General features: G+C 33.5%; 4 protein-coding genes across 9 annotated transcripts; 3 read left to right on the top strand and 1 right to left on the bottom strand.

Annotated features, from left to right (window-relative positions):
* Window positions 1-1,729: 1,729 nt before the first annotated feature.
* LOC108319701 (subtilisin-like protease SBT1.5) lies at window positions 1,730-2,188 on the bottom strand. Its single transcript, XM_017550923.1, has one exon. The coding sequence runs from the start codon at window positions 2,186-2,188 to the stop codon at window positions 1,730-1,732; it is 459 nt and encodes a 152-aa protein (XP_017406412.1).
* A 21,637-nt stretch (window positions 2,189-23,825) lies between these two features.
* Window positions 23,826-29,615, top strand: LOC108319720 (protein NRT1/ PTR FAMILY 8.3). The gene is made up of 5 exons (XM_017550949.2): window positions 23,826-24,095; window positions 25,010-25,115; window positions 25,194-25,411; window positions 26,099-26,655; window positions 28,447-29,615. The coding sequence occupies exons 1-5, from the start codon at window positions 24,045-24,047 to the stop codon at window positions 29,267-29,269; spliced, it is 1,755 nt and encodes a 584-aa protein (XP_017406438.1). The 5' UTR covers window positions 23,826-24,044; the 3' UTR covers window positions 29,270-29,615.
* Window positions 29,616-36,934: 7,319 nt separating this feature from the next.
* Window positions 36,935-45,795, top strand: LOC108319731 (protein NRT1/ PTR FAMILY 8.3). Of its 3 annotated transcripts, none has more exons than XM_052879005.1 (6): window positions 36,935-37,316; window positions 37,533-37,638; window positions 37,720-37,937; window positions 38,183-38,739; window positions 42,062-42,175; window positions 44,878-45,795. In XM_052879005.1, exons 1-6 carry the CDS (start codon window positions 37,266-37,268, stop codon window positions 45,698-45,700), a joined length of 1,869 nt encoding a protein of 622 aa, XP_052734965.1. In that variant the 5' UTR covers window positions 36,935-37,265; the 3' UTR covers window positions 45,701-45,795. The 3 variants fall into 3 exon arrangements, with proteins under 3 accessions (XP_052734965.1, XP_052734970.1, XP_017406456.1); XM_052879010.1 differs by having other exon boundaries at window positions 36,937-37,316; window positions 42,062-42,148; XM_017550967.2 differs by lacking the exon at window positions 42,062-42,175 and having other exon boundaries at window positions 36,946-37,316.
* A 20,520-nt stretch (window positions 45,796-66,315) lies between these two features.
* LOC108319678 (histone-lysine N-methyltransferase ASHR2) lies at window positions 66,316-69,676 on the top strand. Of its 4 annotated transcripts, XM_052871522.1 has the most exons (5): window positions 66,316-66,391; window positions 66,486-66,554; window positions 67,488-68,553; window positions 68,680-68,992; window positions 69,265-69,676. In XM_052871522.1, the coding sequence occupies exons 3-4, from the start codon at window positions 67,728-67,730 to the stop codon at window positions 68,970-68,972; spliced, it is 1,119 nt and encodes a 372-aa protein (XP_052727482.1). In that variant the 5' UTR covers window positions 66,316-66,391; window positions 66,486-66,554; window positions 67,488-67,727; the 3' UTR covers window positions 68,973-68,992; window positions 69,265-69,676. The 4 variants fall into 4 exon arrangements, with proteins under 4 accessions (XP_052727482.1, XP_017406385.1, XP_017406383.1 ...); XM_017550896.2 differs by having other exon boundaries at window positions 67,488-68,992; window positions 69,499-69,676; XM_017550894.2 differs by having other exon boundaries at window positions 67,488-68,992.
* The last annotated feature ends 2,413 nt before the right edge of the window (window positions 69,677-72,089 follow it).

Raw genomic sequence — 72,089 nt, 5'->3', positions numbered from 1 at the left:
TTTTATAATTAGTAAGTAAGGACTAATAAATGATTATGGTATTTCATAATTTATATTAAATAGATAGTTTTATAAGTTATCTGGTCAGGACTCCACTAAATCATACTTTTGTTAAAGGTTTAATGTTTCAGCAAGTCCCCTTTTTCGTCCAGAATTTCAAATAGGTTCCTTATTTATTCGGTGTCTCAATTAAGTCTTTATTTTTGAAAAATTGAATCAAATAGAGGCTTGCCGTCAAATTTGACAAACGTCGTTTAAGAATCCCTTACATGGCATGCTGACAGTAATATTTTAAATGACGTGGCATGGTATATATGATAATTAGATTATTGTGACGTGTAATTTCTAATTTTTGAATTAAAGAATTACAGGAATTGTTGCTTCCACCTCCAGAACCTAATTCCTTTTCCCTTCCTTGTTGTCACCGTAACCCTAGCTGTTGCCACTGTCTCATCAACCATCCACACCACAACCATCAACCTTCTCAACACCAACGCAACTCGTGCAAAAATCGTTGCCGCGAAACCAAATCACCATCATCATCTTCGCCCAACCCGTGCAAAAATCATCACGTGATCAACCCTCTTTGCTCCACTACAGTCTGCAGCCTTTCTAGCGATAACCTGAATATTATGGGTAGTGTTGTTGGAATTGCAGAGGAAATCGACATAATCGTAGGTGGAAATGTCATAGACTAGACCGGGGTTGATGGCCTTCCCCGGGTGAACGTGGCCAAACCCATAATCAAAGACCGAAGAAGCATTCCCAGTGAACTCGTCCAATAAGGTCCCTCCACCTCCTCCATTGTCGTGAGTGTAGGCAGTGGTGACACTAATGCAAAAACAGTGTATAACGTCATGCGTTCAACGTCTAACCAATCAATAGCCAACATTAAAAATGACTAGTTACAATTTTGTAAATAAATGATTATAAAACGTCGTTTAGAATTATAATTCGACATAAAAGGATATAAAACGTTGAATGTCACAGCGTTAGACGTCAAAAGGTTAGTGAATTCAATAAAAATTTGAGTGGGAGATTGAAAATTTATTCACTTTATCTTAGCGCGCGAGACCATCTTCTCTGCTCAAACTTTTCTCGAACGAAGTTTGACGACCATCACATGTAATCTTTCTTTCATTTGATACAAATGCATGTTAATTAACTACTTTAGGTATCATTTTCGTTCGTTTTCATTGATTATTTTCATGTTCTTGTCTTTCATAGGCGCATTATGCTCTCTCTCACTGATGACAACACTTTATTCCGATGAACCCACCTTTTGAAGGATAATTTTCGTTTTCGTTTTGAAGAACTTATTTGTTGAACTTGTTTATTTTTTTTTGTTGAACTTTTTTATTGTTGTTGTTGTTTGGTTGAACTTGTTTGTTGTTGTTGTTTGATTGAACTTGTTTATTGTTTGTTATTGTTATTTTTTGTTGATCCTATATTATCGTTCATAGTTCTGTTTTTCAGGTCTCGTAGAGTTGTAAAAAATGATTACAATTAATTAAAAAAAAATAAAATAAAAATTGGTTAACATCGTATATTGACAAAATTCGACATTAAATTAACGTTGAATTTTTAAATTTGACACCAATTTGACACCAATTTAACGTCTCCGAATATGACGTCGTTCTCGAATTTGACGTGAAAGACCAAAAATATTCGATGTTGTATGTTGTTTTTATACTAGTGTGATGAGAGTAGATCTTATGGCAGCGAGACTCTAGTCAGGGTGAGCCGCTTTCCAAAGAGCAACCAAACCAGAGACATGAGGGCATGCCATAGAGGTGCCGAAGAGTATCTTGAAGTCAGTGGTACGGTGGTCGGAAGGAAGGGAAGAAGGAGGAATGGAAGAAGGCCATGCTGCAAGAATGTTAAATCCATGCGCAATCACATCGGGCTTCAAAATCTCAGGGGAAACCGAATTAGGCCCTCTAGCCGAGAAAGATGCCACCTTTGGTGCTGGCTTAACCCCAACCCTCGTGCCCTTGAATAAAATGGTTGTTGTGGGTGGCGACCATAATTGTGAGGCCAACGAGATGTATCTTCGAATTTGGTCGCCCCTAGCAGCACCGACGGAGGTGGTCGGGAGGACGTGACAGTCACCAACGGTTCCGATGATCACATCGCTGATTGGGGCTAGGTTATTTAGAGAAGTAATAGATTGAGTTCTTGGTTTCATATATTATGATCAAATGTTTGTTGTTGCTTCAACATCAGAGTTCAATTTGTTCTTATTATTTTTTTTTAGCTTAGTTTGTTTCTGGCTTTTAAAGATTGTCAATCGGTGTTGTAGAAATAAGTAACAATGGCGGTGACAGTGTTGATTTAAAGAGTGATTATGATTTTCTTACAAATTTACCTTGGATAAAGAAAAACAAAGTCCTTGACTTTGGGCATACCTCTAGAGGATAAGGATCCTAGAGATAAGGATGATAGGAGAAGGGATGATGATTACGATGAGGATATGATGGAACAAACAAGTAAGGATCCTAGAGATGAAAGTGCTGAAGATGATGATGTTGTAAAGAAAGATCCCAATTTTTTTTGAATTTTTTAATTTTAAAAAACCCAAATCCACATTATTCAACCACGTTAATTAAAAACATAGTCCACCGTGTCACGTCAAGTATACATTAACATCGTTAGGTCCAATTTAATGGTAAGAGTCTAATTAATGTAATTTTTACAAAATAAGAACCCAATTGACACGCCAAAAAAATAAGGGAACCAATTTAATATTTTAACCCAAAATTGTGACCTATGGAATAATTAAGCCAAAATTGTGACCTATCGAATAATTAAGCCTATGTTAAAAAAGTCTTTATCTTATATCATAATTAAATAATTAAGTTTTATATTTATAAGTTTTTTTAACTTGACGATAAATATTATTTAAGTTATGATTATAAAATTTTGATCTTATATTATCAAAAATATTTATTAAATTTTTCAATTTGGTAAATAATGTTTAATTAAAGATTAACTTTTTTTATAATTCATATTAAATAGATAATTTTAAATGTTAAATTCAAACTCACCTTAAAGATAAAAAATTTATATTTTATTTTTGGGTTAAATATGTTTTTAGTCCCTAAACTATTGGCCATTTCTGATTTTCGTTCCTCTTTCAAAGTAAGGTACAATTTGGTCCTCATCCTTTTTGAAACGTTCGTTTTAGTCCTCGAAAACTAAACACTGTTTAAAAATTTGGTCCTCATTTAGCAACAAATGAGGACTAAAACCAAAGTTTCGAGGACTAAAACGAACGTTTCGAAAAGAATGAGGACCAAATTGTACCTTACTTTGAAAGAGGAACGAAAACTAGAAACGACCAATAGTTTAGGAACTAAAAACATATTTAACCCTTTATTTTTAATCAAAATTAAATAATTTAATTAGGTTACATGTTATGAAATTTGGATTTGTATAACTTGAAAAGTTATAATTCAAGTGAAACATAATTCTTTAGTAGAGTAATAGGTTAATAATAAATTTAAATTGTTATATATAAATATATATATATATATATATATATATATATATATATATATATATATATATATTAATCATTATGTAGTAGTGGTAAAATTATATTTTGAAGTTTCAAGAATTTATTAACAAAAAGGATATTTCTTACGTTCTTTTTATCTTTGTAACATGAGTTAGGCACATGATATTAGATATTGTGATAGGTTTGGAATCACATTTGAAGTTTTAGAACTATAGTTCTCTTTGAATTGGATGCCGTTCCTTTGGAGATAGAGGGTGTAGTACATGAGAAAGTCATAACATAGGAGTTAAATAATGGTTTTCGGTAGATTTTCAACATATGAATAAATGGTTCTTTACTAATTTTGAATATTAGTTATCTTATGTTAGTTATATAATTAATATAGATCTAATAATTTAAAAAGCGTGAATTTTTAATATCAATTAAATTTCTAACAAAAATAATTTCCCATGTCAATTGAAAGAATCGTCAATAAAAGACTTCAAAATGTTGTAATATCTATTTCTTTCTCGATTTCTACTATGATTAAAGCTTAGCTACAACTAATTTCCTGGTTAATTATAGTCTTAATTGACATAAAAAGTTTATCTTTTTAATATTTGATTTGTTTTAGTTATTTTTAATATATATTTTCATGCACGTAAACATAATTCGTAAATAAAGATTGTTAAATTTCTATTAATGTTATCATTTTAGCGTAGTTTACTAAAAAGTTAATAATGTATTCAAGTATATAAACAAATGTTTAAGTATACAAATATCATAATCTTAATATTCATACAAAGATAAACAAATATACAATTTATTATAAATAAAACTACACAAATTTAAATGTAAAACATTCTTCAAAAGTTTTATGTTTATCACTCTTAATGTTTAATACTTTATTTTGAGTGGAGATAGATCATTCAAAATCTACATATCACTATGTAAAAAAAAAGTTTTTTATACTTGTTAAAAAAAAATTTATACCAATTTTTGAATAGGTAAAAAACAAGAGTATAGAAAGTGATTGACATTTTTATACTGGTTTTAGAATAGATATAAAAAAACTTCACTTTCTATGCCGATTCTGTTCAGAAAATGGATCGTAATATGCCTTTTTATACCTTATATTCTGAGAACATGTATAAACTGAGACTTTCTATACCTGTTCTAGCTTTTTCCATATTTAATCTATATGTGCTAATATTAATATTCAAACCTGCATAAAATTCATTCCTGAATCAATATTGTTTCTATTATTAACATATCAAAATAGTTTCTAAATGTAATATTTACCTAACAAAGTTCCTAAAACATATTTTCATAACATAATTACAGATAAAGTAGTTTCTCAACTCAAAATGTAATATTGAAACATCTAATTATCTACAAACGGTTAAAAGAAATGCAACCCACTCCTCCCGAACAACCTTTATGACATATTGCTCCATTGGAGATGTGTCATTAAATATCTATACAATGAATAGTTTGAATCAAGTTATAATATTAATGGGTTAAGATCTTAGTTATAAAATGTTCACGTCACCAAATTCAATGAGTCAACAACATTTGTGAATATAATTTTTTGCATGTGTCTCATGACATAATATCCACACTCAAAGCTCTCCAGGGAAGACTACAAATTAAATAAACCCACCACTACAAATTAAATAAACCCACCAGACAATATGTGGGGTGGAGATTTTTCTTTGTGATCTCTTACGCAGCTCTCCTTTTAGCCCAAAGGACATTGTGACCGAAAACCATGAATGCACAAGAAAACAGAACGTCAAAATCCAAACCTGGATAAAAGCTAGAAGATGTCATACTTCCTCATACTCTGAGTAGGCATGTTAACACTTTCACATGCATAAAGTTACAGTCACAAAATGTCATCAAAACCAAAAATTCACTCAAATGTGAAATGCCACCATTAAGTTTAAGAAATATATGCATGAAAGGTTAAAAATCCCTACAATTACCAGGAAGTAATGCAAGAATTCTAAACTATAAACAAATATTTTCATCTAGGTCACCACTTCCACTTCTATTGGTAGTGTGGCACTCCAGTTCATACACTGACAATTGACTACTGCTTGGAAGCATAAGAATAGGCTATAACCCCATCAATCATCAATAATATTCAAACATTCTATGGACGAAATTTAGGCCACGCAACAAAATTGATACAGAAGGCTCCATTGCTAATTTATTATTTACTATATAAGTTTAAGCCCCTCATCACTTATTTACATGCCGGTCAAGTCAAAAATAGTATGTGACTGAATGACTAATGGAATAAGCAGCTAGTAACATCAACAACACACAGTTACAGTATATCAAAATCAAATTCTAAGGTAGCATAGCTATTATACGCTAGGCAATCATACTGTACATTTTTGCTCTAGTGGATATTTTAAAGATAGGGTTAGGCAAAAATAACTTATTTGTAGTGTACTATAGTTAATTATAATATATTATACTTAAAAAAAACTGATCCACTTTTACTAAAAGTTAGTATATTATTTTAGAGTTTAGTTTTTAAAAAATGAACTTATGACAATTTCGGTTCAGTTAACTGTGAGAACTGTATCTACTTTTTTCTCTTCTTTGGTTCCTGTTCAACTGCTTCATCCTGCCAAAAAAACGTTATTTAATAATGAAATATTAATAAAAGAAACTGTTCACATAAAAAATTAATAATGAAACTTTTAAGATAAAATTTTTTATCACAAATTTTTATATTTTTTTATCAATAAATATATATTACTTTTTAAATAATATTATTTTAAGTAATAAAAGTAAAATATTTTTTTTAAATTTAATTTTATTAAATGATTAAGTAATAGAAATCATAAAAGAAAAAAAGACTATATAAAAAAAATACTTTAAATATATTATATTCTTTAACATATTATTAAATATGTAAAAATATGTTAAAAAGACTTTTAATGATATTAAAATGTGTGTAAGCGCACACACTAAAATAACTATTTATTTTAAAAATCAACTTACTTTAAAATAAATATCAATATTATTATTTTTAAAATATATTTTTAACGTTAAATTTTATTAAATGACTATATAATGAAATATCATAAAAAAATAGTAATATAGCAAAAATAATTAATATTATAGAAATATCAAATGGCAAAAAAATTAACAAACGTTTATTAAGAGTAACTTTTCTAGTATCATCTTTTATTATATTATAATAATTAATAAATATTAGTTTAATTTTTACATAATAAAATATAAATAATAAATAATTGATTAATAAACAATTTTATGAGGCAACAAAATAAATATAAATAAAAAATTATTTTAAAATAAAATAAGTAGATAAAAAGATAAAATAAATTATATACACATATAAAACAAAAAAATATAAATAAAAAATTAAAAAAATAAATATAAAAGTAAAATAATATTCATGACAAAATAAATATAAATAAAAAAATAAATAATAAAATAAAATAAAATAAATAAATAATAAAATAATTTCCATACACATATAATAATAAAAGAAATATAAATAAAATAGAAAATAATAATATCAAATAATTAAAAGGTTAATTTGTAAGACACTTATAAATTAAATAAAATAAATATTAAAATAAATTTCAATTAAAAAGAACATGTATTGTTATACTATTCAGTTTAAAAACTAGTACAATTCAGTTTAAAATTAGTATAGTTAGTAGTTCAATTTAGTTTATATTGTAGTTTAATACAATTTAGTATAGTTCAATTCAGTCCAGTTTGATAAAATAAAAAACAGTTCAGTTCAGTTTGTCCGAACTATTTTACAGTTAAGTTTAAACAAATTAGTTTTTAGTTCAGCACAAATTTTAGTAGTAGAATGCAGTTCAATTCTATTTGTCCACCACTATTTAAAAATATATTTATTAGATTTTTCTTGAGCGAGCTCAAAAGCAAAATTTACCCATAATTTTTTCCACACATGCACTATGGTGGGAAATAGATGGTTCCTTTCCTTTATTAAGAATAGAGATCTTTTGAGAGAGAGAAAAAATATGTCCCCAAAGTTAGTCTTTCCCACACCAGTCTAGATTTTCTGCTGAGATTCTTGTACTGTTTTCCTAGTAAAAACTTTAATATACATAATATATATTAAAAAAAAAGAATATTTTAAACATCAAAATTAGTGTCCATAAGTGTATTGTAAAGACTCAATAGAGAGATAACAGCAAAAACTCAACAGAGAATCTAAAATGTTTTCCACACATGCAATTGAGCAATTCAAACTTAAGTCATAAGTTACGCTTGTTAGGTACCAATAGAATCGCACAAGTTCCTGTTAAGTCTATCTTCAGCCAAAGTCAACTACCATATTCTGCTATTCAAACAGAAATAAATTAAAACTAAAACAGCGTAATGCAACAGCCTATAGATTTCTAAAACACACGCTGTTAGATTTGACAATATTTTTATCACTGGCTACAAATCACTTAGGCTCCGTTTGAATCCACCAATGGCAAATGGAATGCACAGAGTGTGAAAATGGGAGTTTGGATGGTGTGATGTGCATGGAAAGTGAGAAAATCAAGAAGGATATATTCAATAAACTTTCTGCACGAAAGTTGAAGAAAGATGACATAATAGATTATGTAGTAAATATTATTTTATTGATATTTACATTCATTTTAAACCCATAATTGATTATAAATTCTGAGAATCGATAATGCTATTTTTATTCATTTTTTTATTATAATGATTACAATAATTAGTAACATAAAATCATCTTGCTTTCTACTTATTTTCACTCTTTCTAATAATTGAGAAAAAATCATTTTCCCCTCTTTTAACTCTCCTTCTTTCTCCTTCTTTCTTTTTTCACTCCCTTACTTTCCAAAACACCATTTCAATTTCTAACTACAGCACATGCTATCACAGGTCTACCGATGCTAAATTCAAACAAGGACGCCACCTATTCCTTCAATCTCTCTCACGCATGCATAATAGAGCCTTTGGGGACTCCAAATCAACGAATTAGTGTGACAGGGGAATAAAAGTGTATGTAAGGAGAAATAAAGGCAGGAAGGAAAATTAAGAGGAATGTCTTTTAGAAGTTTGTTAGAGGAAAAGGGGAGTATAAATAATAACATAATAAGTGGTGAGAGGTTCATCAGATATTTTACTTTTGGGAATAGAGTAGACTTTTTCCAGTGGAAGTGGAAGAAGGGAGGCTTCCTTGGGACATTTACTTGTAATTCTGTTTTACACACTTTACAAAATTAATGAAATACGTATACATTCATTTCTTTGCTACTGTTTGAGTGTTGTGAGAGAGGAGAGTCATCTGTTACGGTTCTCTGCATAAAAAAACCTAACATAGTGAGAACATGAAAACCAAAAGAAATAAACAACCAATAAAAAAATTCACAAACATCACCAGGTTATAAATGCTTCTTTGCATAATAGCAAAATAGACACACAATCAACTAAAGACTGAACAAAAAGCCTTTGGAAAACGCATTTCCCAATTATGATAATAGTTCAACGAGAAAGAAAAATACACAAAACTAAACAAAGGAAGTACGAGTGATAGAGAGATAGAAGACTGACAGGGTCATAGTCGAGTTCGACGGAAGGGCCAATGGAACCCTCGCTCGATAGAAGTTGGCGGAGCCTCGAATGCAAACTCGATCATCTTCCCTCAGTTTCGCTACTTTGAACTGCAGATTTAATTACGATAGAAAAAAAATGCAAAATCTCAAAACGAAAACAATTAGCAAATAACACTTCAAACGATAACAATGACAGAGAATGGAGGAGAATGAAGAAGAGAGAACTGGAAGGAGGGGAAACGAAAAAAAAATTACACAACAGAGGAGAAAAGAAACAAGGAGAAATAGAAAATAAATATGCAAAGTAATCTATACCTATTATAATATTATAGATCAATAATTTATACATGTTCTATGTTCTAGGTAAAGAAGTATAGAAAAATGGATTTTTTATATCTCTTCTCATTGTAACCAATATAAAACTATTTTTATTTTATTATAATATTGTCATCACATTATTTTTTATACATGTTTTTATTGTAACAGGTATATAAAAATTTCTCATATTTACAAAACTGTCATCACGCCACTTACTCTAACTCATGGATTTTAATCGATATAAAAAATCGTTATAAAAAATATATTTTCCACTAATGTATTTGAAATTGTATTTGATCAATGTAAATTAAAACTAATATTTAGTTATTTAAGTTGTTTGGGTCAATTCTATATTACTTTCCTCCATAAATTAATAATATTTATGAATATAATTGTATGTGAATATGTTTCATTACATAACATCAACACTTATGGTTAGACAAATAATGAAAATTATTTTATATAATACAATTCACTAGTAGTTAAACAAATAACATATATTCTTATGAACATGTGGAAGTTATATTAACCTCAAATGAGTTTACCTAGCTTTATTAAAAACAATGTAAATTGTTTCGGTTGAATTGGTCTGAGGGTCGGTCGTCCTTTCTTGCTCTGCTCTCTTTTGATCTTCAATCCTCTCCGAGAACGCGATCCACTCCAATGGTTTGTTGATCTTCAGAAGACACTTTGACGCTCAAGTCAGGTATATTTCATAAAGAGGTCTATATTTTATTAGGATAGAAAAGGATCTCTGTACCTGGATACCAATTGTATATTTATAAGACTTGTGGCAGCCAAGTCCATTGATTAAACACAAGTCCATTGATTAAACATTAGTGCAGTATATTTTTGGGCAATATAATCTGCCAATCACTCATAAATACCGTATATTAGTCCTTAATATGGCCATTAAACGTATTAATTGGCTATTAATGATTTTTACTTTTCTTGATTAGTTTGTCTGACAATCCGTCACTTCCCAGGTACAGTACATAAGCTAAATGATATCAATCATTAAATTTATTATAATATAAAATATAAGAATTTAAACATAAAATAACACAACAAATTTGTAAGAAATAATTAGTAATAGTTGTCATTGATCCTATAACTTATAATAATATTCGAAACAATTAAGTTTTGTATCAATTTAAAAATTATATATTTAGTGATGTAAATAAGGTCTTGGATACTTTTTTTCTTATATTTTGTAAATGTTCATATCAAATATGTTTGTTCCTTTGTAGCTTCGTTTCATATGTTCTAAATGACAACAACATCATGGATTTCATGTATAGAAATATGTTCTTTCTCTTAAGGCAAAGACAATGTTAATACCTTAAATACTATAAAACAATAATGTTAACATAACCTATTAATATATATAATTTTTTACTAAGTAAGCACTTTTAAGTGTCAACACCTTAAGTTTTGAAGCAGTGTTCGATATCTCCATAATATACTCTCTCATATTTCCTTCGCCTTGATACCTCATGGAAACAAAGTTTTGTAGAAGAGAATTTGTTTCCGCTTTATCGCTTTTCACAAAGCACTTTTCAATCTCAGCAAGGAAATATATAGTACTTGTAATTTCTTTATATATAGTACCTCTATAGACCTTTGGAATGAATTTCGCGCTTAATGATCATCAAACTCATACGATTTGAGCAATCCTACTTCTCGCATTCTCTTATCTCGTTAAAGGTACTTGAGTTCTTAAGAGAAGGAGGTTTCTCAATCCATAACGCGAGGCCGAGATCCATGCAACCAAGAACTATCTCTATGTTCTCTTTCCAATCCTTAAACTTTATACCGTTGAGGATCGAAACTAAATTTAAGTTGGCAAATATTGAAGTCATCGTAGCTGTATTTTGTACAAGAGAAACAAATGAATTAAGCCCATAAATAAAATTAATAATTATATAAATATATTCAAATCATGGTCTATCTCATCTTTAGATACACAATGCCCATCAATATCAAGTCTTTGGGCAGTAATATTAACTACTAGAGATATCTTGGTGTAATGATCAACATTGATAATAAAAATTATGTCCAATAATAAACCTATCTTCGGATTGATTTTATTACTCTCACATAAAACCTTATAATTATCACATGTTACCATCACAGGTGCGTATACAATCCGGCCAAATATTAATCTTCCTTTGTACCGATCAATACTCACATAATATACATAAATACGAACATTCATAATTTCTCTATGAACTACCTAGATAAAAAAAGACTCACTTTGGTGATTTCTTAATTATCAATAACCCGTTTAAAAATTATACACAAGACCAAAATTGAATTTTACTTATTCCAAATTAATTATTAATTATACTTTATTTCAGAATTTTATTTAAAATAAAAGAAAATGATGTGCTTAGATCTAAAACAATTTCCAGTCACTGAAAATTGGATATCCCAAAATGGATCTACCCCAGATTGGGCCTAGGACACTGCCTGTAAGCCTCACAATAAGCTACCATTGGCGGTAGACTCCACAAACAGAAGCGCGAGTGTTGAACCTCGTTGACAGCCGCGAACAAGCCTTTGCCTTTGCTTGGGAGGAGAACAAAGAAAGGAGACCAGAACCACCATGACCAACAAAGCACCACAGATCCCACCATGAATGCACCATCGTCATTCATCTCTGTTGTTCACGAGCCACCCGTGAGAGCCATACCCTAAACCACCGCCACCGCAACACATTTTCTGCAGATCTGGTCACTATCGCGAGTCCTCACTGAACGAACCACCATATCTCGCAAAGAGAGACGCGTCTGAGTCGTTGTCGCTCATGAGCTCTGTTGTCGCGATTAATGCAGGCTATAAACAATTAAATGGAAACCCCCAAATTTCATAATCATATTTTCTAATAAAATTGGAAAGTTTAAAATTAAGGTTTATGTCAATTAATCACTAACATGCTCTGATAGCAATGGTTAGATTTATGATTCACAAATTAATAATTAATGAACAATAAATCTTTCCTACGAGCAGTTCTCAATTCATTGGCCATTGGAAACAATATGAATCAACCTTTAATTGGTTCTAATCTTCTTTTTGTAGATCACCTTAGGTTCACTCTGATTTCTCTTCTAATGGAAATAAAGAGAAAAGAATAGGAATGATGAACGTATGCTCACAAATGGGAACCATAATTCTTTATGTAACCTCTAACAGTTATTTTCTTAATTTCAATAATTATAATTTGTTTTCTTTAACAAATTAAAATTATTGATCTGTACATAATAAGTATTTTATAACACATATGTTTTCGACCACATTTACTTAATTATATTAATTTATAATTAAGTAATAAAATACAATGATTTTAACATATTTAATTATTTGTTATATATATATATATTTCTTACTGACGGAAAAAAATGGAAACCTTTGTGTAAGGGGTGCAGGAAGAAGTAACGGAGAGTTAGTATGAAGATTCTTTTGAAACAAACACGGAGCCTGTTTTTTCTTTCACGCTTAATCAGGTGGTGCATGTACAAATTGTGAACTACAATAATCAATTGTGCAACTAAAATGGACTTTTTCGTTTGGAAACTTCATAATTGCTTTATGTACCTCTTGATTATAGTGGACTGTCAAAAATTATTTTCATAATCTTTACACCTTCCAAAAATAAAGGCTGCTACATGATTCTAACCTGTACCCTCATACACTTTAGTCCAATTTTATTCTCTTGTTCAGAATTTTCATTGAGTCATAAAATGCATAATCTAAACATCTTATATATAATCCGAAATACAAATTTTATATTTTAAATTGTATACTTTTAAATACAAAAATAAAATATATGTCTGGGATTAGATAATCTAATATATATTTTTAAATAGAAAGAAAAAATTTAACTGTTGCAGAAAGAGGTGTTGGTGGAGAAAGAAGAAAGTGAAGAATGGGAGAGAAAGATGTAAGCTAGTAGAGGAAGAAGAAGACAAATAAATCATTTTACAGCTATATGGGAATACAAGTTAAAATGTATATAGAGATGCAGAAAGCAACAACTTTCAAAAAATTTGTTATCTAGAATATATTAGAAATATTCAGATTTTATATTTTAAAATATTCTTAAAAAATATATTTCAAAATGGATAATTCAAAAATTACTTTTTAATTATTTCAAATTAATCATTCTGGAATCTTTTAATAAATTTATTATCACGAAATAAGTTTTTTTTGGAAGAATTTAAAGCATATATGCAGAAGTTAAAGCATTTGGTAATTCTAGTGTTACTTTTTCAGAAAACTTTCTTTCTTGAATTTCTTTATTTCTTTCTCCTTTCAAGATTTCAAAATCTTAATGGCTAAGCTAGACATCACCCGGAAGGTTTCACACCGAGTTGTTTTTTTTATACGTATTTTTACTTTTTAAGAATTTCTCCAACAAAAAGGCTTTTAAATATTTTTCTCAATTTTTAGAATTTTAGTTTATTATATTCAATTTTATTTCAAATTAAATATTCATATTTTAAAAATTTATCAATAATAAAATAATATAGTATCACATTACTGATTAGTTTTTAAAATCTAACTTATACTTCAGATGTTAAAATATTTCACTATTTTATATTTCACATAATTACAATTATTTATTATAAGTAAACACACATGCGCTTTTTGCAATTTTTTGTCTATATTAAAAATTAGTAAGAAAACATCTCTGCATTTTTATTATATTAAAATAATATAATTTTAAAAAAATAAAAGAAAAATTTGTAAGTATACGAGTTGTTGGAGGGATAAGGAGTTATGGAGTTACTTTTAAGAAAGAAAGACTGTACCGTTATCTATTTTGTCAAATAAAAAAATTATTTAATTTTATAAAAAGTACAACTATCTAATTAAAAAATAATATTGAAAATTATTATAAAAATTGTATTTCTTTATACAATGATGTAAATAAATGTGCATTATACGATGTAAATATTTATTAAATAAATATATATTGTAAAAAAAAATTCTAAAACTTTTTATTCTCACAATTTCTTCTAAAATATTAAGAATTCTTTTTAATAAGTCTTGCTTAAAAAATTTTCCTCGTACACTTTTCTACACTTTCATTACTCAAATATATCTATTTGTTATTTATGGTAAAAGTTCAGTTTCTTGAGATCTAAATTTTGAGCTTATTTACCTACATTCAAACTAAATTTGGTTTCTTAACGATGTGAATCTCACTAAGTAGTGAAAGTTTATATTGATCACCTTATGTGTTTTTCTTTCTAGATTTATTTGTTTTGTTCTTTGTAGGCTTAGTCTTCTTTTAAAGGTTGTTATCTTTAGTGTTGGAGAATTGAATGTGTCTTTTTCAATAAGATTGTTTTATATGGTCAGAGAAAACTCTCTATAGAGTACCCGAGGTTTTAAAATAATGACATTATAATATTTTAATATTAAAATATTCAATTCTAAAACAAATTTTTAATAATTTAAGTTTATTATTATAAAATTATTATCTAAAAAACTTATTTTCAGTTTTCTCTCGATATATTGACCTTTGTCTTTATTTTTCTTTTTAAGATCAAAGACTGTAAAATTGATCATGGTGAAGAACACTACGTAATTATCTGATAAAAAAGTCAAACATAGTAAGTTTTCTTTTAATCCTTTTTAAGGTATTTCTTTCTATTGAAATGCATACGTGAGACTTAGGGCTTTCATATAGTTCAAGAGAGATTTTGATCAATATTTGTTGTTCAATGATTTAGATGATGTGCTTTTGTTTATAATTGGATTCTTGATATCAATTTAGGTCTTCCTTTGTACTCGTGAGAACAATGGTTGTTTAACCAAGGTAGGAAAAATTAATTTTAATTTATGGTCATGTGAATTTTGTTTTGGTTGGTTGATGTTGTAGTAACTTGAGTTTGGTTGCTAAATCATGTTTGGTTTAATTGGTTTGATGAATGTTTTATGTGTAAATTTGAAAGCTTAGTTAGTTATAAAAATTGTTGGACGAGTCCTATTCTCGTTGTGCGACAGTCAAAATTGAATTTGGTAGAGTTAGAAAAAACCTGCTCATTAACGAGTAGACTCTTGCTAAGTGACGACCTAACTTGAGTTTGGCAGAGTCAAGAGATGAGGTGTCGTTTGGCAAGTCTATTGTTGCTAGACAAATAAACGAGATTATTATTCATTGAGTGAAGGTTCATTGGCTAAGAATGTGTTGGTTAGAAGCTATCATTTACTCTACTAGGCTACAAACTCACATAGAGTGTTGTAGTCTAAGTGGTGAAGAGTTCAAAGAGGTTCCATGGCAGGAACTAAAGTTGGACCTCTATTCTAATGAAGCCATAGGTTAACTTACCTGATCATGAGTGGTTGAGACTATATAGATTGGTATGATCGATTTTTTACTTTGTTTCACTATTATATTGACTTATATCTAAGTCAATAATGCATAAATTCAGATATTAAGTTTTATAATAAGTGTATGTTGTGTGAAACTTTATTGAATTAGAATATATATATATATATATATATATATATATATATATATATATATATATATATATATATATATATATATATAATGCATAATTTTGGATTGATTAATAGTGTAGTATGTTGTAGTTTGAAATTTATAATATGTGTATGTTTAATTAGAATTAGTTTACCATTTTCTCTTTGTTGTTATGTTGTTGTCTCTCTCTCTTTGTAATGATCACTATAATAGTGTAAGCAGAGTAACCTACAAGTGGTGATGATGCTATGTAATAGAAGTCAAAATGGTGGATGAGGTCTATTTAGTAGTTTGATGTATATAACTCTTTCATATGGTGTAGTAAAGTTCATATATGTATATGTGTGTTGATAACTACACATTATGATTTGATTATGTATGTCCTTAGCACCTTTGTAGTCAGGTTTGTCTAATTCCCTCAATGTTAAGAACTCTATGAAGATATAAAATCTATGTAGAATAGGTATGTCCTTTAGTGATTTGTACGTTTGGATATGCTATGTTTACATAGTATGGAATAAGTGATTAGAAAAGGTTATAAATAGAATACTATAAAATGTTGTAATTGAATTGTCTTTCCTTGATGTAAGCAAAAGTTATGGCTTCTAGGCCATCTACCTTCACCATCACCATCTATAGACATGTCTAGTTTGACAAGAGAAATAAAGACCATGGTTGCAACTTTACAATAGCATAGTACATCTATGGCTTAGCAGCACCGTGTTGCCCTACAACAGATGGAAGCTGTGAGGTTGGCAACTAAGGCCCTCTCAACAACAACTTCTAGTTGCACTACAATAATTGGAAACTACTAGGGCAATAACTAGGGCTTCTCAACCAGTAAGTTCTCAACCATTTGAGTGGAGTTTGGAAGACTTTATGAAGCACAAGCCAAGGTAGTTTGATAAAAAGATAAGTCTAGATGAAGCTAATGAAGGATCTAGAAAGGGTCTTTGATGTTAAGCAATGCTTGAGGGAGAGTCAATTAGCCTACACAATGTATATGATATTTGGAGAGACAAAACACTGGTAGGCCAACATAAAGTTGATCATGGAAGAAAAAGGAGAAGCCATTACTTGGGAGACTTTCAAGAAAAATTTCTTTGAGGATTATTTTCTAGAAAGCGTCAGATATTCCAAGGAGGTGGAGCTATTAGAACTAGTGCAAATGGATAGGAATGTGGATAAGTATGCAGAGAGGTTTAAACACCTCGTTCTATTTTATGCTTTAGCCATGAAAGAAGCATGAAGGTTCAAAAAGTTTAAGACTAGACTGAAACATGAGATCAGGGAGGGAGCTGGTGGTGCCATTATCTATTAGAGATTTCCCTACTCTAATAAAGAAGGCAAGAGTAGTAAAGAAGCTAAAAAGTAAAAGCAAAGTTCAAAGGCCATAGGTGGGAGGTCTATAAGTGACTAAGCCCAAAGAGGAAGAAAGGTGGAGACCTTTTTTCTTAGAGTATGTCCTTATAGAGTTGGATATAAAATATGCAATACGTAATATCTCATTTAATAGTATACAATTACTAAATAAAACATTATAAAATTGATAAAACAAAACAGATAGTTAGAAACACATATGATATTTATACAATTATCCGTCATAATAACTATAGTAATATAATATCTACAAACCAACTATGGATCACATGAGTTGTTTCAAAAACAAGAAAGAAATCCTATACAAAACAACTACAAGGAAATATATAACTATTCAACGACATCTTCGCCTTCCACCAAGTATATAATCACCTAACTCCTCATTTGCTCACCCCGTGAAGTGATCATTGCAAAAAAAAAAAAAACAAGACATTAAGGGATAACGAGGTAAGCTAGCTTGCAAAAGAACTATCCTAAAATTAGTCAAAATATATCATTTATAAACTAAACATGTATAAAAGTACAACAAGCCATATACTCACACAAATAGTTGACATTAGACTAAATTATCCAGATACATGTCTTTGACATTGAGTTTCACTGTTGGCGTGCACTTGTAGTAGTATTTATGCTCTACAAAGTCATAAATAAAGGGGTTATTACGCTACTACTTGCAAGGTTAGTCTTCTTCTACTTAGTACAAAACATTCTAATAGTTAGGACCTCATACAATTATCACCACATAACTCATTCTACTATATTTGAGTGTGAATAGTTATCAGAGTTCAGGATATCTCCTCATTGACCTCCCATATGTCAATGCATACACTAATATTACAACCACAAAGAATTTCTTTTAGAAATTCCTTCAACAATCATCACCATACATATACACAACAATATCATCATCTCAATAAAATGCTATGATACTAATAAATATACATAAACTTCATTTAAATTGGTCTCAAATAGCCAAATAGGAAAACAAATCCAACATGAAAACTAACGTTCAAAGGTGGCGCTTAGCGCCAAACCTTTCACAAAAGGTGGCACTCAACGACAATCCTAACGCTTAGCGCCACTCATCTTGCAAACATGGGCGTTCAATGACACTTTCTAGCGCTCAACGTCCTAGAGCTAAAATGCTTCAGACTTGTAGTACAAAAATGGTGTTAAACGACGTCATACCGCCGCTCAATGCCAAATCATTCGCAAAATAGGCTCCCAACGACGCTTTCTAACACTCAATGTCCTGAGCTAAAGTGCTCCTATACGAAGTAGGCGCTCATTGCCAATATAGCATTGCTCAACGCTACATCGGTTAACAACAAACACATTTTTAAAATTATGCTTAATCTCCGCTTAGTTGATTAGGGTCATGGTTACTTAATCCGTGATAGTGCATAGTTGATTGAATGTGTTTTGTTTATGAAAACTATTTAATCCTCCGCTTAGTTGGATTAATTCTGTTGGATTAGCAGTGAGAATAGTGGTTAATTATAGTTAACGTCGGATTGGAAGCTTTTCCATCAAACTAACACCAACCTATTTTTAATCTCTGTTTGTTTAATATGTGTTTATTGTTTAGTAAATCTCAATCACAATTGTCCACGTAAACACCCCCATCATGTGTTTGAACTAATTTCTGAACCACATTTAGTCCTTGAGAGACGAGGGCATTTACAATGGCAGTACAATAATAGAAGGGGGTAGGAGGCAACTCGCATCTAAAGGTATGAAAGGTGCTTCCCGTACACCTCATTGGATCTTGAAAATTGTCGAAGCCTCCAAAGCAGGCGAATCCTTAACTAGCTTTCGAAATTCAGTTAAGGTTTTGCTAGCTTTTGAGAAACGGTTAAGGCCTTGATGGATTTCGAGATTCGATGAGACCTTAATCGACTTTAAAAAGCTAGCAAAGCCTTAACCAGTTTTCAAAATTCGATTAAGACCTCGTTAGATTTCAAAAAATCGATTAAGGTTTTAACTATTTTTGAGATCCATTTAATATATTTGATTTTTTAATTTGTTTAATATATTTGTTTGGAATTTTTTAAATGTGTAGTAATTTTATTTTCTAAATAATTTTGAATTTGAGTTTTATTTTATTTTTATATTTAGTTGTTTATATATTTTTGGAAAAGTTTAAATTTTGTGATTAAATTTGATTGTGTTTCTTTAATTTTTTAATATATTATGTATTATGTATATCTTAAATTTTATTTTCTTTAATATTTTTAAAATATTTATTTGGAATTTTCTATATTTTTTTAAAATTGATTTTTTGCTTAATTTTTATAATATATTTTTGTTTGCAATTTTTAAAATTTTTTGTGTTATTATTCTTTAAATAATTTTAAATCCAAATTTTCTATATTTTCTTACTTAGTTGTTTATAGATGTTTTGAAAAATAAATTATGTGATTATATAATTTTTTTAATATATTATTTAGTTTTTATAATTTAAATTTGATTTTTCCTTTTTTTTCTAATTTTTTAATACATTTTATTGGAATTTTGTATATTTTTAAATTTTTTTAATATATTTGTTTGGAATTTTTTTAAATTTTTTGTATTTTTATTTTTCAAATAATTTTAAATCTGAATTTTATTTTATTTTCTTATTTAGTTGTTTATATATTTTTGGAGAAATTTAAATTTTTGTGATTAATTTTTTTTTGTATCTTCGATTTTTTAATATATTGCATTTTGTATACTTGAAATTTTAATTTTTTTAAATATTTTTAATATATTTGTTTGAAAATTTGTATACTTTTATAATAAATATTTTTAATAAAATAATATAAATGCCTAAATATTAAAAACTAAATAAAAAATAAAAAATAAAATTAAAATAAAAAAAATTAAAAGAAAAATAAGGAATCTTAACCCGCTCTCATTAGTGAATTAATGATATTAAAAAATAGTAAAATTCTTAACCAACTTTTGAAATCTGATTAAGAATTTGCGAACTTTCAAGAACTGGTTAAAGTTTTAATGATTTTCGAAATATGTTGATTTTTTATAAAGTTAAAATTTAGAATTTTGGAGATGCAAGATGCGGTTTTAACGATTAGGTTGAATCTTTATAAAATTAGAATTTAAAATTTTGGAGTGGCATGAAGAAAATAGAAAGTGTAGGAAACAACTATCAATAATATGATTCTTACGAGGAAAGTAGGAAAATGAGTAAAAGAGAATCCCTTCTCATGGATCATCGTCCTAAGTTTCTTGTCCTTTTAAATTCTTCTATCTCTTCCTAGTTACATTTAGTAAATAAATTGAAAGGGCTTTTGTAAAATTAAACAAAGATATATGAGAAAAAAATGAGAGTTATTCCCACCACCACCACCTACATCTCTCCAATTATTTTTAAATTCCAATTTTACCTTTTTTACTTTTATTTTTACCTATTTTGCTTTTTATTTTTAAAACACTAATCCCCTCTCACTATTACTTAGCCGCAACCCCCCCCCCCCTCTCCCCCCTCTCACTCTTTCTCTCTTTCTCTTCATTTCCATTTTCGTTAACACACCATTCTCCATTCTTTCTTCTCTGTGTTGATGGTGCGTTCGTGATGCACTGGTAGTGCGTTGGTGGTACGCCGTTTGTGGCGGTGGTGGTTCGTGTTCGTGAGTTTGCTCTCCAACAAGTTAATAGTTATTTCCTATGCTTGCATGCATGATAAATGATAGATGCATTTGATGTTTGGTGTGTTCTGTGATGGTGTGTTCTGTGTTGTGTTGTTATTGCTGTTCATTTTGCACCGCTGTGTGTTGAGTTTTTGGCGTGAACGGAGCCTACGAAGGCCACAACGGAAGTCAGATATTCGTTTGCCCTTCATAGGTTATCGACATTTGTCGACCAATATGGGCATCCGTCGAAGGCCCAATGGATATCCCACTTTCGTTGTGGCCTTCGGGTTCTCTGTTTAAAAGTATATGTACGTTGTTGATATTATGAGCTGTTGAATTATATCCTTTAGGCAAACAATGCTATAGTTCAAATGTGTTTTTTTTTTCTTCTTACCTTGCACTACAACGACAGTGTCAGTCAGTGGGAAAAATCTATGCACAGATTCAAATAAAGTTGATGAGCAATTCAAAACTGAAGAAGCAGAGATTGTAAATGTGCCCCCACCCCCAACAAAAAAGGTATTTTGCCACGATAATTGTATGTGGAACATTTATTTTTCTACTAGTTTCTGGCTTTCTCACCTAAAACGGATGTTGATATCCGTCCACGAATGTTGACATCCGTTTAAGAATCCATCCAACGCATATTCAAATTTGTTTAAATATTACTGAAGGGCAAAAGAGGAATGAAGATGTGCATGGAGTAGTGTGTGGTGGTGGAGGGAAAAACTCTAAAAAAAATTCACATTAAGTTATTTAATTTTAAAGAGGTTATAGGTAAAAAAAAAGTTAAAACCCTTTAATGGTCGTCATGTTTATATATGAATATCAATTTGGTCATATTTCCTTTTAAGTTCTCTCAATTGAATCCTCAATTTTGAAAGTGTGCTGTAATTTGACATTTTCTGTTAATACATAATTAACTATGTTAACTCAATGCACATGATTTTTTTAATTTTTAATATTTTTTAAAACTTTGTCACATGTCAAATGAGGATAAAGATAGTGTAATATGACAATGATAGTAATATGTGTCACTGTTGAAAAATTATTATGTAAAAAATCTCAAATTAGTCTTTTTATTTATATTTAGTCTTACTTTACTCCTAATTTTTTTAAATAGGAGCAATTTCACCCATATTTAAATTAAGATCAAATTTAACTTATATATATATATAATTATATTTTCATGTTTTTATTAAATATTTTTAGCAATATTAAATTTATATCTTACATTTAACTTTATTTCAAATATTTATATACTAATAATTTTTATACAAACATTAGAGTTGGTTTAAAAATAACAATATAATATTATAAATTTAAATATAAAATTTTAAAATAGTTTTATAACAATTTAAAATAAATATTATAATAATATTTTTATTAAATGATATTTCTATAATTAATAAATGTTATAATTATCATAATAATATTTTTATTAAAATCTATATATTTATTAATATTTTTAAAATGATTAAGTTTATTTAAATTAATATTTTACATTGAATTTTATTTAAATTTTGTTTTTAAATATATTTCTTTTAAATTGTTATAAAAATATTTGAAAATTTATATTTTTAAATAAGATATATATAAAAATATAAAAATATAAAAATTAATAAACTAACTCGTGACATTAAATTAACATCATTAATTCTATATTAACTTAAATAATCAAATTATATCACTTTTTTAAATTGAAGAACCAATTTAAACTTCAAAAAAAACAACCAAATTTATTGGAGGATTATCTTAGAATTTTAACATACTCAACTCAACTTTTGTTTTAAGGAAAGGAAAGGAAAAATATTAGTACAAAATTTACTTATATTGTTTATTGTTTATTGGTTATCCGCAGATCTGAATATGGTCGATATTGCCTGCATGTGCATTTGATGCCAACAAAAAAAATCTTTAGATAATGGATAACGATTTTCTGTAGTTTAGATATTTCAGATTAAAAATGGTTTGACTACATCACTCATTCATCAACAAATTATTTGCTTACCCATTCTCCCAACAACCACCATAAATATTACAAATTTATACCACAAAATAATATCTAAACTGCCTCAATAAAATATCTATTTTATTAATTAATCATGTGTTGTGTTGTTATCACACTCAATCATGCTCAATAAAATAATAATAATAATAATAATAATAATAATAATTATTATTATTGCTATTTATTTTATTCAACTCAATTTACTATTAATAAAATGCTTAGCAAATAAATATTGAAGATTTTAATCTGCTAATGTATTTATAGCATATGAACAGATGACAGTACATTGTTCCAACAAATAAGAGAGTAATATTATTGCATTAAAAATTGAGTGACTTTACTGAACATTAAAAATTACATTATGAGTTTTTGTAAATTGAAAAACTTAATTAAACCTTTTATCAAAAGTAAGATAAAATAAAATAAATAATATAATCAACAGAAAAATAATTACTTTTAAGTGTTTTACAAGCACACATACTTAGATATATATATATATATATATATATATATATATATATATATATATATATATATAGATATACATAAATAGGTAAATTATTAGAATATATTAATAATATTATTATTAAAATGTAATTCTTTTTGTATGAAGTTTAAATTTGTCTTCAGTCTAACTAAGGATCTTGAAAAAGTTTTAATAAAATATATTGATAAGATTTTTATGGAAGGAAGTTATAAATAAAGTTATTTAAAGTGCTAAAAAAGGATGAGAAAGGTGTTTAATTGCATTAGACGACAAGCTGTTACAAGAGTTTGTTGATGGTTGAGTGACGCCATGTTATGGGGAAATAGATAAAAATTCATATATTTATTTTTTATTTATTTGTTTATTCCTTATTTAATTTATCTGGGTTGCTTCCTCTCTCGGATTTCTCACGGTGGTCGGTTCGATTGAGGAAGACGACACCTTTCACTCTCTCTCTCTCTTCTTTTCAACTTGCGTCTCTCTCTGAAACGAAATCCACTGATTTGCTTGCAACTTGCAAGTACTATCAGAAAACAATTGCGGCGTTTCTTACGCATTCCGAGGAAAAATCTTTTTTTAATTCTCATTAAATTCAACATTCCACATTTGCGATAGGAACGAGTTATGGGTTCCACGGAGAATGATCTATCGCTCGCTGAAGAGGCTCTTCTTCAGGTCATCTTCTTCCCCTACCGTTTTTCATCAGCCATGTTCAATTGGTGTTATTAATTTTAATTTTTTTATGTATTTCTGTATTCAATCAACGTCCTCGTAAGAGCGCTTTGACTTGGTCTAGGTTCTTTAATTTTGTAATTTATGGTTGATACGAGGAGTTTAATTCAAAATTACTTTTGTTTTGTGTTTGTTTTGTGGATGTCGCTTATTAGCGAAATTTGTGTGTGATGAATCGTTTATCTCTTCATGTTATAAGTGCTTGGGAATGTGGAATCAAAATTGGTGCAAGGTTTAATCGGTCAAAGAAATATCTTTGACTGACAAATGGAAAACACGAACTGTAGCGTATTGAAGCTGCTTCTTGTAGAAGTTCATAGGGTAAAATGGGATCAAAGGATTTTCCAGTGATTTGGTAGGGTAAATAATTGCCGTACCTATCAATTTTTCCCTATCCTTTTGATTTTGATGCGGTTTGCTTTGTGGATATAGTTGTAACTCAAACTCAAACAAATGAAGTGCAGTGACAATTTCATTGGTTTGTCTGCTGTTCCCTTCTCGGATTGGTCGTCAGTAATTTTTTTGCACTTTGATATTTTGTAGTTGTAAATAGAACACGTGTTTCTAGTCTAAAATTATGTTACTTGATTTGGTAAAATAAAATATCAGTCAGAGCCAAATGTTTTAACAGTATGGCTATGTCATCCGCCTTATTTTTATATTCAAATCTACTATTTAGTTGTTGTCCATTTTTATGCTGTCCTGGTTTCCTATATTCTTGATAGTCAAACATAAAGTTGTGGGGGCAACGAAATATTTTATATAGTCAGTGTCTTTCTTGTCACTTCCTTGTTTGAATCTTTGCCAGAACGTGGTATTTTTCACCATGATGAACAATTGGTTGTTTTATACTGAAGGACGAAGAGAGAAAACAATACACAGGAGATGGATCAGTCGACTTTAAAGGGAGGCGTGTTCTAAAGCAGAACACTGGCAATTGGAAAGCTTGTCCATTTATCTTAGGTAAGTTTTGTCATTGCCGTTAGGCTTAGGAGATTGTTCTTTTATGTTGATTACATTTTTATGTCATGTGAATTGCAGGCAACGAGTGCTGTGAACGTTTGGCATACTATGGCATTGCAACAAATCTTGTTACCTATCTTACCCAGAAGTTGCATCAAGGAAATGTCTCTGCTGCACGAAATGTCACCACTTGGCAAGGCACTTGCTATCTTACACCTCTCATTGGAGCCGTTTTGGCAGATGCGTACTGGGGACGATACTGGACAATTGCTGTTTTCTCCACGATTTATGTCCTAGTAATTACTAACGAAGATAAACTTAATTTTTCTTATCAAATAATTTTCCACATACATCCCTCTCTTCATATAATGCTGGAAATGTCCTACACAATTTCATTAAGATAAAGCAAAGTATATGCCTGCCATACACTCAGTATTTATCTATTAACAGAATTTGCGCAGTCGAGGAATATTTTTGTACTATTTTACTTTGTAATTTTTAGTGCTGATAAGTTCTTATTGGATCATTTTCTAGGTATTGCTTATGTGCAGAATATGGATTCTCTTACATTGCTTCTCACAACATAAAAATACAAAAAATAAAATATAAAAATAGTGAAGGGTGTGGAAGGTTGGCAAATATTATGCTGTCAGAAAAAAATTGAAAAAGGAGAATTAGAAGACTAGTTTTGAGTGTACTGTGATCAAACTTCTTTCTTCCATTGCTCTGCTCTACTTAATATACAAGTTTCTTACCATGAAATAAGGAACTTTTACAGATTTCTCGAGCACTGAATATAATTTTCAAATGCATCATCACATTTGAGAAGTTATAGGGTTAATATCTGGAACACTTTGGATTTCTATATCAGCATGTTGGTATTCTCAGTCATCATTTTGTTTATGTGCATATTTTGCTTCTATGTGCTTTGTTGTTTAGTGGTCTATACATATTTTAATGTGTAACATGGTCGTTTCATCCAGGGAATGGGTACATTGACTCTTTCTGCATCAGTTCCTGCACTCAAGCCTGCAGAGTGTCTGGGTACTTCATGCCCTGCAGCTACTCCTGCACAATATGCTGTGTTCTTCTTTGGTCTCTACCTGATTGCACTTGGGACTGGTGGTATAAAACCATGTGTGTCATCTTTTGGGGCAGATCAGTTTGATGATACTGATGCCGAGGAAAGGATTAAGAAGGGATCCTTTTTCAACTGGTTTTACTTTTCTATCAACATAGGTGCCTTTGTATCCAGCACTTTTATTGTTTGGATTCAAGAAAATGCTGGCTGGGGTCTTGGATTTGGCATTCCTGCTTTGTTTATGGCATTAGCCATTGGGAGTTTCTTTTTAGGCACGCCCCTTTACAGGTTTCAAAAACCAGGTGGCAGCCCTCTTACAAGAATGTGCCAGGTTGTGGTAGCATCTGTCCGGAAGAGAAATCTGGTTATCCCTGAGGATAGTAGTGTCCTATATGAGACACCAGATGATAGCTCTGCTATTGAAGGAAGTCGAAAACTGGAGCATAGTGATGAACTAAAGTAATTTTATTTTACTTTTACGTTTACTGTTGCAGTATCATTAGCTTGATGGTCACAAACTCACAATACAGGAAAAGGAGTGTCTTATTATGCATGCTAACTTATTCCTGATATTCTATTTAAAGTGCACTTTGTCTTCCAACCAAATTCAAACTTGATTGTTTAAGGGTACTACTGATTAGTAAATAGAGACTGTTCATGTTAGGCTCTGACCAACCAGTTACAGTTAGCTAGACCTTTAGTGCTTAGGCCTTATCACACAAGATAAGGCCTGAGGAGATAGGAATAGGATAACAAATATTGGGTGTTTGGAGTGCATGCAGAGAGCACAACACGATCTGTTCTTTTACACTCGTGAGATAATTTCTTGTGACACCCCACTGTAACCTTTGTTAACCTCTTTTTCTACCCTAGACTGTTGCCATATATTGTTACCCATATGCTGACATCCCCTCATTAGATGCCATAGTTGTCACAATCATCTAAGTTGGAAATACTTTGTGGTGGGTACAAACAATTTCCAACTTCTGTAACACCTTTTGTCCTTCTAATGGGTTCATTCATAATCTCATCCAAATATCAATGGATCTGCACATTTGCCAAATCTTTTAGGTGCAAGTTTTTGACTAACTAAAATCATCATCTTTAAATATGTATTGAGTACCAGAAAGACACAATGATGTTTGAGAATGTCACTACATAATGGGGATTTCTTTTGTTCCCAACAGAAAATTATTATTCTTTTCCTTTATTTTTTCTGATATCTTTTTCGTATCTCAAATTCCATTTCTCACATCTCTCTGGTTCTATGGTTGAAGTTTATTGTCAGGTGTGTTTCCCCATGTCTGTGAAATTTTGTCGAGTTACAACAGAAAAGAAAACAGTTTGCATTAAATTTGGTAGCGTCTTGATACCTTGAGGTTTTTAGTGAAATTTTTTCCCATTGAATCTTAGTTAGCATTCGACAAAACATGATAGTTTTAAATCCTTATTTGGTGAATAGTTTTTATCCTACCACTTCTTTATCCAGTGAATCTTATCCTTTCCAGTGTGAAAAATAAGTCCTTAAACGTAAGAGAGTAAACAAACGCCAGGTATACAAAATTTTTATTAATGCTGATTAAAGTAGTGGTATATATTATTGCTGTCATTTTGATATCTAGGAATATAAGTAACAAGTTTTCTTTTTATTTCTCTTTGCCCGTAAGTTTGTATTGCGGTGTGTATTTGATATGGAACTCATGGAAGCATATATTTAAAAAAAATAATCATTGGGTGTGCATCTGATTATGATGTCCTCATTTTGTTGCCTTCTTATTCGTGATTAAATTTTTCCTTCATGGTTCAACATTGCATATAATATTCTCCTATTCTGAATTGTGAGAAATGACTATACAAGTTTATTTGCTTGTGTTATTTTGATGTTATCAAAGAATGAGCTTGCTATGTTTAAGCATTTGTTTATTCAAGAGGGATAAAAAATACATCAGACTGTTTCTACTCTTCTGAGAAGGATACTGGCAGATTTGTTGTTGTTTTGCTTTTCTTTTCCCTAAGAATGTTATGGTGTTGGATGGATTTCCTGTAAGTTGTAACCAATTTTCTTTTAGAAAATTTATATTATGTTGAGAGGTCCTCTACTAAAATTTTAAATTTTTAGCTATTGTCCTAATAATGTTTTTCTATTCTACTATCGATAATAGTTAAAATAGCCTTATCTTCTTCAGAAGATTTTACACTCAATGTTGGCTTCCTATTATCTAAAACCCCATTTCTTGTATTTCATTGAAGGTGTCTTGATAGGGCGGCTATAGTGTCTGATGCTGAGGGAAAAACTGGTGACTATTCTAACAAGTGGAGAATTTGCACTGTTACACAAGTGGAGGAATTGAAAATCTTGATTCGCATGTTTCCAATTTGGGCTACTGGGATTGTTTTTGCTGCTGTTTATGCCCAGATGTCAACATTGTTTGTGGAACAAGGGACGATGATGAAAACAAATATTGGTTCCTTCAGGATTCCTCCCGCTTCCCTCTCAAGTTTTGATGTGATAAGTGTTATTTTCTGGGTCCCTGTCTACGACAGGGTTATTGTTCCCATTGCAAGGAAATTTACAGGCAAAGAGAGGGGTTTTTCAGAGTTGCAAAGAATGGGAATTGGCCTTTTTGTTTCAGTCCTGTGCATGTCAGCAGCTGCTATAGTGGAGATTGTACGTCTGCAGCTTGCACAAGAGCTTGATCTTGTTGATGAACCTGTTGCTGTACCCCTTAATATATTTTGGCAAGTCCCTCAATATTTCTTATTGGGGGCAGCAGAAGTATTCACATTCGTGGGACAGCTTGAGTTTTTCTATGACCAATCCCCAGATGCCATGCGGAGTTTGTGCAGTGCCTTGTCTCTGCTGACTACTTCTCTGGGGAATTACTTGAGCTCATTTATTCTTACCGTAGTGACTTACTTAACCACACGAGGTGCAAATCCTGGATGGATTCCAGATAACTTGAACAAAGGTCATCTCGATTACTTTTTCTGGCTTTTAGCTGGACTTAGCTTCTTAAATATGTTAGTGTACGTTGTTGCTGCCAAAAGGTACAAGCAAAAGAGGTCTGCTTAAGAGTTTTCAATCATTTATTTGAACTGGAAGGACGTTCTGCTATTTCCCAATGTCAATGTCGTGATTGTTCTGTATGTGGAATAATGATGTTCTGCAATTATGTACGTTTCTTTCACTTTAAAAGGAAAATCTGTGTCATGCCCGCTTCAAAACAGCCTGCTCTCTGCACTCTCATGAAGCCTGGAAGTGATGAGATTACGTGATAACCTTGTAAGCTTATTATGGGAAGTTAATGTTCAATTTATCTACATTGCAACAGTCACACTTGTAATTATTAATGTACAAAAGGTTGACACTCCTTTTATGCGCTCCATCGTTTCATAATTCCAACAAGGATTGATTGTCATTTGAGTTGCGTGCAATTAGTTATCTTAAAATCCTTCCATACACTTAGAATCCAATTCCCTCTCACAATTCATACTTTTTCTCTAACTACATTTGTTAGACTGGAATAATTGTGTCACAGTTTAACTAATGACTGATTTGAGAGCATTTTGTTTAGGAGATTTTAACTAGAGAAGCTAGTCTGTGCACCGATATCACAACATTTTACACTGTTATTTAATTTTAAATTACTACATATAAGTTTTCTGACTTTTAGTGAGTTTAGGAGAGATTTAAATCTAAACTGATTAGTATTAGGGTGTATTTGGAGGAGATGATTTGGGAGAGATGATTTGAATGGATTTGAGTGGATTTGAGAGTAATTTTGTAGTTGTTTTTTTAGTGGATTTGTAGATAATTGAGAGTGGATTTGGAAGTAAAGTTTGTGAGAATTAGTGTAGGATTTGATTGATGTGATATATTTAAAAAATTAGTTTAATTGGTAGAAATTAAAGATTACCAAAATGCCCCTAGTTATTAAAGTAATATAAAATGTTATTTATTAATGTTATATTTAATTGTAAAATGTTTATAAAGAGACAAAAATTATAAATAATTTTTAAAATTAATTTTTAAAAATTATGAAAATTATAATGTAAAATGAATTTAATTTTAAATGTAGTATTTGTTTGTAATATAATTTACTACCAAGTAGTATCAATTTATTTGTTACGGAAGTGAGAATGATTAATTTTAAACAAACAAATAATTAAAGGAAGTTATAATATTACATGTCCTAAGAAAAAGTGTCAACATTTAAACATACAAATATATTTGTAATAGTTCACGATGACGTTGCTTCAGTAAGGTATCGTTGCAATGCATTGAAACGATATTGTATTGACATCCCTATTAGACGTCTTGTATGAGATGGATGCGCAGATAAAAAGTGGAAGCACTGTCTGAATAAATTATGATCTTTAATGTTCATAGTCTGTAATAAGTTTTCAATTTCTTCTGTAGTTGGATTAGATGATTGAATCCTAGCATTTACCAGGGATATTCGACGCTCCATGGCCTATGTATGTCGTTCAAGAGCAGCACATAGTCTTCTTGATTGATTAATTTGTTTTGGCAGTTCATCAATGATTGGAGAGTCCATCTAATTTGCAGATGAGCAGGCTCACAATAAATAAAACTAGCAAAGCTGATGTGAAAGATAATAGCATTGAAAAATAGGTAATGTAATATTTGAACACATAAGTCAATTTAAGGAAAAAAAAGTCATGTAATACATTATCGGAATAAAAATTAACTCAATCATCTAAATGGTGAAGTATCAAGTTAACATTCTGATTGAGGTGAGCAAATTGGCGGTTCATGTCGAGGGAAAGGTTTGCCAAGTTATCTTCAATACGTTCAACTCGCACCTGCATTTGTTCCATACCCTGCATTCTGTGTTGCAAGTCCTGTACCCCTTCCCACATTTGAGTCATCATATTAGGATTTGAAAGAGGTGGAGGAGGTTGCATAGGGTTGTCTTGATGGTCTGGTTGCTCTTCTTCTTCTTCATCATCGACATCGTGTTGCCAAACACCGTTGACATTAACAATATTGAACCTCTTCAAAGAATTAATTAAAAAATGATGTCGGGTCGCAATATGAGTGCTGGCATCGACATCAACATGAACTCCACAATATTGCATGATCTGTGTGATAAGGACACCGTATGGTAGGGGTGTGTCACTGACCTTGCATTTAAGCATATGCTGCATGATGTGATGAGGCCAATTGATAGCTATATTATTTTTAAGCACCCATATCATAAAGATATCTTCCTGCAATAACCTAGCAAAATTCGCTGCTCGTGGAGTCAACATGTGCACAATAACATAATGCAGAAGTCTATCATTAATATTCAAACAACCAACCGTTTTAACACGGTGACCCTGCATTTCTGGTATAACCATAGTACATCTCTCGGTCATATGGGAAGTCGTCAGAGGTATTTGAAAAACACAATTTCTGACCCTCATACTTCATTTTAGCTACATTCAACCAATCAGCAGGTTTCAATCTAATTCTTCTCTTGTTTACCTCACTGATTAAATATCCATTTCCAGAAATCTTCAAATTTGAATAAAAAACTTTGATTAAATCTGGATAGTAGGGTCCCTGCAATGTAAGAAATTCGACAACCCCTTGAAACAAAAGATGATTTGGAAAAATAACCCCGAACCGGCAAATGATTCAAAATTCATTATCTTTGGACCAACAATACTCCTTGTATAGAAATCAGCTGCATAGTTTTCCATCTGATGGCTGTTAGTGAAGAAACGACGCTGATCTAATTGGTCCTGTACAGATGGTGTGACATGGGCTGCATCTTCTGCCTCATTAAGGGTTTCTTTTCCCTTACGACTTTTTCTTGACCTTTTGGTTGATGATGAGGCCATTTGACAATTTCTTGAACAAAAGAATTAATGAAAACAATAACAAAGTTAGTTATAAGAAATGATTTATATTTAAAAATATCAACAACCAAGGACAAACACGATACATCATAACCATAACCATAACTTATAAATTGTTGATGGATGGAAAACTAATAAGTCATAATTACATCACAGAAACATTAATGAATATAATATTAGTACAACTAGTCATATAACACTTCCTAACTAGTCATTAAATTCATATGTTCATATGATCATATCCTAAATAACAATATTCATGCATTCATATAATATAATTAACCAAAATACATTACATTTATTAAGCAAATATACCACAATCATGCATAATAATTAAATATAGTAATATGAAACATACCTCTAGAAGAAACTTTAGAAGCATTAATTAGAGATTTGATCCAAGATACGAAGGAAGATTGAGAACGCACTCACGGTTATATCCCAAATAAGATACTTATTTGAAATGTAAGTATTCAAATAAATGACTTACAATTGTAAACCAAACCTGTTGAAAAAATAGATCAATATCCTATATCATATATTACTTGAAAAAAATTAAATTATTTGTCAAATATCTACCTTCTCTTATTCACACTACTTGCGGCTTCAAGAAACTGCACACAATGACTCAACACATCAACTTAACAACCTCAACCAGTGAATGCTTTAAAATTAATGACATACAACCACCAATTATGGATCTCTAATCATAGTATAAGACAAACTTCAGTACTAAGTTGTACATTCTAAAGAACTAGATTTTCTTTAACAATAAAAGTCAAAACAATTGCACACAATATAGATGCCTAACCTGGACACCTTACTAATCGCTCACTGCACCTCCGTCAAATGCTTTAGCTCCCTTGCTTCCCAAATATATGATATTGTAACAAAAACCTGCAAACAGATACAAATGGTTAAGCCAGCTGCCATGAAAGTCCATTTCCAAAAACAACTTTTCTCCCTATGTGATTCCTCCTGCATGTACACTTTAATGGAAAGCAATATCCGACCAACCACAACGCCGAAATACACTGCTCTACATTGCCCTTCACCCAAAATACAACCGTCATTCTCCACCTTATGCCACCTCCATCCATCCCCATCAACCTCACTATATCATTGCTTCCTCAATACTCGTACCCTACATTCCAGGACGACCACATTTCCTCCACCACTCGACCCTTCATACTCTTCTCCATGCCACACATCTTACTAGTTGTTAATCTCTTTGGCAAGTGCACCAAATCGTTCAGGTAATAAACCGTGGTAAGACCAGGTATCATTTTCCCAAGAGACTCGTAATACTAGAAAATTGTGAGATTAACAACTCATTTAGACTCAAAAACAACTCATCATTTAAGAATATGTGCAAAAAGATAAATTCACAAGTAATTACAAGGTTGGACTTTGGTATTGAAGGCACTTGGAAATGGAAAAGACTAGAAATGGTATGAAATGACATTGTTAAGGTTAGTTTTCACCAATGCACTCTTGTGTATAACCAATTTCATCTCCTCTCTATCAATTTACTAAAGTCAATCCACTAAAACACTCTAGCCCCAATCCCTTAGGTGAAAGAGCCTAGGTTTTCCTTATCAAACTCCAATCCCTTGGAAAATCTAACAAGCAAACTCGCATTAAGAACTAGGATCTAAGACAACATGTGAATCATATCCCATCCCTGGCTCAATGAAACCCCAAAATCAAGTCATGAACGTCCCCATTACATGCAAGCTTTAAGATCGGAAACAAGAATACTAGTAATAGATAGAAAAGACATTTATAAATACGAAACAATCATTCATTACACAAGAGTTCATTGGCTACATCTAACCCTAACAAGATGAATCTGGTTCTCCATTTCCACGGAGAACCCTAAAGCTTACAAACATGGAAGATGGAAGAAGAAGGAGACCCAAAGGAAAAGGAGGAGATGTTCCCACAAGCTCCTCGCGCCCTCCATGAGCTCTAGAGGTGAAATCGCGCCTCCAAAGAACCAAAGACCCTTTTTTTCTTTCTGCCTTGTGAGTATATATACTGCCCGAATTCTCGCTTAAGCTAAATTATTCTCGCTTAAGCGAGAATAAACTTCTTGGAAAAGATAGTCATTCTCGCTTAAGCTAAATTATTCTCGCTTAAGCGAAAATGACTTTTAAATCATTGACTTCCTGGATCACCGAGGCTCTTCAATGTAATGGAGGATCTTCCTAACATCAAAATAGATAAAAAAAACAAGGGATTAAAGTATTATTTACGTAATGTAGCTCAAAATATAGATAAATACTAAAACTAAATAAAAGAGAGGATTTAAGCAAGTAATAAGCTAAAGTGATGCTTAGATAATGGTAAGAATTAGTATTATCACTAGTAAAATGATGCTTAGATAATGGTAAGAATTAGTATTATCACTAGACTCCGTCGTCGTCATTTAGTCCACATGTCTCCGTCCAATGGTGGTGGTAACAACACACCTGCATCCTCTACGCCCTTGTCGTCAAGCTTCACGCAGCGTTGCTTCCATGACGGACGAAAACGTTCGACACCCACGCCACCAACATCACAACAGCATCACACCATGGACGGCCTGTTACAAGCTTATGCACCTTCAGCTATGGCGACGGAGCCACTGTTCCAGTTATGGGAACCGATTTTTGGAATCGCAACACACACCTCCCATCGAAACAACCAGCAACGAAGCCGCACACCACCCTCATTTATTAATGGATCCGGATACAATAAAAACGTAACTGGATACACCTACAAAGCATAACCTTCGTATGCCTCGATCCGGATACACAAACATTAGATCCGGATACACAAACATCTTCGTCATCCGCTACAGTCCTCATCATCAACCGCCTTCATCCTCCGACTTCGTCTTCTTCATCCAGTGCCGTGGTCATCATCAACCACCTTCTTCCTCCTCCACACACCCCCGTCTTCGTCTTCACCACTTCCAGAGGTCTTCAACCTGCAACAACCACGTAAATGTGCCACAAACATTACCTCACCTCAAGTTCTCCACAGCTGCTGGACCTCACCTCAAGTTCTGCAGAACTCCTCACTCTCAGTTACAAACTTCAGCACACAAACAACTCTAACTGGCGCAAAAGCTCAGCTAAGTATAGACACTCTCACACTCTCACAGTTAATAACTTATCTACCAACAACCTCTTATTAATGGTGTTAATGGTCAGAGTTACTTTTTGAATTTCAAACAGGAATCTTTGCTTTGCAGTGAATGCTTGTCTCAACCAGGGAATCTCGCTAGGACACTCTGCTACTATCCAATGCTGCAAAACCATGCCTCTAGATAGTCGAACCTCCTCACATGGCAAGCCACAGTAATATCCCTCGTGATAGCACAGTGCAATTGGTTGAAAGGAGTAAAAAAAATTAAACCTAATACGATGATACGTCTATGTATGTTATGCTCGCTTTTTTAAATAATCGTTGAATTATTGTAAAAGCACAGGGGCAGATACGAGTTTTCACTACAAATCATCACAAATCTTTGCTCATTTGCGAGATGCTCAAAAAGTTAAAATCATCGCAAATCACTGCATTTACATGCTTTTCCGTCGTCGCAAATCACAGCAACCGAATACCATTTGAATCGCAAATCCATCCTCGTAAATTCTCCTCTACAGTAAATCACCCCATCCGAACACAGTCTTAGAAATAATACTTGAAGTGAACTTCTCGATTTCATTTGAATTAATTTAGGTCGAGTTCCAGAATAAAATAATAAAAGGAAGAAATTACAATCAAATGAAAGAAAACTAATGAGTGTTTTTTAGAATTATAACATTAGTGTTTTTTGTTTCTGTCCACACAATTGGGCAGCATTTTAAAGTAGCGGATACCACAGAAGATAGCTATTAGCTAATGATAAATGGATGCCCGAGACTGGGGCCACACACGTGTAAGACTTTCCATAAGAAACAAAAGAAAAACAAAAAAATGGCATAACGAAATGTGACCTCATTCTGAATTCTCATTCATCCAGATCGAACTGCAGAAGATGCAGAATCTCATCACTGTATATTCTTCACAGTTTTTGGATTGAGTTCATTGCATATTTTAAGTCTAGGCATACGAAAATGCTAATATAGTAATTGGCAAATGACTACATCCAGTGGACAATGAAAATGTGGAAATCATTGTATATTCTATCATTATTGTTTCTTCAATGATACGTTTAAGATATCTTTTTCTGGTACTGATAGTGACTGCCCTAAATACGATTTTTAAATGATTATTATATAAATAAACAAATAATATAGAACAATTTATAAGTAAACCATAATGTAAACAATCTAAAATTTTTAGACTATATTAATAATGTAAATTTTTAACATCATGTATTTTGAAATTGTTGAGTTTTACAATAATTTTGAAAATTATAGAAGATATTTTTAACTAACTACTGACAAAAATATATTTGCCTTGTCAAAATCAAATTAAAAATCTATATATTATTAGTATATTTTAGGTTTAATACGTATTTTGGTCCCTCTTTTCGTAGGGTCTGTTCAAATTGGTCCTACTTTTTTTCAAAAGTTCACTAAGATCCCACTTTTCGCAAAAACGATACACGTTAGTCCTTTTTTAGGTTTAATACGTATTTTGCTCCCTCTTTTCGTAGGGTCTGTTCAAATTGGTCCTACTTTTTTTCAAAAGTTCCCTATTTTGATCCTTATTTTGATCCCTCTTAGTGAACTTTTCGTGTTTTGGTGAGCTGTACATTTTTCGTTGAGGTGAACTTTTGAGGGATCAAAATGTACAGCTCACCAAAATACGAAAAGTTCACTAAAAGGGATCAAAATAGGGAACTTTTGAAAAAAAGTAGGACCAATTTGAACAGACCCTACGAAAAGAGGGACCAAAATACGTATTAAACCTAAAAAAGGACTAACGTGCATCGTTTTTGCGAAAAGTGGGATCTTAGTGAACTTTTGAAAAAAAGTAGGACCAATTTGAACAGACCCTACGAAAAGAGGGACCAAAATACGTATTAAACCTATATTTTAATTAGATTATTTTATGCATGTTGGAATTACGATAAGAACTGACTTCCTTTCAATAACGTACTCTTAGCTAAATTTTCTGAGTCTAGCTGCGTTCAGAAGAAGAGTGTGTGTGTGTTTGTGTGTGTGAGAGAGAGAGAGAGAGTTCCCACCAAAGACAAAGACATGGGTTCAACTGTTGACGGTGCACCACTTCTGGAAGAGGGTCTTCTTGAGGTTCTCCTTCACTCCATCTTTCTTTCTCCATACATACCACCTCAAATGTTTTATCTTCTTGTCAAGCTAATTACTTGTGTACAATACAACTGTACAAGCCTTTCCACGACACAGCACATACTCATAGCATAGTTTGGTCCAAGTATTCCAATTAAAGAAACAAGAAAATGGTATCTTTCTATGATATATGATTTTCTTGTTTATTTAACTGTGAAGGATGAAAGGAGTGAAGAGTACACAGGAGATGGAACAGAGGACTTTAGAGGCAGGCCTGTTCTTAAGAAGAATACTGGCAATTGGAGGGCTTGTCCTTTTATCCTAGGTAGGTATGCTTCTACATTTCTCTCATGTTATTATACAGTAAATTTTTTGTTTATATCCTTCATCTGTACGTGAATCTCAGGTAACGAGTGTTGTGAACGTTTGGCCTTCTTCGGAATTTCCTCAAATCTTGTTACCTATCTCACTACCAAACTGCATCAAGGAAACGTTTCTGCTGCGAGAAACGTCAGCATCTGGCAAGGCACTTCTTATCTCACACCTCTCATTGGAGCCGTTCTGGGAGATGGTTACTGGGGTCGATACTGGACAATTGCTGTTTTCTCTTTCATTTATCTCATTGTAATAAGCTAAGATCAGATAGTCCTCTTTTCCTAGTCAAATGTTTCTCTTAATTGTCCAGTAATATGGAAATCATGAAAGATAAACAACATGAGAGCCCCTGATTCTGTTTTTAATCAACTCTATAGTATACTTGATAAATTTCTTGACTTTTATAATTATTATTTTAAGCTCTTAATTGCATATATGCTTTGTTGTTTAGTTGCCTTTTCAAGCTGTAATTGTGACATGGCTACTGTGTGCAGGGGTTGTGTACCTTGACACTTTCTGCATCTTTACCAGCATTGAAGCCTGCTGAATGTTTGGGTTCTGCATGCCCTTCAGCTACTCCTGCACAATATGCTGTGTTCTACTTTGGTCTGTACGTGATAGCGCTTGGGGCTGGTGGTGTTAAAACATGTGTGCCATCTTTTGGGGCAGATCAATTTGATGATACTGATCCCGAGGAAAGAATTAAGAAGGGGTCGTTTTTCAATTGGTATTATTTTTCTATCTATCTAGGTGCCATGTTGTCATGCAGCTTAATCGTTTGGATTCAAGACAACGCAGGATGGGGTCTTGGATTTGGCATCCCTGCTTTGTTTATGGGATTATCTATTGTAAGCTTCTTCATGGGCACACGTCTTTATAGGTTTCAGAAACCTAGGGGAAGTCCTGTTACAAGAATTTCCCAGGTTTTGTATGCGTCTGTCTGGAAGTGTAATCTGGTTGTCCCTTGGGACAGTAATCTCCTTTATGAGTTACCAGAAGAGAGATATGCGATTAGAGGGAGTCGCAAACTGGAGCATAGTGAAGATCTAAGGTAATTACACTGTCTGACATATTATTACGACCTTCTTTCATTATCATAACGTAGGCGTAGGATTATCTTTGTTATACATGTTGATTTTCAAATGTTCTTTGAAGTGTGACTAGTCTGATATGAAATTTGGAATTAGGTGTTTATGGGGAAAATGTTCATTAGCTGAGCCCTGCTACATTGTTATGCAGTTGTAAATTATAGTGTCTAATTGGTCACTTACAAAATTCAAATTAGCTATACGTGTAGGCCTTGCCTGGCACACCTAGTGGTAAGGTCTGACAGGATGGAATAACTAATATCATTCTCATTTATCTGATGTTTGGAACACATTGAATTGCATAACACTATCGAATCCCTTCCTTCCATCAGTTAGTTATTGTATGATACTACTGATGCAGCACTAAAGAGCATTGGGGCAATTATAAATTTAGAACATTTTTTTTGGTTGAGATGATTTCACTATCTGGTTTTTAAAATTTGCATAGGAGTGTTGTTCACTTATTTAGGTGAATTAAGGTTTATTTGAAGTTATATAGTGAAGGTCAATCATATTGTTGGGGCTTATTTTGTTAGTATGAATGTGTTAGGGTATAAGGTGGAATGTTAGGGTATAAGATGGGAGGTAATGAGAAGGAGAAGAAAGGTAGGAGAGAAGTGAGGCCGAACGGCATTGACCGTAAAGGCCAAACAGTGGAAGGCATGGAGAGGTTAGGCCGAACGGTGGACAAAGGGGAAAGTGAGGCCGAACGGTATTGATCGTAAAGGCCGAACGGTTGAGGGCATGGAGAGGTTAGGCCGAATGGTGGACAACGGGAAGCGACCAGGCCGAACGGTGGGAGGCGGGGAGCAACCAGGCCGAATGGTGGGAAGCAGAGAGAATATTCAGTATAAGTTAATTAGAGTAAATAAATATAGTATAAGTTAATTAGAGTAAATAAATATATATTCAGGGAAATATTCAATATAAGATATTTATAATTAAGGATATATGCTAGGATAATATATGGGGAGATATTTATATTAAACATAGGGATATTTATATTAAATGCAGATATATTCTAGGGAAATAATTAGTATAAATAAAGTTAGAGTCTAGGGTTAAAGGGATGCTTTTGATTTGTGAGTTTTGTAAGAGAGGTTATGCTCTTAGGTAATTGACGGAGATCCTGCTTCTAGAAATAATTGACGGAGGTTGTGCTCCCAATTATTGTTTACCCTTGTTTATTCAGATATTACCATCAATAAAAGAGATTCATTCAACCATTATCATTCGCTTATTGTTCTATTACGTGTGTGAGAGTGTGAAAGGTTGTATTTGGCTAGTTTACGTACTTAGGTACGTAACAGAATGTATGTGCACTCAAGTTCATTTAACCATCAATGAACACATGTGATTCTGTGATTTTATCATAACTGGGAGCTCAACAACGCCAAGCTCAAGAAAGGAAAATGGTTTAGTATACCATAAAACTAAAAGGAAAACATTCAACTTGGTCTTCCTAAAGTTACATGTGTCACCAAATTAGCCTATCAAAAATGCTAGTCACCAATCCTCCAAAAAGACAAATATGGTGACACTTTAGACCTTGAGTGATGACAGATTAAATCTTTGAGGGACTAATTTTGTGACAAAATCTTGGAAGAACAAATATGGTGATAATTTAAATCTGTGCAGGTCTAAGTAAGTATTTTTTTCTTGAAGGATTAATGCTGTAATGGATATAGATTTCAGGACCAAATTGAGAGTTTTCTCAAAAATCTTCTGTTCATTTTTTTATATGGAATTATAGTACGATTAGATCTATTTGCATAGGGAAAACCTTTTTATGCTTTTCACTTCACTTTGCTTTATGTTATTTTGTAAGCATTATGCCAAATTCATTGTTATCTTTTCTCCTTTCCCCAATTGTAAGCATGTTGTGGTCTTCAAAACTTCTAGGATAGATTGCGTTTAAACATTTTTCTTTTATCCTGTCTTGGTTGGGTAGAGAAATCTTGTGCTAAAGTTTTGAGCTGTTTTAACATTTTTTTCTTCTTCCAAATAATAATTTGTAGGATCCTCACTTGCTTAAAAATGCTTCGCCAATAATGTCAACTACTGTTAAATTAATGGGCAATAAACTCTTATTTTTTATTGTTGTAATTATGTTTACTTATTTTAGTTTGCTAATGTCGGTGGTAATGTTCAGATATTGATTTACTCTGATTTTGGACAGATTTGTATTCCGAATGTAGTGGGTAATGATCTTTTGCTAACAACATGTATGATTATGATGATGGATTGTCATTTAGTTACGCTTAAATATGGTTCAGTAGCAAATACGAAAATTGCTCTGTTTCTCTTGACAGTCTTTTCTTTTCATGATGTGGTTCTACTTTATGTTTATAATGTTCAAGTTATCTTTGTTTAGCAGTGGTATCTAGAGTAGTGTTCTTGTTGGTTGTGGGTTTAAAACACTATTGAAAGATCAAGTGGTTTCAGGGAGCAATGTTGTTTTGGCTGTTTCTCAATTTTTTGGGGAATATTATCATATAGGGGTAGCCAAATGAGAAAATGTTTAAAGTCCTTTGGCTTATGAGATTATGCAGATGATAAGCAAGTATCACCATTAAGAGATAAACAAATCGACCAACATGAGGAGATTACGAAGAAGGAGAAAGTTGTCTCATGTCTACATTCATCGTTGACAGACGAGGTGTCTACATGCATCTAAAAAATGCCAAGCAAATATGGGATGAATTGAAAGAAAGATATGTAGGTGATGAAAGGATAAGGTCCACTAAGCTTTTGACTCTTAAAAGAGAGTTGAAATACTAAGAATGAAGGAAAATGAGTCTATAAAGGAGTACACTTCAAAGCGGTCCCATTTGGTGAATCAAATGAGGCTATATGGTGAGGTTGTAGAAGACAACAAGGTTATAGAAAAAATGTTGATTAGCCTACCCAAAAAGTTTGAAGCCAAACTTGCTGCTATTAAAGAGTCATGTAATCTTAAGAAATTAACTATTTAAGAGATGGTTAGAAAATTGAAAGCTTAAGAGAAAAGGTTCTCAATGAGGATGAATGATGTAACTGAAGGTTTTCCTTCTTGTACTACATGTAAAAGAACAAATCACTTGCAATAAAATTGTTGTTTCAAGGGGAAGCCTCACATTCGATGTAACAACTGCAAATGGTAGAGACATAGGGGGAGGTATTAGAGAGATTTAAGCAGAACCAACCTGAATTGAAGATCACTTGTTTATGGCTACTCAAGCATGCAGTTCAAGTTCAAAGGATGTTTGGTATGTTGATAGTGATTGCACAAACCACATGGCACAGGATTCAAGTATCTTCACCTCTTTGGATAGCACTGTCCAAACCAAAGTTAAGCTTGGAAATGGAGACATTGTTTAAGTTGAAGGGAAGGTACAATTTTTTTTCACACTCGCAAAGGTACTAAATTTATTCATGATGTTTTGTTGATTCTAGACTTGGATAAGAATTTGTTAGCACTGCTCAGCTAATGAAGAAAAAATATTCACTCTCTTTTAAAAACAAGGGCAGCGCCATTTTGGATGCTAATGATTCTGAGGTTATTAGGTTAAAATGTGTGATAATAGCTTTCCAAATAATGTGAATCACGTGAACCAATCAACACTTGTTTCCGAACATGATTATTATTCATCTTGACATAATATATATGGTCATTTTAATATGGATGCATTTAAATTTTTGCAAACCCATGATATGGTGAGAGACATGCCTGTGGTAGGCAATATCAATGATTTATGTGATGGTTGTCAATTTGGGAAGATGCATAGGGAGTATTATTCTTCAATAAAAGTCACATGGGAAAAGAACAAATTGAGCTTGTTCACACTGATTTGTGTGGTCCTATGCGTATACCTTCTTTAAGCCATAGCAAATATTTCATTTTGTTTACTATTAATGATTACCAAAATGACATGAATGGGTCTTTTGGAAAGCAAAACTCAAACAATTAATGTCTTCAAAAAGTTTAGAGCTATATGGTGGAGTTTCGAAGTGGCGGCAAAATTAACATGTTGAGATTTGGATAATAGGATGGAGTATACTTCCAATGAATTCAACATGTTCTGTGAAGATATATATGGGTATTATTCATCAATTGATAGTCAATTAGACTCCTGTTCGCAATCAAATTTTTGAGAGAAAAAACAGAACAATTATAGAGATGGCAAGATGTTTAACTGCATAAAAAACTACCAAAACTTCTGAGTTGAGGCTGATATTACAACAGTGAATCTCTTAAATAGGCTATCCACAAGAGTTGCGAATGAAGCTTGGATGGGAATGAAACCCCCGCTACAAAACACTCAAAGATTTTTGGATCAATCTGCTATGTTCATGTTTCAATAGCTAAAAGATTTAAATTGGATGACAAAGTTAAAATGGGAAGTTTCCTAAGCAATGCTACAAGCTCCAGAGGTTATAGATGAACAATCTCTAGTTAAAATCAAGTGTGATCAGTAGGGATATTCAAGAATGCGTATTGAGAATGGAAAATAATTGAGTTTAAAGAAGCATGAAAACAGAACAATAGAAAGCTACAAAGGAAGATGAATGCTAGATTGGTAAATATGATTCTCCGGTGCTCAAAACCAAGTTTTTGGCAAAAGTTTATGAAAATTGCATAACTGACACATTTTTTGGAAATTGATTTCAGGAAGAGTCAAAATGAGTCCACTCTGTATGTGAAAGTTTGTGACAATGGGAAGAAAACTATTGTCACTTTATGTCGATTATTTGTTAGTTACAAGTGGTGATATTGATAAAATGACATTTAAAAGTAGCATGTTGCAGGTTTTTGAAATGAATGGTTTTGGAGTGTTGAGGTAAGATGAAGTCATTCTCTCACAGAGAAGTACACAAATGATTTGCCAAAAAAAATTTAAATTGGAAAGTTGTAATCCTATTTCAACTCTGATTGTAAATGAAAAGTTGTCAATGATGGTGATGAAAACACTAATGTAACTCAGTATAGAAGCTTGGTCGTATGCCTTGTGGACTAGACCAAATTTGATATTCTTTGTTAGTTTGCTTTCAATGTTCGTGTACTCACCAGGTTTTACAAACTTTGGTGTAGGCAAAAGAGTGTTGAGATATTTGAAAGGTAATGTTGATTTTGGTATTTGGTATGGAAGGCTTGAAGGTTATGTTGATAGTGATTAGGCTGATTCTATTGATGATTCAAAGGGTACAATGGGATATGTTTTTTCACTTGGCAGTTAAGTGTTCTCATGGAATTCTAAGAGGCAAAATGTAATCCTCAGCTGAAGCAAAATATATTGCAGCTGCTTCAAATCAAGCTATGGGTCAAGAATGTTTTGTAAGACTTAAATCATATATAGGAGAAAGCTACTGTTTTCTCGTCTGGCAACAATTCAATCATAGCTTTTGCTGAAAATCCAATTCAACATGGGAGAACCATGCATATCAATGTTAAATTTCCTACTATAAGAGAATCTGAGCAGAATGAAAATGTTCAATTGCTACATTGCAGGTATGAAGATCAAATTGCTCACATTTTAACCAAATCACGCACTTACATGTGCGAAGTTTAATGAGCTAAGAAGCTAGATGAGAATCTTCAAAGAAAAGTTATAAGGAGGAGTGTTAAATTGATGGGCTGTTAGACTCTTTTTTTTCACTACTGTAATTATGTTTACTTATTTCAGTTAGTTTTCTTGTGTCAGTAGTGGTAATGTTCAGTCATAGATATATGTTCTGATTTTGGGAAGATTTGAACTCTAAAAGTAGCGGGTAATGTATGAGTATGATGAGAGCATGTATTTCTTGTGTTAGTTTTCTCCATTGATTTGAATTCTAAAAGATATACTCATACATGCTCTTTTACTGAGAGCATGTATGAGTATGATGATGGATTGTCATTTCTCATGTAATTACTCTTAAATAAGATTCAGAATATAAAATACAATATGGTTCAGCAACAAATAGAGCAATTGTTCTGTTTCTCTTTACCGCTCTTCTCTTTTCAGGTTATGGTTCTATGTTTGTATGGTTTAAGCTATTTTCGCTTAACAAACAGGACTTTACTGCACATAACTTTCCTACAATCCTAATGGTTTCTTTTCTTTTTTTTCCCTTTCATGAAGGTGTCTTGACAGAGCAGCTATAGTATCCGATTATGAGAGAAAAAGTGGTGACTACTCTAATCAATGGAGACTTTGTACAGTAACACAGGTGGAAGAATTGAAAACCTTGATTCAATTGCTTCCAATTTGGGCTACTGCGATAGTTTTTTCTGCTGTTTATGCTCAGATGTCAACATTGTTTGTGGAGCAAGCAATAATGATGGATACATATATTGGTAACTTCAAATTACCCCCAGCTTCTCTCTCAACTTTTGATGTGATTAGTGTTATTTTTTGGGTCCCTCTCTATGACAAGGTAATTGTTCCAATCACAAGGAAGTTCACAGGCAAAGAAAGGGGGTTCTCAGAGTTGCAAAGAATAGGCATTGGCCTTTGCTTTTCAGTCCTGTGCATGTTATCAGCTGCTGTTGTGGAGATTAGGCGTCTGGACCTTGCAAGAGAGTTTGACCTGGTTGATGAACCTGTTGCAGTGCCCCTTAGTGTATTTTGGCAAATCCCTCAGAACTTCTTCTTAGGGGCAGCTGAAGTATTAACATTTGTGGGGCAGCTTGAGTTCTTGTATGACCAATCTCCAAGTTCTATGAAGACTCTTGGTACTGCACTGCCACTTCTGAGTTTTTCATTGGGAAATTACTTGAGCTCTTTCATTCTTACTTCCGTAACTTACTTTACGACACAAGGTGGAAATCTTGGTTGGATTCCTGATAACTTGAACAAAGGTCATCTTGATTACTTTTTCTTTCTTTTAGCTGGACTTAGCTTCTTAAATGTATTGGCGTACATTGTTGTTGCCAAAAGGTACAAGCAGAAGAAGGCTTATTAAGATTTTTCCAGCATCTATTGGGGCGGAAGCATGTTCTGATGTACAGTACCCTTCTGTCATTGTCATGATTTTTCTGTAAGTATATATGCTACCAACCTGTGTATTCTTCTTTTACTTAGCTGCCTTCAAAGTAAACTTCACCTTTCTCACAAAGCTTATAAAGGTTGCTTACTTTATTTAATGACAGTTATGTTTAATATGAACTTATTTAATTAGAAAGAATATAAATAGTTCAAAATCAACAAACTAACTTTCTAAAGCAGTACCACGCTAATTTTCTTTTCTCATGTCTTAAAGTTTTCTTTTTTTTTCAAAATACTTGCCATTAAACATACTAGGATTTAGAATCTTCGTTTCTTATACAGATTATAGCATTGTTTTCATATTATGGCTTAAAATTTCTCTGTTTTAGGTAGAAGAGTCAATTGCAAAAGAGTCAATTCTGAAGGAATTAGGATTTCAAAACATCCATTTTGAAACTAATGAACTTTATTTCTTTATTATTATCTTTTCACTCATTTCATTCTTCGGCTTAAAGTTTTACTATTACATTGATGTGATTTCAATATGTTGCTATTAGAAAGCAAATTCACTTTATATACGAGTCACTCCTGAAAAAAAGAAAACTAAAATTTAATAGCCAAAGTTATATGATTATGGTTCATGGCAAATTTCACTAAATAGAAGTTCTCATTTTCAATGGAAATTAGTCTTAGAAGACAAAGAGATAATATCTCACAATTTGTTTAGCTTGTATAGTGACTTTTATACTTCTTTGTACAATTTAAGGGTGTTCTAATTTGTAAGTTCTTTACTCAAAATCTTCATGTAGGAAGTTAGAATTCATGCGAAGGACTTCAATTCACTAATTCTAAAATGAAATTGCTAAGGGTTGTGTGCATTTTATCCAACCTTTCCATGTTGTCTCAAATGGTCAGTGTTACAAAACAAACCGCCACCCTAATAAAATTAAATTGCAATTTGGAACAGAGGCAGCTTTAATTGATAGTAATTTAATTAAATTGCATTTATAATAAAGTGGTATAACTAAACTCCAAAATATTATTTTTTTTTTGTGAAAAATGCAACAAGAGTGTCATGAAAGTTAGTTTCAAATTTTTTGTTTAACATTCTATTATTATATAATGGATATATGTGTATATTTGTACATGTCTATGTAGGGTGTAAGATCAAGGTTTTGTATAATTAATCACATAGATTTAACCAATTTCGTGGTTTTTGACTACGATGCCACCACATCCTCAAGAAATTGTGGGCAAAGATCTTTGAATCTCATGACAAGGTTAAGTGCCAAACTATTCATTTACTATTTCTTTACTTCTATACATATTTAATATTGAATGACGTAAACAATTTTTTTTCTTTTAGAACACTGTTTTTGGTCATATTAAGAAGGAGTTTGCAATTTTGATGGATATATAGAATTATCAATTTAATTCAACCAATCCTAACCTATATTCTTAAAAAAGCCCGGAAGATTTTTACGTGGGAAAAAAAAACCTCAACTCAAGAGTCTTCTCTCAAATAAGTTAGGATCAAGAGTAAGTTGACTTTAGTTCCATTATAAAATTTTAATCAATTTTTAAAAACAAAAGTTTTTTATATAAAACAAAAATGAAAGATGAACAAAAATAAAAAAAATAAGTTTTTATATTAACTATTAGGTTTAAACCCTCGGATGGTCCTCATGTTTGTATGAGAATTTCAGTTAGGTCCTCATATTTCCAACTGTCTCAATTGGGTCATAATATTTGTAAAATTGAGCCAATTTTACCCTATCTGTTAAGTTGTCCCAGACAGTGTTAACTTGAGCTGACGTGGTGCATACTTAAAATGCTCATGAGGCAGTATTATATTATATAATTTTTTTAGGTGAATAATTTATGACATGGCACAATATTTAATTAGGGATTCAGAGTTTTCATCATCCTCCACTGTCTTCATCATCCTCCACTGTCTCCAAAACGCACCTACCAACGCTATTCTCCATCATTTTTTCTTCTCGTTCTGGGCGGCGACGGAGGTTGTTTGCTTGATTTTCCTTCGACCCTGCGAGTTGTGCAGAGTAGAGACTTCTGCTGGGGTCTTTCACTTTGTTCTTAACTTTTTGGGAACAATGACTTAAGTGGGTTTTCCTTGTCAGAACCTGGATGCCAAACACAGAAGAAAACAAAAGGGATTTGTGGTTTTTTTGAGTCAGAAAAGCTGACGCTTTTTGGAGTCGATTTATATCTATTTGATGGGGTTATCTGAAATTAGAGTTGTTGGGAGGGGGATGCAGTAGTGAGTCTCCAAATAAGGTCAACGGCATAATCGATCAAGCTGATTCTGGTTAAATTCTTCCTCCTTCATTTTGTGCATTGAAAATTCAAAAAAAGTAATTCCTAACTTTAAACCCCTAGAAATATCATCATCCAGAGAAAAACACATAACACAAGCATCAAAACCCAGATTCCAATATATAAAGCTGAAGATGGAAACACCCACCCTCCAATCATTTTGACTATAATAAAATAAAATAAAATAACACGAGGAAAGAAAAAAAAAACGTACCTTGCTTGAAATTTCAATTCTTGAAGATGACAGTAAGTATAAGGGTGACCGTTGACGGTGCCGGTCCAATTAATTATGGTGAGTGTGTATTTGGGGCAGCCATCAGGATCTGCCATGGACAAGAGCGTGGGAAAGTAATGCTCCTCGAGGTAGTATTCGTCGTTGCGGTAACAAGGGATCTTGAATTTCCTCTAGAGGGTTCGGTCCTTGACGACGAGGCGAGTGTGGTGGCACGTGGGGGCGAAGAATTGGGAGCCGACGTGGAATGAGGGCAGAGAAGGAGATGGAGCGGTGGACCGCAACGATTTGAGTGTTGCCACCGACATGACGGAGCCGGTTGTCGTTAGCGTTGGTAGCTGCGTTTTGGAGTGGATCTTTTGGTCTAGTGGGCGTCTCAACGACAATGTCTCTATGGGGATTATGGTTTTCGTCCTCCGGCTTATCACTACGATTGGGGATATTTGGGATTGTTCATCTGAGGAAGGGATCTGATATTTGGTGGTTCGAAGTTGTGTTTGGATGATGCAAGGACTGATTGGAGATTGGGGTTGAAGAGGGTTTAGGCGTAATGGCGAAAATGGTGACTGCCGGTGGTGGCAGCGATGGTGGACCTTTGGACTGATTCAGTTTTTGGCTTAATTTAAAGATAAGTAAATTCCTAATCTGAAAATTAGTAAAACCCTTTGCCATGTCATAATGGCTTAAATTAAATAAAAATTCCACGCAATCAAACACTTTGAGATCAGCATGCATCACGTCAGTCTCATTTAACGTCGTTTGTGAAGATTTAACGGACTGAACTTAGTTGACTCAATTTTTCAAATATTTGGACCAAATTGGCTCAATTTTATAAATATTGTGATCCAATTGAGACAGTTGAAAATATGAGAACCTAACTGAGATTCTCATATAAACATGAAGATCATCCGAGAGGATTTAAACCTAACTATTAAACGAAGAACTTACATGATTGGATACTTAAAAAGAATGAATAATAATAAAATGAACAATAATTAAATGTGTGATCTAAAATAAGTAAAATAATAAAATAAGTAAAAATAATAATCAAATGTGTGACCTAAAATTTATTTTACTCATATTATTTGAATATAAACATCTAAAAAGAAATCTATAATGAAAATTATTATAAAAGTGAAAATGAAAAAGAGAGTAATATATATATATATATATATATATATATATATATATATATATATATATATATATATATATATTACCTAATAAATAAACTATTTACTTTATTACTTTAGTAGTTTTTGGTTATAAAATTTGTGGATGTTAATGTCTGTGAACAGAATTTGTGCATCACTGCAGCTTAAGGACCTCTTAGAGAGCTAATACAGCGGAAGAGAGTAAATATTTCATATTATTTTTTTATTTACTTTTTTCTACTTTGAAAGTGAATAATAATTAAAATATATATGTACTATTAAAAAAATTACAAGAACAGAAAATTAAGAAACTAATAAACATATGTTGAACAATTGAATTAATAACAACAAATATATAAAATGTGTATAATTTTTGAGTATTCATTCTAATAATAATAAATTACTTAAATATGTTTATATGAGAAATATAATATATATATATAATATTATATATATATATATATATTATATTATATGAGAAATATTTTATATAAAAATTAAAATAAACTACGAGTTAATTATATTTCTTTTTATCAAAATAATTATTTTTTCCTAAAAAAAGTCTATAGGTTGGTCCTGACCCATAGGATTTCTGTAGATATTTTGGTTTTGAAAGGTTACATCTTTCACCATCACATGTTACTTCCTAAGCCTCCCCAACTTTTTTTTATTTCTAAAATCGGCCTTATTTAAATATTTATTTTTTATTTTTACTTATTTTAATCTAAACCCTTAGTCTAATCCCACTCCCTTTCACTCTTTACTATCGCAGCCCCACACCACAAAAACTTCTCTTCTTCCTCTCTTCCTATTTTCCTTTTTCACTATCGCAACCCCACACCCCATACCCTCAGAAAAACTTTATTTGTTCCTTTCATTCTCTTCTTCCTCTCCTCCCAATACTTCTTTTATTTGTGATTTTCGTTTCCTCCTCCATTTTCGACGATTCCATTGTCACTGAGTTGGCTCTAGAGATGGTTGGTTCGTGAAGAAGAGTGTGATTCGTGGTTTATTTCGCCCCAAAAATGCTGGTATTTGTGTGTTGTCGTTTGAAAAACGTAGAAGAAGTCAAACACAAAGGCCTGAATAGATATAGGAGATCTGTTCGGCCTTGAACGAATCTTGATTTAAGATCCGTTGAAGGCCGAACGAATCTCACATATCCGTTCAGGTCTTCGTGTTTGACTTCTTTTATTTATTTATTTCTTTTAATTTTATTTTTCGTATAAATTTTTATGTGTAGTATATAATTTTAGATTTTGAGTTATTTATTAATTTAATTATAATTATTTAATTTGTTTAAAATTTGTTCTGTATAAAAGAAAATCATTCAAAGGCCAAACAAATCTTGATTTCTGTTGACGGATGTCAAGATTCGTTGAAGGCCAAACGGATCTCTCATATCCGTTGATCTGCAGGGCAAAATGGGAATGAAGAGGTGCAAAGAGCAACATGTGGTGGTGGAGGGAGTAACCCCCTTGGTCTTGTGGACTTTTTCTATATGGGTGTTTCATCCTGCACCTTCAAGCATTTCACTCTGCACCTCTAATTTCCTAATATACCCTTAATTAAGTTAGGTGGTTATTTAATAATATTTTGTTTATTGAAATTTTTTGTGCTTAGTTGATTGCACCTCCATTTTCCTCCTATCACCAAACATGCACCCCTGCACCCCTGCATTGACTACACCGTTGCGCCCCGCATCCCTACACCCCATTTCATTTTTATTAAGAGATGCAACACCCCATTTAAGTTGGAGCTCTGTGATAATTTTTTTTCTCTTGAGTATTTTTCTTTGCAGCTCATATCAATAGTTATATTCGGGAGTGAGTGTGATATTGAGAATTAAAGATATTTGAGAGGGGTTGGTAGTGTTCGAGTGCAGTTTGGAGTGGTGCATCCAGGAAGCTTGACTTGCTTTGTGGTGGTGCACTTGGGGTGCTTTGTGGTGGTGCTCTTCTTGGTGTTCTTGCTGGTTGCTGCTGGTTGTATTGATATTGTTGGAATGAGGTTAGTATTTTATTTTTGGTTAATCAATTGCATGGTTACAAAAGACAACAAACATGAATCACATATGATTCCAAAAATGCACACATCGGCTATTGAAATCCGATACAGGCCCAATTGGATGCGAACATTCGATGTCAGGAGCTTTAGATTTTCATATCCAATTCACGTTTTACTTCTATCGAATATTTAAATTATATTTTTTGTGTATGAATTACTTGTTATATTAGTTTATAATTTTTATTTTATGTACGAATTTATAATGTATTATATAATTTTTAATTAATATAAATTAATTTCTATGAATTTATTAAAATTAATAAAACTATTTTTAAATAAAAATAAATTTAAGATGAGACTAACAGATATGAAAATCTGAATGTATAATAATCGGACGTGGATATCCGATGCCTACTCGGATGTCAAAATCTAATTCCAATTTAATATGTTATATAAAATTTTATTATATTACTTATTTAATTATTTTAGTTTATAATTATTTATAGAATTATGTATGATTTTGTATAAGTATATAATGTAATTATATAATTTTTATGAATTTATTAAAATTAATAAAACTGTTTTTGATGAAATTAAAGTTAAGATGAGCCTATATGTAAATTCAAATCTAAAAAATCGAATCTAGATATCCAATTTCCATTATTTCGGATGTAAAAATTTGATTAAAGTTTAAAATGTTATATAAAGTTTTATTATATTACTTATTTAATTATTTTATTAGTTTATAATTATTTTTAAAATTATGTATGATTTTCTATAAGTACATAATGTAATTATATAATTTTTAATTAATATAAATTAATTTTTGTACTATATGAGGTGGATGATCGGTACTGGACGTTGAGGACGATCCACTAGAGGTGACCAACGCAGGGAATAACCGATCAGTAGGCAGTTAATGGCATTAATGTGTATTAAAGGTGAGTAACTCCTATATCGTGCGAAAGACATTTATAGCTAATTAATGAGTAATATCAGGCATATTATGCCGGATATAAGGACGTTAGCGAATGATTAGGCACAAGATGTATTGCATTAAAGGGCATTTACAACTTTCATGGAGGCGAAGATAATTTTGGTTAGCCCACTAGTAATGGGAAGGCCAGACGATGGGAATGATTTACAACTTTACCTTGCAGTGACTGAAAATACAGTAAGCGAGGCCCTAATGCAGGAAGCACCAGACTTCAAACTCATTTACTTCGTGAGCAGGGTGCTTAAGGACACAGAGGTGCGGTACAAACAGATCGAGAAGGTTGCTCTGGCGTTGCTGACGGCGTCGCGCCGTCTACGACCTTATTTCCAAAGCCAGCAAGTCGTAGTACGAACCGATCATCCCATTGCGAAAATACTGAGAAAACCCGACTTAGCTGGTCGGATTGTCGGGTGGGCGGTAGAATTGTCTGAATTTAGGTTGCGATTTGAACCACGCTGGTCGGTACGGGGCCAACACTTGGCAGAATTCGCGACAAAATTGCAGTCGGATGAAGTTAATGCCTTGTAGCCATGGAAGCTTTTTGTTGATGGATCGGTCAGTGGAAAGGGAGGAGGCACAAGGGTAGTGTTGGAGGGGCCGAACAAGCTAGTGGTAGAAGAATCGCTCATTTTTTTGTTCAAGGTCACTAATAATCAGGCATAATATGAAGCCCTAATTGTCGGACTAGAGTTGGCCCAAGACTTGGGAGCAGAGTGTGTGGAATGTCGAACGGATTCACAATTAGTGGTTGGTCAGATGAAGGGAGATTTCCAAATCAAGGACGTTCAACTCCTTCAATACTTCCACAGAGCAACAAACTTAACACAACAATTCAAAATTGTAGAAGTAGCACACATCCCTAGGGAAGAGAACACAAGGGCAGACATTTTGTCAAAGCTTTCCAGGGGCAAAGACAGTGGGCAATTGACCTCAATAGTGAGGCGGTTCATGACAAAGCCTACTATATACTGCATGTCGACGTCTGTAGAACCTGATTGGGAAGATTGGAGGCAGGAAGTCATGACGCGAATAAAGGAGCAGGAGGAGGGACAAGGTATTTCAGCAAAGGATGCTAAGCGTATAGCACACTACGTGTTGATAGGGTGAGAGCTATACAAGAGGGGATTTGTAATGCCCCTACTTAAGTGTATTTCCCAAGAAGAGGCAGAATATGTGCTGAGGGAACTACACGAAGGAGCGTGTGGTATGCATACCGGAAAGAGGGCGTTGAGAGCCCGTGTGTTGAGAGCAGGGTATTTTTGGCCCACATTGGAGAGAGACTGCAATAACTTCGTCCGCAAATGTCTCAGTTGTCAAAAGCATGGCAACATGCAGAATCTACCGACCACTGAGCTTTATATCCTTACATCCCCATGTCCGTTTTCCCAGTGGGTAATGGATATCGTCGGAGCTTTCTCGGTCGGTAGGGCTCAAAAGAAGTTTCTATTGGTGGCTGTCGATTATTTCACCAAGTGGGTCGAGGCTGAACCGCTCACTACCATCTGCGTAGCGTAGGTACAAAAATTCGTGTGGAAAATTGTGTGCCGTTTTGGTTTGCCGTAGGTCATCGTCACGGATAATGGAAGACAATTCATAGACATGAAGTTAGCATAGTTTTACCGAAACTTAGGCGTAAAAAATGTAACCAGTTCTGTAGAACACCCACAGACGAACGGTCAAGCGGAGGCAGTGAACAAAACGATAGTTAACGAGTTGAAAAGGCGTTTGGGAAAGAGTAAAGGTGCATGGGTGGATGACCTTTTGGAGGTGCTACGGGGATATAGGTGCACACCGCACGAGACAACAGGGGAAACACCTTTCAACTTAACTTACGACACTGATGCGATGTTACCGGTTGAAGTAGGAGAGCCAACCATAAGGAGAAAGATGGCGGACTTAAAAGTCAACGAGGAACATTTAAGAATGAATTTGGAAACTCTGCAGGAAAGGCGAGACATAACAGCTGTCTACGCGGAAGCCCGAAAAAGGTTGGTTGCTCGGCGGTACAACACGAAGGTTAAGTTTCGCCAATTCAAGGAAGGGGATTTGGTCTGGCGAAAAACAGGACAGGCCAGGAAAAATCATGCTCACGGGAAACTGGCAACAAATTGGGAAGGTCCCTTCAGAGTAAAGGACAATCTCAATAATGGAGCATACCGATTAAAGTACCTAAATGGCGAATCTATTCCTAATACTTGGAATTCGTCACACATTAAGTTTTATTTCAGTTAAGCGTCCATGTATCTCCATTCGTTATCAATAATATCAGATTTTGCTGTCCGTAATTTTCTTTTGCTAGTTTTACCCTATCTCTAAGTGACCAGCTCATTGGCGTCTTCTAGTGATCCACTCACTAGCAACTCTGGGCGGCCATGCGAAGACACTCAACCGTGGTCTTGTAGTGACCATCTCACTAGCAACCCCGGGCGACCAAGTGACCAACTCACTGGCATCTTCTAGTGATCCACTCACTAGTAACCCCGGGCGGCCATGCGAAGACGCTCAACCGTGGTCCTGTAGTGACCAGCTCACTAGCAATCCCGGGCGACCAAGTGACCAGCTCACTGGCGTCTTCTAGTGATCCACTCACTAGTAACCCCGGGCGGCCATGCGAAGACACTCAACCGTGGCCTTGTAGTGACCAGCTCACTAGCAACCCAGGGCGGCCAAGTGACCAGCTCACTGATGTATTCTAGTGATCCACTCACTAGAAACCCCGGGCGGCCATGCGAAGATACTCAACCGTGGTCTTGTAGTGACCAGCTCACTAGCAACCTCGGGCGGTCAAGTGACCAGCTCACTGCGCCTTCTAGTGATCCACTCGCTAGAAACCCCGGGCGGCCATGCGAAGACATTAAACCGTGGTCTTGTAGTGACCAGCTCACTAGCAACCCCGGGCAGCCAAGTGAACAGCTCACTGGCGTCTTCTAGTGATCCATTCACTAGAGTCCCCGGGCGGCTATGCGAAGACACTCAACCGTGGCCTTGTAGTGACCAGCTCATTAGCAACCCCGGGCGGCCAAGTGACCAGCTCACTGGCGTATTCTAGTGATCTACTCACTAGAAACTCCGGGCGGCCATGCGAAGACACTCAAGTGTGGTCTTGTAGTGACCAAGTCACTAGCAACCCCGGGCAGCTAAGTGACCAGCTGACTGGCGTCTTCTAGTGATCTACTCACTAGAAACCCCGGACAGCCATGCGAAGACACTCAATCGTGGTCTTGTAGTGACCAACTCACTAGCAACCCCGGGCGGCCATGCGAAGCACTCAACCGTGGTCTTGTAGTGACCAGCTCACTAGAAACCCCAGGCGACCATGCGAAGAATTTATGAGGAGTGGCTCATTTGCTATTCACATGTTTGGGCGAATAAAACGCGGTAAAATTACGGTGGTATTTAGCGAATACTTAAACATTTGGGAGTAAAAGCAAAATGAACAAAGCAGTAGGAAATTTTCACTTCATAAACAAAGGTTCTTACACGATGCATCAGTCTAAAGAAAGCCAAAAGAGGAAAATGTAAAAACTAAACATTAGTAGGAATAAACTTCTGCGGGAGTGTCAGGGGGTGTTCTCGTTCGGGGGAGGGAGGACGTTCTCGTTCGGGGGTGTTCCCTTGGCATTCTTGAGGGAGATAACAACTAATTTCCCATCCACAACGTCTTTCATAATATCGAAGTCAGGGAAGTCAAGAGGAACTTGGAAGAAGTAGCTGCACTGAGCTATTCCTTGCTCGAACCCTCTGAACCGTTCATTGCAAACTTCATCACCCACGACTTTGTTTTCAGCTGTCAACTTTATCTGGGCAGCAGCAAAGGCATCTCTCTCTTTAGTGAGGTCAGTAATCTGGGTAGCACCCTTTTCGAGATCTGATTTCAACTCTTCATTAACCTTCTGAAGTTGCCGAGCGGTACTCCGAGCTTGGGTCAAAGTTGCGGAAGCCTTTTGTCTCTCCTCCTCGGCCATCTTCTGAAGCTTTTCAATGCGACGAGTCAAGTCTTCATTGGATTTTTGAGCCTTTGCTGAATCCAGTCGAGTGCTTTCAAGTTCTTCAGCAAGGATAGACTTAGCAGAGCCGGCTGCATAAGCTAAACATAGGTTGGCTCGAACATTTAACTCGTAAGCCAGGTCTACTGCCTCACCAGTTGTCATTCTGTGGAAAAGCTTCTTCTCTTCGGGATTAAGGCGATACTCTAAGCGATCAGCCAAGTGCACAGTTGAATCAAATGGCCTAGCTAGTAAGGGACCATCGGGAACTTTCCTCTTTTTCTTCTTGCTCGAGGACACAGACTTATCCTTAACAGCCTTTTTATTTTTCCACCTTGAGAAGCTTCGTCATTGACTTGAACGACTGAAGGAGTGGTAGATGGGGATGAATAAGGAGTTATTTTGAAAGTAGGATTGACAGTCCGCGGAGGTTTGGATGTGTCCGGTCGATCGGGAATAGCAAGCGACCGTCCTGGGCGGGAGGATGTTCCTACGCCAGTTTTCTTCAGCTCTGCTTCTTTCCGAGACATCATTAGTAAGAAGGCCTTGTTTTTCTCCATCTCTCCGAAGATATCTGAAACATCAGAAAGAACTCATAAGTTACAAACGACAATTATAATGGAGAATTATGAAACCTTACCGAACACTCTGGAACACAGAGTGGGTGAATCCAAGAGCTCGATGAGAGCCCGCGATGAGGTTTTTCGGGATAGCTGATCTAGTATGCCAACTATCTCCAACTCTTTAGGGGTCATGGAGGACTTCGCCTGAGAAATAACCTTTCTGGGACACTCGGTCCAATAGAAGGGAAATTTTGGTTGTCCATTGTCTATATAAAATTGGACCGACCTTCTTCTTTTATCGATACCGTGAAATATCTGTTCTTGAACTCTTTATATGAAGAATTGAACAGTGTAAACAATTTTTTACCCTTTACAGGAGTCAAAGAAATCTAGGATTTATTTACCTGTGGAATAGCACGAAAGAAATGCAAGAATGCAGTGGACCTAGGTGTTAAAGCAAGTGCAGTACAAACAACGACGAAGGCCTGGATGTAGCTCCACCGGTTCGGGTGTAGTTGGGTCGGTGCTACGTTCAAAGCACGTAATACACTTGATTGAAAATCAGTGAAGGGTAAGCGAATACCCATATCGCGAAACAGTGTACTATAAACATAAAAAATGTCGGTATTATGCCCCTCCTGCCCGTGGCAAGCACGTTCATTCGATCGGCACATCGTTAACAAGATACTACCGGCGTCTCTTGCAGTGGATACGATGCTAACCCTATTAGCTAAATACTCTAATGAAGCACTGGTAACATAGTAGGGCGCGTACAGGCCTACCTCATGGGGGGCCCAGCCATATCCATTGACGGGGGGAGGAGGAGCAGAATCTGTCCACTCTCTGCTAGTGTCGATCTCTAACACGATGTTTGTCTCTTCAACTTCCCGGTCATCGGACCCGGCAGAACCCAAGATGGAGGACCCTATGGAGGCAGAGGGCTCTTGGCCATCAGCAACGTACCCCTAACCTTCGTCGGTGACTTCATCGGACGAGAAGGAAGAAGAAGACATGATTACCTGAGATGAGTTATCTGGGAAGTTAAGGGGCAAGGAAAACATAGAGACGAAGGGTTATCGGGGAAGTTAGGTGGTAAGGAAAACGGAGAAACAAAGCCATCATGGTGATTCTGATAAGCTTTTATAGTGGGACAAGACGTTTCAGAGAGTTCATCCTGGCCATCCGTAATGGGGAAATCAAACGGTCAGGGGCGCAAGGCGCTTCCGATTTCAAACGGCACGAATCTTACTATCACACGCGCCCCGCAATCAACGACCACGACAACCACTTATGATCCTTTTCGCGCCCTTTCCAAGATTATGTTTCAAACCGTTCACGCTTCTAGAACCGTTCGAGCTTGAGGGGCTTGTATATGAGGTGGACGATCGGTACTGGGCGTTGAGGACGATCCACCGGAGGTGACCAACGCAACAGGGAATAACCGATCGGTAGGCAATTAATGGCATTAATGTGTATTAAAGGTGAGTAACTCCTATATCGCGCGAAAGGCATTTATAGCTAATTAATGGGTAATATCAGGCATATTATGTCGGATATAAGGACGTTAGCGAATGATTAGGCACAAGATGTATTGCACTAAAGGGCATTTAATGACACCCAATGGGTCGGATAATTACAAAGCCTATAAATACAACACTAATAACCAGGTACATTTGGATTTTTCTGATTTGATTGAGGACCTTGGAGGACACCCCACTAACTTGAGCGTCAGAGTGTTTTCTTGCAGGTCACTCCGATCGGAGAAGGATATTTGAATCATTAATTGTACACAGGAAGAGAGAAAACACGTGGAGTAGAGACCTCGGACCCGCTTTAAACATAAACAATTTCTATAAATTTATAAAAATTAATAAAATTATTTTTAATTAAAAGAAAAATTTACATATGAAAATCCATATATATATATATATATATATATATATATATATATATATATATATATCGGATACATTTTCTTTTCGATCTACAATATGTAATGGAATTATATTTACTGTAATAAAAAATCTCACCTAGTAATATATTCTCTATAAGTTTACAACAAAAAGTATAGAATTCGATGTTGCTCAAAAACAGTTTCCATAAGAATAAAACAGTTTTTCTATAAGAAGAAAACTGTTTTTGAATAAAATTAAAGTCAGCCATTAATAATTTAATTAAATAATATGTAATTTTTAAAAAATAATTCTTATGATTTTTTATGATTTTTTCATGTTGATTTATTAATATTATTTAACTAAGTTTGTTTTATACAAAAATTTAATACAACGAGTTATCTTAACTTTTACAATTATTAACTTTTGTTTTTTTCTTAATATAAACAATGTATTTTAAATATTTATTTTATATAAATTTGTAAATAGAAAAATTGATATGAAATTTGTTATAATTTTTTATATAGTTTTATGTTTTTTTTTATTTTGGTGTATTTTTTCTAAAGTTGATTATATTGTTAATAAATTTATAAATGTATAGTTTATTGTATAAGTTTATGATTTTATAATATAATTATAAATTTTGGATTTATTGTATTAGTTTTTTTTTTGTTATAGGTGATTATATTCCAAATAGACGTATCAAAGTTTTCGTCGTTTAAAAATGAGGTTGCTGAGGAAGATCTAACGAATTATTTCACAACAAATGAAATATTTTCCTCTCGTGATAACTTAATTGAATGAATAAGAGAGATTGCATATAATTTAGGGTGATGGGTGGGTATTGCAAGTGATATGTAGATACCACAACCACGATTTAGTAGAAACTTTAGTGAGACATTTTTATGCTGGTAGGTTAAATCCTGATGAACAAGCAGTACTTGTTGATTAGACTAAAACTCAAGTAAGACCTGCAAATATTTTGTTGACTCTCAGCAAAATAATGATCTTAATGTAACTACAATAAAACAAGTTTACACATGAATAATGTAAGATTCGACAGTTCGTCATCAGAATAATGTAAGGATGGGATATCATCTTATACCACGAAAGGTAACCATCAACACAATCAGATGGGAATCTGGCTGCGAACACACCCCTAATAACATTATGTTGATATTGCAATGAGGCATCATCAGTCGCAAGTATGTCTACATTTGCAAAAATGGGTGGTTCTCGAGGGATGGACTGTTGAAACTCAAACTGTCTCAAAATAAGCTCAGAAAAATGTCGGCATAGCATGTCACCAATCCTGATCCATCCTGAGAACATACAAATGTCATAAAAAGGACGAGTCTCCCGATGTGACTCATAAGGGTACCAAATGACTGAATCATATGTCAGCCCATCCAAGTGTACCTTGACCTCTAAGAGGGTGAAACCCTCCCTTAGTGACTCTCACTTTGCAGCACGCGATCTGTCTTCCATGTATGAAGGCACCATACGCCTTCTTCCCAAAGTAGGGAAGTGCTCATATATCTAACTCTACAAAATAGAAAATTACAAATTATTTCATATTCCACATCGAAACAATTCAACCAAAATAAAGTGTAAACTAAATTTGTACCTATAACAAAGTCAAATAACCTGTCATCTGCTTGGTCGAAGCCAAGCTGACATCTCCTAACTGCTCATACATATATGCTAGTGCAACAACGTCCCAAGCATATCGATCATATGCATGTACGTCTCCAAAGAGAAGAAGGTAAGACACGCGAATGAATGTGGCAGTCTTATCAACAAATATACTACATCCAACTAGATGCAACAAAAATCTCAGGGCAGCATACTCCCACTACTGCTGCTCACAATGCTCAGTATAGATGTCTCGAAGCCAACTCAATCTGACTTTCGCACTGTGAGTTGCATGTAACTCAGCACCAGATCTCCCGCCATCCACGTCTAAAAGTTCCACAATGGCGCGTCGACTTTCTTCAAAATCTACTTCCTCCATATTACATAATTGGCCTAAAACTTGGAGGTGCAATAAGGATGACACATCATCTAAGTCATAGACATCTCACCCACGGGGAGATGAAAATTGCTGGTCTCGAAATGAAATCTCTCTACAAATGCTAACAATAGACCCCTATCGATGTAGTCATATGAGATGCCACCAGAGACATCAAACCGGAACCATAAACGATGTCTCTAATGCCCTCGTGACAAGATCCTAATCTGTTTAACTTCTTCCCGTGGGAGATCAACTACATTATCCTAAAAAATAATATTTAATATAAAATTATTTCAACTAAACAATAATCATTAAAATAAATTTTGGCACTTACCCGACCCTACCATGTCACATATGCAATATGGTGAATGTAATGTGTCAATACTTAAGCATCTACTAGACCTTCAGGAAGTCCACCTTCAGGAACATCCTGATGCTCCTCCTCCTACTCAATATCATGCTCCTCAAGTGCATGATCCTCAACTGCATCATTGTTAAATCTCAAATCTTCATGGTCCTCAACGTGAACATCAGACACAACTGCTCCACGTCTTCTACGAGCAAAAACAGTAGGTCTCCTCCTCTCATCCTATGAAGAACTCTCTCCGCGATGTGAAGATGAACCTCCTCGAGTACGAGCCATATCTATTTTCTTATATTAAAAACATTAAAAAAAATAACCAATTCAAATAATTATAGAATTAAAAACATTAATTATAATATTTATATAAATAAATATTTATATAAATAACACTCTTTGTTATGAAACACCGCGACTCCTATGTTGGTGATGCATTTTGATTTCTAACACAGTGGCTCCCTCACTTAACTCTCCAATTTTATTTCTAACACCACCTAGTGCCAAGTCCCATAATCTTGCCTCTCTTTCTTTGTTTTCTTCTCCCATAATCAAACTTACGTACACCACTTCCCTAAAATATATGTTAACCCTCCACAACATCAAATGATTCTAACCAATACATGCCTCAGATAATCTTCTTAGGTTTCAAAACACTCCACCACCCTCACTCTTCTTTATAACAATGACCAATCAATTCCACTTCTCCTCTCATTTTATGAAACCACTCCCTTCCCTTTAGGTACATTCCAAATACTCTTTTCTTCCTCCTAGCTTCCTTCTGTTTTCCTCACCCTAAAACCAACTACTTATACCCTTTTTCATATATCTATTCTACTATAATCCCATATGTACATCAAAAACCAACCCTCGATCACTTATCTTACATCACAAGACCCCACTCATCCACCATAAGTTCTAAAAAGAACACACAAACGCCGAAAACAAAGAACTTGCCTCTGTTTAGAGAATCCTTGTACTACCATTTAGAAACATTAAATTCTTCTTTGCCAACCTCTTCGTGGGACCCATTCTATTTAAACATGCAATGAAAACACAACCTTTCTCATGCAAACCTGGAATGTGAGAAAGCATGTAACTCCATGCGACATATACTGCTTCTCCATACTAATATATACTAATATGATGTAGAATTTAGGTTGGAAAGAGAAAGAGGAAGAAATACGAGAAAGATCGAAGAACAAAATAGATAGGATACAGAGAAGAACACAAATAAAGGTCAAAGACGAATCTGCGTTTGGTTGGATATGCAAGCGCGAAGGGGACTAAATCGGATCTGCATATCCGATTCAGACTACATCAGATGTCCATATTCGATATAGGCTGAATCGGATATGTAGATCTGATTCATCCCCCTTCGCCTTTGTTATCCGACCAAACGCAGATCATACCACTGTAACAACTTCTAATCCTCTACACTACTATATCTACAACAAAGTATCAAAATAAATATGGCAGAATGCACCAATCTTTGGCCACCAACGAGAAGAAGCAAGAAGTTGTGTTGCTATGCTGTTTGTGTGCCCTGGAAGCAGTGGAAGAAGACAAACCAATTGAAGTAGTGGTGGTGTTGTGCCTGTGTGTGCCTGAAGTGTGCGTCGAAGAAGTGAAAGAAGACGAATTGTGTTGCGTGTGTCACTAGAGTGAAATGTAAAGCTGTCAAAACGGGCCACCCGACCCGACCCACCACGGGTTGGTCACTTAGTGAGTCAACCCAACCCGGCTCATTTATTAGCGAGCCAGAAAAATTTGAACCCGGCTCGACCCACCACGGGTTGGTGGGTAAACGGGTTGGCTCACTGGCTCACTTAATTAATTTTTTTTTTAAATAAGGTTGAATTACAAACTTTCTATAATACAAATCTAAACAAATTTCACTCCTAACTGTTTAATTAATTTTGAAAATAAGGAACTTAAATAACTTTTTCAAGCAAAAACAAAATAATAAATATTTTTTTATAAAATTAAAATTAAATTTCAATAAAATAATATTATGTAGGTGGGTTGGTGGGCCAACCCGGCCCACCACGGGTTCAACCCACATGAGCCGGGTTTAAACGAGCCGGGTTGAAATTTGACCCGCATAAAAAAATACAATTTTTTCTAACCCAACTCGGCTCAAACCCGTGGTGGGTCGGGTTGGCTCGCGGGTTGTGACCCATTTTGACAGCTCTAGTGAAATGAGATACGAAACAAAGATGTAACTGTGCTTGGAAAATGAAATGCGAAAGAAAGGATTTTTTTCAAAAATGAGAAAGAGTGAAAGTGAGACAGTGATATTTGAAAGCAACGTGAAGAATAAAAACTGCAGAGAATCTTTGACCACTTAAGTGATTTAAATATTAATACTTTTTAAGTAGGGGTAAAGTTGACATTCTGAAAATACTTAGAGATGCAATATGAAATGCTTGGAGGTGCGGGGTGAAACCTTCTTTCTATATGAGACTTTTTGGTCCTGTGAACTTTTCTGCCCCCAACTCACGTGAGTCAGGACCAAACCATGTAAGAGGGACCAAATTGATGGGTCTATGATATATGACTACTATGTGGAAAAATTCATATTTAGCGATATTTTTAGAGTTAAAAATGTTTGTATTGATGACAAATCCATTCAAAAGTTAAATGATGGTTGCACAATGGTAAGTACTTTATTCTTTCATATATGTAGTTTTGTATCTTTCTTATTCATATTCAATTTGTTGTAAATAGTTACATGATATGTGTGTGAAGCATGTATATTATGAGAATGAACAATTTATTAAAATAAAACATTTACTCAATGATGATTCCTGTGTTTTCATTGCAGAGGTATTCTTTCATAGTTCAAAACTATAGATCATATGAATCATTAAAGTTTGTATAGTCTAATTTCATGAATTTCTCTTACAGAATTTGTTAACTAAGTTTTCAAATGAATTCAAGCCAAACTGTTGACTTGTATTGACATTGTTTTAAGCAATTATATGACAGTCACTCCACTTAAAAGATAATGTGCAACTATTTTCTATCCAACTTTTAAGGACACTTGAAAAAAATATTAAAATTGAGAAATGAGTTGAGTAAGTTTTAAGTATGTGTCTGTATTGTTGTATTTTGTAACATGTAAGGATAATGATTTATAATCAGTTCTAAATGTAAATCTTTAATGTGCTTTTTATTGTTGAATTTTATGTAAGGACACAAATATCTCATTAGTTTTACATGTAACAGTTTAATATGTTAATGTTATATTCGGTGACTACAATGTTTAGATATAAGTTCTTTTAATAATTCTAATACTTTGTAGTTTAACTTTTATTATTATGCAAGTGATAGTTGTCGATTAAATAAATATTGTATAAATATCATCACAACAAAAAATTCCACTAGATAAATATATCACTCATATGTTAACATATAATCCTTGATATATCTATTTTATTGATTTTTCTTAATAAATTTATTTATTTGTAAAAATTGTTAGATTTGTAATAAATAAATTAGTGCGAGAATAGCTTGAGTATTATTTTCTCGTTTAGCATAGTACATTTCTTATAACTATTATGGTCATTAGTTTCAGATTATAATTTATTTCGTAACTAAAACTTTTGAACTTTACGATGGAAAAGCAACACAAAGACATACTTTCATCAAATCACAATTGATTAAGTTTAAATTAGTTACGATATTTTTCTGTCATTATTCACTCACTAATTAGCCAGAAGTTAGTGAAAAATATTTTTACTCACTAATTTTTTTCAGAAATTAGCAAATTTCTTATAATGTTTTACTTATCTCATTATAAAAGCCTCCACCCAATCACCTTTAACTAAGTCATCTTTTGCTGCATCAAATTTCATAATGTCATACATTTCGTCTATGAGATAACTTATCAACTTATTTTAATATTTTACTCCAAAGTTTGAACTTCATTTCTATACAAAAAAATTCACTAGTGAAGTAGAGAGAATAAAGAATGTAATATCATGTTTCAATTAAACCACCTTTAAGTATGGACTAAGAAATAATAATAATTAAAAAAATAACTCAATTTTGACTTTAATAAGATTGTAAAATCCATAATCTTTTATTTTTAATTGTGCAATCTAGAATATAATTTATAAGTATCCGTAATTACACAATTTGAAAGTTCACTTATCACTTTTGGATTGTGCAATCTCGATAACTTTTGAACTGCACAATTTATAATTGACTTCAAACAAAAATATAAGAAAAATGTGAAAATGACATAAATCACTTATCGAAGTTTTTTTTCTCTATAATTCTAAGCATCTACGAGAATATGACGTTTCAACTAAGTTGATATCTCAAACCTCAATAACCATACACTTCATAAAAAAACACATAACACATGGGAAGACCAAACAAACTTTAACTTCATTATTCTCAGGGCTTAACTCGTTTAAAGCCGAGTATACTTAGGCTCTTTATATTGAACACTCATGATCTATCTGAAATAAAAAGTCTCAACTATAGAGTGAGTACCAATTTTTTAAAAGAAAATGTAACTTATCTAAGACTTATAAGGCTTGTTAATTACTAACAAAATAATTCATTAAAACTATTAAGAATCTCAGGAGAAAATTACAAAAATATCCACTTATGATACTTGAAATCAGTTAAGGAAAATAAAAACTCTAAAGGGTTAAATAATACCAGTTAAGGTTAAAAAATAACAATACAATTTACTGGGGCTTATAAAATGCACCTGTGAATAAACTCATTCAGTTTTGAATGCTCAAGCTGTAAACCTTAAAAATCATAATAAAATACTATCATTTACCAAACGCCATCATCCAATGATGTAAGTGTCTAACAACACTCAAAGAACACAACACCACATTTGCTTACATTTAATACCATCAAGACAAATTTGAAATTTTAAAATTTATGGGGTGCAAAAGGAAATTATGGGGTGTAGAAAAACTCCTTTACTCGGGTGTTTCAGGCCCAAATATTTGGACCCAAGGAGACCGAACCAATAATGAAAGGGCCCGACCCACTCTTAAAAACCCTTTGTATGGCGAATGAATTCAATGTTTCTCTTTCCTCTGGGTTTATAGAAGCATCAGTGGCTGTTCTTCCTTGAAATCTTGCTGTCAATTAGGTGAGTCAAATGCACTTATATACTCGTTCGATTTAAGGTCGCAATAATCATAACAATAATAGCGCTTTTATTTCTTCCTTGTTGTGCTGTGCAGTTTCATTTTCCAACCACTCTATATTTATTGATTTTTGTGTGGAAGCAGCTCCAATTTTGTGACTGACGGGTAAGTTACACTGATAATTGTTATGTTCTGTTTGCGTAATTTGTAATTCCTCCTTTTCTGTTTGTTTTTATCCCAATTTTGTAGAATACAGACCTTCTTGAACAAGGGCTGTGTTCCACAAATCAAACAATGGGGAATTGTCAAAAATCACATTATTTCTCTGCATTGAGGAAAAACAAGCAATTTATAGTTATTGGATTATGATGTCTTGTTTGAATGCCCCATTCACCAGTCCTATTTAGCTCTCGCATTGTTAGATTAAAACCTGGAAATCCTTCAAGTCCATCCCTATATCCCCTTTGTCTATCCATAAATGTTTTCATCGTAAGTGGTACTGATTAATTGAACCCCAGTTCACTGTGACTTAGAAAAAAAAAATGAAGAAGGGTGAGCGTAATTAGCATTAAACTCAAGGAACTCAGAAGAAGCAAGCTGCATAAGCATCCTCCCCTTGAGCATATTGATTATTGAAAAATGAGAATGACTGTCCAGGCTTTCATCATGATTTCTTCTCTAGAAATGCATCTATCAATCCCGGCATATATTTCATCTGGGTATCTAAGTGATAGAAATGAATGTTTTGAATTCTTATGTTTTGTTAGTTTACAAGAAAATAGTACTTGGTTCTTTAAACTAACCGAAACATATCCACTAAGTGAAAATGGCATAACGAAAAGGTGAAATCTCTGTTGTACTCAGCTAAATTAAAAAATATTTGGATGGTTTTTGTCGTTATGATGAAATGCAGTTCCCTAATGACTTATTTAGTTATAGGCTATACTGCTACTGACATTTTAATGTGATGTACTGATTTGGATTGGATCTTTATGAAAAAGAAAAGGCACATTGACTAATATTTACCACAATGCTTTATAAAACAGATAATTCACTGTGAAACCTGTCACCCCATCATTATTGTGGTTCATCTTGCAGCTATTTTTTCTGGCTTTCAGTCAGTCGGAGAACAGGAAAAGCGCATTCTTGTTGTATAGTTTGTACACAATCTGTAAGTCACTTAGTTCAAGCTGTCTTTCGATCCCAGTAGTGCAAAGCAAGAAAATATAGCCAACAAACTTATTGCTATCAGGGATAGTGTGGAAATTCAGAAAAGGTGCAGCCTCCCCAAGGTTACCTATTTAGTTTTGGCAGTTGACAGTTTGAAAATACTTAGAAATGTCTTTGGCTGCTCCGAGTTCCCTTTTGAAGGTGGAGGAAATACAAGGAAGAGGGAGGGGAATGGTTGCATTTCAGCCTCTTAAAGCTGGTCAAATTGTCCTGAAAGACTCCCCCATTCTGCTGTATTCAGCTTTGCCCTTGATCAGACAGTCTTTGTCAGCGTCATCCTCTGCCTCAACTTCATGTTTCTGTGATCACTGCTTCAGAACCTTGCCTCCATTTTTACTGGGAGATTCTTCGTCATCCACAGTTTTGTGCCCCAATTGTCGCTACCATCGTTTCTGCAGCTCAAGTTGTCTTTCAAAGGCATCGAACTCCTCCCATTCTTCTTGGGTATGTCAAGCGTTATCTAGTCTCAGATCCAATTCTCTACTGCTTGAACAGCCGCTTGAGCGCCAAGTCCAGGCTAATTTTCTCATAGCTGCCTACAATCTTGCCAATATCTCCCCTTCAGACTTCCAAATTTTGCTTTCTCTCCAGGGTTCTCCTGATGATACCACCATTGCTGCATCCAAGTTCCTACACCCCCTTATTTCATCTCTCTGCTCACTATCTATCATTAGTCCCCAGAATGGATGTTCTTTAGAACTCACCTCTGCACTTCTTGTCAAGGACAAGCTCAATGCCTTTGGAATAATGCAGCCCTTCTCTGCAGATGACGACCAGAGGTCTGTCAGAGCCTATGGTATTTACCCCTATGCTTCCTTTTTTAACCATGACTGCCTTCCCAATGCCTGCAGATTTGATTATGTGGACATCAATCCACATGAAGACGGCCATAATACTGACTTTATTATTAGGATGATTCATGATGTTCCCCAAGGTAGGGAGATTTGTTTGAGTTATTTCCCTGTGAATGAAAACTATTCTAGTAGGCAAAAGAGATTGATTGAAGACTATGGTTTCTCCTGTAATTGTGATCGATGTAATGTGGAGTCAAATTGGTCAGATAATGATAGTGTTGAAGATAATGCTGAGGATGAGGAGGAGGTTATGGATGAGGACCAATCTGAAACTATGGAAGCGTCAGACACTGATAAACATGCTCTTGAAGATAATAATGATTTCCCACATGCATATTTCTTTTTAAAATACATGTGTGATAGAACGAATTGCTGGGGAACATTAGCTCCATTACCTCCGGAGGGTGATACTCCATCTAATGTCATGGAATGCAATGTCTGTGGAAAATTGAAGAGTGACGATACCTTTGATGTAGATGAAGGTCTTATGGAGGACTAAGCATCTAGCATGCTACTTGAGTAAGTAATCTGCTTTCCTCTAAATGTTTTTATTATCAGTATTATAGATTTTCTTTTGGCACCATTGGATTTTAACTTCTATGATTCTTTGCATGTGCTGATTACTTTCGGTGATCACAATTTTCACACACACACACACACACACACATATTTACACACATGTTCATTAATTTCAGTGATCACCATTTTCACTCTATTACAGGCGCAGACACTCACATATTGGCCTACCCATAAACTTGTCACTGAGTAACGCTGTTTTTTTCTTTTTGTAGAAAACATTGATTGTGTATTTACAATTGAAGAACTTGTTTTAGGAGCCTGAAGCCCGTTCTTAAAGTCTGGATCCTTATTCATGGGCCTTTTAAGATGATTGTAGTAGAAGTAATTGGTTATCAATGAAAAAGAATGAGTAGTCTTTCTGGTCATATGGATAGTCAGAGTCAAACTGATTTTTGTTGTTATTATTCATTTCTGGTTTGACCTAGTATGTTTTCGTACTCTTGTAGATGTTTAGATGATGTTGAATTACCGCCAAACCATCATTCTTGAGTAAGGATGACAATGGGACGGGACAAAGACCGTGACGGAGACCAGTTTTGCTATACCATAGTTATCCTTAATGAAAAAATCCATTCTTATCTCCATCCAAACCCAATAATATGAAATTTTTGTCTTATTTTCATACTCACCAAGGTAACGGAAATACCCTTGTATCCATGTCCGTACATGTACTTTCTTTCTTACGGTTTTAATATCAATTAATTAATTCTTATAAATTATAAAAATATTTTAAAAAAAACATAATATAATCAAATATTCAATTGCTTATAACAATAATATTAAATTATTATTTTATAGTAAACAATTTTTTTATATAATTTTAGTAATAGAATAATATTCAAAAGAAATAAAAATAAAGTGTGTTAGAAACAATTTGATATATTATTGAATGAAATTGTATAAAAAGAAAATATTTGTATAATTTAAGAGAATGAAAAAAAGAAAATAATTTAGAGATCTAAAAAAACCTTTTTGTATGTGAAACTAGTGGAATTGCTCCATACCTATTAACACTCTTAGGCGCGGAGAAACATCTAAAAACATACTTCTAACTTGAATTGATCACTCCAAATCCAAATTGACCTTTCTAGACTACCTAAACTCACTTCTATAACGTACTACATCAATTTCAACAAACTAAAGGCCTACACAAGTCCTAGATGACTCAAACACAAACCTTAAACTCCCCAATTCAATTCCAACCCCTTACATCAAAATTTCACTAACCAAACCTTTAATTTGCACTCAAAATCACTCAAACACTAACCATTGACCACCCTTTTTGGTTCTAGATTAGTTTTCACCCTAAACATACTTCTAACAAATTTCAATTGACCCCATAATATACATGGAAAAATTGTTTCCTCACACCAGTACATATCTCACACTTTCACCTATTAAAGCCCTCCCTTCTTAGCCTTAAAACCCTGTTATTTGATCATTCACCACTCTAAACAACTTAGGAGTCAAATAGAACCATCCAAACAACTTTATAACATGTAATTCATAACAACAACGACTTAACAAATTTAACCACAGTTAGAACGAATCATCAAATTAACTAAACATACTTAATTACCTAAATTAGTATAACAAGATTCTTGAAATTCTAAACTCAATCAATTTAACTGTTGGAAGTCTTACATTGATTAGAGATAAGGTCAATTTATAATATATAAGTGGGTGCAAACCTCACCTTAAAAGCCGATTTTATGGGGTTGAGTTGGGCTTAAAGTCCACTTCTTAACATTAACAAACATACAAGCATCAAACTCATTTACACAACATCAATTAAAAGTAGACATCTAGCTCTCCTTACCTTAGAAAGAACTCCCAACCAAATTTCCATCCAAAGGAGCTCCAGAAAAAGCCTATAACTCACCAATTGGTGATCGGAATCAAACCTTAGTGTTGGAACAATCGGTACCGATATTGCGCAGCGGAAATAATAAAACTCAGAGTACGATACGGATTGTTAAAAATATATATCATAATTTAGGATAGAATTTTATATTTTTATTATGACGAGAATACAATCCATATATACAAGGCTAGAAGCTATTTTAGGAAGCATAATAATAACTCCTAAATAACCAGATCCTATGATTAAGGAATATCCCTATTATTCACAATAATTATAATCTATTAAATAAGGAAAAAATATAACTAATAAAAAACAATGATTCTGACATAAAATAGATTCTAACACCCCCCCTTAAGCTGATGAATAAGTATTTTTCATTCCCAGCTTGGAAACAATACTCTAAAAGTTGTTGTTGTTTAGCCCCTTCGTTAGAATATCTGCAAGGTTGTCTTGTGAAGAGACATATGGAGTGCAAATCAGACCATTGTCTAATTTTTCTTTGATAAAATGTCTCTCAACATCAATATGTTTGGTTCTATCATGCTGCCATGGTTATCAAACTCTCGAGTTAACTCGTTAACTCGTTAACTCAGACGAGTTTATGTTCCCAAACATGACTTCCGAGTTAACTCGGAAGTAAACTCATTTTTTGCGTAAACTCGGTAGGATCGAGTGTGAAATCGCAAGTTTGGAGCGATTCTGCAAGCTTGAAAGGGGACAAATAAAGAAAAAAGAGATCATTTGGGGTTTAGGATTTCATGACCTGATTGACACTATCTCTCGCGCCCCTTTGTCTCTCTCCATAGCCATGGCCTCGCCTCCTTCAGGTGAGTGAAGTTACTTTTTTTAACAAAGTCGTTAGCTAAGCACTGTTTTGGTTTGTAATAGGTAAAAGAAATTGTTTTTCTAAAGGTTTAAACCCTCGGATGATCCTCAAGTTTGTTGGAGAATCTCAAGTGGATCCTCGTATTTGAAATGCTCTTAATTGAGTCCAAATATTTGTAAAATTGAGCCAATTTTGCCCTTTCCGTTAAATTGTCACAAACGACGTTAAATTGTGATGACGTAGTACACACTTAAAATGCTGATGTAATAGTGTTACATTACGTGAAATTTATTTTTAGATGAACAGTTTATGATATGGCACAAAACTTAATTGGAAATGTTAGGGAT

The sequence above is a fragment of the Vigna angularis genome, chromosome 1, assembly GCF_016808095.1.
Source record: "Vigna angularis cultivar LongXiaoDou No.4 chromosome 1, ASM1680809v1, whole genome shotgun sequence".
NCBI lineage: Eukaryota > Viridiplantae > Streptophyta > Magnoliopsida > Fabales > Fabaceae > Vigna > Vigna angularis.
The sequence above is the reverse complement of the archived record's forward strand: the minus strand, read 5'-3'. Positions and strand labels throughout refer to the sequence as shown.

What these genes read in the sequence shown, in the direction of transcription:
- LOC108319701 (XM_017550923.1), bottom strand. Translation starts at nt 2,188, where the DNA reads ATGAAACCAAGAACTCAATCTATTACTTCTCTAAATAACCTAGCCCCA.
- LOC108319720 (XM_017550949.2), top strand. Translation starts at nt 24,045, where the DNA reads ATGGGTTCCACGGAGAATGATCTATCGCTCGCTGAAGAGGCTCTTCTT. An exon ending in AGCTTGTCCATTTATCTTAG is followed by an intron (nt 25,116 to 25,193) that starts GTAAGTTTTGTC and finishes TGTGAATTGCAG; the next exon opens with GCAACGAGTGCTGTGAACGT. An exon ending in TCTCCACGATTTATGTCCTA is followed by an intron (nt 25,412 to 26,098) that starts GTAATTACTAAC and finishes CGTTTCATCCAG; the next exon opens with GGAATGGGTACATTGACTCT.
- LOC108319731 (XM_052879005.1), top strand. Translation starts at nt 37,266, where the DNA reads ATGGGTTCAACTGTTGACGGTGCACCACTTCTGGAAGAGGGTCTTCTT. An exon ending in TCTCTTTCATTTATCTCATT is followed by an intron (nt 37,938 to 38,182) that starts GTAATAAGCTAA and finishes TACTGTGTGCAG; the next exon opens with GGGTTGTGTACCTTGACACT. An exon ending in TTTTTTTCACACTCGCAAAG is followed by an intron (nt 42,176 to 44,877) that starts GTACTAAATTTA and finishes CCTTTCATGAAG; the next exon opens with GTGTCTTGACAGAGCAGCTA.
- LOC108319678 (XM_017550896.2), top strand. Translation starts at nt 67,728, where the DNA reads ATGTCTTTGGCTGCTCCGAGTTCCCTTTTGAAGGTGGAGGAAATACAA.